Source organism: Acomys russatus, chromosome 19 (genome assembly GCF_903995435.1).
Source record: "Acomys russatus chromosome 19, mAcoRus1.1, whole genome shotgun sequence".
Classification (NCBI taxonomy): Eukaryota; Metazoa; Chordata; class Mammalia; order Rodentia; family Muridae; genus Acomys; species Acomys russatus.
The window spans coordinates 13,820,287-13,886,974 of NC_067155.1; the positions used below are offsets into that span (position 1 = coordinate 13,820,287).

Below are 66,688 nucleotides of genomic sequence, written 5' to 3' on the forward strand. Positions count from 1 at the left end.
GCAGAGGGAACATTCTGGGGGACCAATACCGAAGGCACTTTACATACGGTGGCTGTCTGTGGCCAATGTGTCAGTGCCTCCAGGTCTAAAACATTTCGGTCCTCATCCTGGCGAGAAGTAAGTGTGTATACCTGGTCCAATTCCCCTGGTAGAAGTCCTATCCCTGATCTAACTGCAGTGCCCCGTGCTATAGACATCTTTTGCTGTATTTCTAGCCTTTCACGGACGCATTGTCCCAAAGGACACATTGAGATGGCCATGAAGGCGCGGGGTCGGGTCCGGTGTGTTCCACTGTCCCCCATGCGGGGCCCTCCACTGCGGGCCGGGTGAGTCAGCCCCGGGCTGCTCCCGCGTCATTCCGTCCGCTCTGCTCCACGCTATTTCGGGCTCCGGGCGCTATAAATAGAGGCTCTCATAGCCGAGGCGAGCCGTTTCCCACCCACCCCCCCGACTCTGCTCGGGCCCCCTGTGTCCCCGGCTCTCCGCGATCGCCGTCACCACCGCTAAGTTTAGAGGAGGGTGGGGACACCGGTCTGGTAACTGCAGCCCCTCCCCACCCTCGCCTTTGAGGGTCTCCATCTGTCCAGTTCCTTTTTAGTCCAAGCCCCGAATTCTCCATCCCTTCTGGAGTGCAGAGGGGACCCCCTAGTTGATACAGGAGGAAGAAGCGCAGGAGCAGAGCTTGACTGGGTTACTTACTGAACGAGCAAAGTGGGATCATTTGAACGCAAAAGCCTGCATCTGGGCACGCAAGGCTCAGTGCAGAAATTGAACACAGAAAGCAAACTTGGGGATGATGAAGAGCTAAGAGCAACTTTTCCCGCCCTTGACTAATGCAAACGACTCAAAGTCACAGCCGTGGGCGGCCGGGATGCAGCTTGGCTGCGGTAGGGATGAGGGATGCTCATCGCCTTCTCGCGGGGTCTTGAGCATCCCTGCCTGGTCCAGCCCAACCCGCTCCGATTCCTCTAGCGGGTCGTAGGCGACCCCTGGCGGTAGAATCTAAAGTTGCAGGCTCAAGGTTTGGGACTCTACTTGGCTTGGCATCCCAGACACTCTTGATTTTTCGTTTGGATTCAGAGACATGTGTACTGGTAGCTTTTTATTATTATTATTTTTTTACGGCATGAAACTCATTTTTTGTTTTATGTGTGTGAGTATTTTGTGTGCCTGATGCCTGGAGAGGTCTGAACAGGGCGTCAGATTTCCTGGAACTGGGGTTACTGACGGTTACAAGCCACCCTAGGGATACTGCGAATCGAGTCCTCAGCAAGAACAGCCAGTGCTCTTAACTTGAGCTATTTTTTCAGTCCTTGGTCCTTTATTTTGGGCTGGGGCGGGGGGAGAGCGTCTTCCTATGTATTCCTGGCTTATAAGGAACTCACTGTGTAGGCCAGGCTGGCCTCGAACTCACAGAGACACGATTTGCCACTGCCTCGCTACTGCTAGGGTTGAAGGCATGCACCAATATGGGGATTTTTGTTCAGGCTGGGCTGGAAGTCACTTTGTAGCACAAGCTAGTTTGGGACTTGCAGCAGTCCTCCTGCCTCAGCTTTCTCAGTGGCGGGTTTACAGGTGTGCTGGTGGTTGCCACCACACACTGCTGTCTTACTGCGTCCTTTTAGCCTAAGCGAAGGAGTGCAAGCACAGAAACCAACCAATGTTGCAAAGGCTTGGTTTCCGCCTCGCGCCCTCACACAACACACGGCTCGGGCGCGCCCTCTGGAGGCCAGACTTGTGCAGGACGCTCTGATTCGGTGGCTGCTTAGCCCTTTTCCTTTCCTGTCTAGGGTCAAAGACTACTATTTATTTATTTATTTATTTATTTATTTATTTATTTATTTATTTATTTAGGCAGAGTCTCACGTTGTAGCTCTGGTTGTCCTGGAACTCATGATGTAGACCTGGCTGTCCTTGAACTCACACAGATGTGCCTGTCTCTGCCTCCCATTGTCTGGGATTAGAGCTGTGAGCCACCACCACACCTGGCTATTTGTTCTGCTGTGATCGTAGTTCCAAGGCTGGGGCTCAGCAGTAGAGCCTCTGCTTGTGTACACACACACACACACACACACACACACACACACACACACACACACAACTAGGAAAACATTAAAAGGACATAGGGCTGTCACATAGAGAAACCCTGTCTTGAAAAAACAAAAAACCAAACCAAACAAACAAACAAACAAAAAGACATAGCGGATTATGACCTTCCGGCATGCCCTCTCTCAATCCACTAAGAACACTTTGGTAAATGCATGCCAAAACGGCGAATTGCCTAAGTATAAAACAGAAGGTAACGTTTGCAATTCATGGAAGTGACTAATAGGATCAGCACCCAAGCATTACTCCAATAAATGGGCAGCAATAAAAAGATGCTCATCTCCTTTTCCTCCCCCTTTTTAATTTTAAAAACTGTTGAATTGAATTGCTCATTTTTGAAAAAAAAAATAGGCAAAGGATATGAGACAATCTTAAAAAAAAAAACCGAGCAAAGGAAATGAGAACACAAAATATGTAAGGCCATTAAACTCACAAAACGATGCCCTATTTCCTTAGCAATCAGAGAACTACAAGTTGGAACAGGGTGAAACTGTCCTTTCAGGAAATGAGTAATACTAAGTCATCCATCGGGCCCCAGGTCTCGGGGCTCAGATGTCCCTTCAGGAAGCCCGTTCTGACACCCCAGCTAGGTCAGGTTCCCCCACCCCACCCCCCCCCCCCGCCTCCCAACCAGGTCTGTTTGTCCTCTGGGCTCTCCCTGCCCTGCCCACTCTGAGTTGTCCCTGTTTGGCTGGCAACCTGTCTGACTGTCCCGCTGGACTGTAAGCCGTAGGGAAGTCGGAGCTGTCACTAGCAGCCCCTGACTGGGATGCAGGTGGAGAATGAGTGAGTCAGTGCCAGTGGGCTGAGGTTCAGGCCGAGCCAACCCACATTGACAGGGTTTGATACCTTGCCTTCCATATCTCGCCTCCTCCTCTCTCCCTTTCTTCTTGCCCTCCCTTTCTATCATTTAATCTCTTCTTCACTGAGACAGGTCTGGAGTCTGGGGACACAGGGAACGTTCAACAGGGCCTTGGAACAGAACCCCTCGTTAGTCAAAGAGTCCCAGGCACCTCCACAAGGCTCTATGCGCCTCAAACCTCCACAGTCCTCCAGGACCATAGAGAACAGCGCGAAGACGGCGCCTCTCCGCTCTATCTCCTTTGGGGAGCAGCGAGACGAGAGGCGGGCCAGAGCGGCCGGAAGTGAGTCCAGCCAGGGGTCGCGCTGGCCGCGCTGGCGGTGTGTCGCCTCTATTCCCGTCGTGGTATTTTCTTCTAGGCCTTGGAGAAAGAACAGGTGAGTTCTGACAGTGCTTAGACCCAGAGGTAGGGCGAGAGGGGCGGAGGGTGGAGATGGAGGCTAATGGTTGATGATTGGCAGAAGAAGAGGCCAATCATTACGGAGGCTGAGACAAAGCCGAGACTTGGGCGGGGCGAACGCGTCCAGGTGTGCCTCTGGGGGCGGGGCCAGCTGCCCTGAGCGAGTGTGGGGAGGCAGTAATAGGTAGGTGGGCGGGACTGTGAGGCTCGTGGACCAATCCGGAGTGGGCAAGCTGAAGGGGGCGGGCCCAGGGGTTGGCGTTCTGGATCCTAACGCTATGGGACCCGTGCAACCTTTTGGGGAGCTCCGCTGTGAGCGGAGTTTTTTTCCTGTGGAAGATGGACATGCCAACGCCAGTGTCGCCATGCCTCTCAGGCCCCAGATGGACCCTGGGAAGGAAAAGGAAAGTCGGCCGCAGCCCTCAGAGCCGCCCACCAGGAAGAAATTTGTTATCCCACTGGAGGAAGACGAGGTCCCTCCTGCAGGGGTAAGGGCGAGGATTTGGGGGCTGTTGGGAGTAAGGGACCCTTGGGATCACGGCGTGAGTCTAGCGAACTTTGAGGCTTGAGTTGCATTGGAAGAATAGCCTGCTGTCCTTTACAAGCCCCGGCTCCCCCATCGGTAAAATGGCACGGTGGGCTGGTAGTTAAGAGAGGGCCAAGTCACAGAGTGTAAGCTGGCATCTAGCCAATGGCCAGTGACGGCTTTTGTTTGTTTAGTTTTGGTCTTTGAGGGCGGGGCATATGTTTCCTGAGCTAGCCTTGAAATTTGTTGTGTAGCTGAAGTTGGCTTTGAACCCTGGCCCTCCCCTAGTTCCATCACACAAGTGCTGGAATTACAGCAATGGACCATCCTGTACTTAATTTTTTTAATTAATTAATTAATTAATTAATTTGTGTGTGGATGTTGTGCCTGTGCCTATGTTTGTGCACTACATGCACGGAGGCCTGCAGAAGCCACAGGGGGCGTTGGCTCCCCTGGAACTAGAGTGCTGGGAGCTCTGCTCCTCTTGAAGGGCAGCCAGTGCTCTTAACTGAGAAGCCATTTCTTTAGCCACTTAACCATTTTTTTCTTTTTTCTTTTTTTTGGTTTTTCGAGACAGGGTTTCGCAGTGTAGCCCTGGCTGTCCCGGACTCACTCTGTAGACCAGGCTGGCCTCGAACTCGCGGACATCCGCCTGCCTCTGCCTCTTCGAGGGCTGGGACTAAAGGCGTGCGCCACCAATGCCTCTCACTGCTGTTTGGTTTTCTTTTGGTCTTGGCTTTTTTTGAGGTAGGGTTTCTCTGTGTAGCCTTGGCAGTTCTGGACTCACTTTGTAGAGCAGGCTGGCCTCGAACTCACAGCGATCCACCTGCCTCTGCCTCCCAAGTGCTGGGATGATAGGTGGACACTGCCGTGCCTGGCTCGCTCAGGGCTTTGTGCAGGCTTAGGCACAAAGTTCACCAGCCCTTGGGCTTAGCCCTGGAAAGCATCTGTCTGGGAGAAGGAGGCTAAGGGTCAGAGGAGGGGAGACTTCCAGTGTTCTGTCCCAAACCCCCCACCGTCCTTTCTCTCCGCAGGCCAAGCCCTTATTCAGGTCTTCCAGGAACTCCAGCAACACGGCACCCTCAGCCCCAGGGGCCCCTCAGACCTACGCCGAGTATGCCATCGCCCAGCCTCCAGGAGGGGTCGGGGCCGCAGGACCCACAGGCTCCGAGCCTGTGACGGGAGAGAACCCCAGCCATACCCTGAAACCAGGAGCAAAATCCAACAGCATCATCGTGAGCCCGCGGCAGGTGAGGGTGGAGATGGCATGCTGGGGGTTTCCGGTGGGAGCCCCTGTGCCGGGAATCAGCGTTGGGAGTAATGGAAGGGGGTCCGTCTGAGGTTCGTGTGCCTTATCCTCAGGGTTCCGTTTATTCCTTCCTCGTGCATTATTCACTTTGTTCATTTGTCAGTTCCTTCCTGCATCCATTCATTGATATATAAGCCCGTCATCCATGCACTCATTTATTCCTTCTGTGCACTAGTCCCTGTATGCGTTTGGTCGTTCATTCCTTCCTATAGACACCCCTCCATTCCTTCCTATAGACACCCCACCATTCCTTCCTATGGACACCCCACCATTCCTTCCTATAGACACCCCTCCATTTCTTCCTATGGACACCCCACCATCCCTTCCTATAGACACCCCTCATTCCTTCCTATAGACACCCCACCATTCCTTCCTATAGACACCCCACCATCCCTTCCTATAGACACCCCACCATTCCTTCCTATAGACACCCCACCATTCCTTCCTATAGACACCCCTCCATCCCTTCCTATAGACACCCCACAATTCCTTCCTATAGACACCCCACCATTCCTTCCTATGGACACCCCACCATTCCTTTCTATAGACACCCCACCATTGCTTCCTATAGACACCCCACTGTTCCGTTGATGGGCTTGTGGGTTTAGGGTGCCCCAGCCCTTCCTGCCAGGGCTGTCACTCCATTGAGGCTGCTCTGCTCCTGTCCTCAGGTTTGTTCATTTCCTCAGAACCTATAGGAAGGAGACGCCGCCCAGGCACGAGGACAGGCTGTATATGTGGGTGTTGGGGACCCCCCACCCCGGTCTGCACTTTATTGCTGTTACCACTTTACCAAATGGGCCCATCGTAGGCGTACCTTTAAAATCTACTTTAATTTTGGTTTCTTATATTTCTCCCTTCTCCACCGCAATCCCTTTCAACAAACAACCCCAATGCCAGGTAGGAGAGAAAGAAGGTTAGTGGGGAGAGGCAGGCATAGTTTTCCTTAGCTGCTTCCTGCTGTTTAGAGTCTTTGGGGTTCCTTGGGGCAAGTCTAATCCTCAGTTCAGGACATCTTCAACTTCTAGTCAAACTGCATCAAAGACCATGTGCTACTCCCCCCCCACCCCATCCCTCCTCCCTCCTCAAGGCTCCCCCACCCCCCACCCCCCCACTCCCTGCAGGCAGTTCCCAGCTGACAAACATCCCGCGCCCTCTCACAAGGCAGCGGACAAACTGGAGCAGCTCCCATTTAATCCCCACCTGGGATTGAAACAAAAACATGTTTACATATAAAGCAAAAGTTCCATAACAGCCCATAATTATTTATTCATTTAAAGAAAGGTTCTCACAGCTGGGTGTGGTGGCCCAGGCCACCTTTAATCCCGGCACTCAGGAGGCAGAGGCAGCTGGATCTTGGTGAGTTAAAGGCCAGCCCAGTCAACAAAGCCAGTCTAGGACAGCTCAGGGCTATTACACAGAGAAACTCTGTCTTGGAAAAAAAAAAAAAAAAGGAAAGAAAGAAAGGTAGGTTCTCAGTATATAGCCCTGGCTGGCCTGGAACTTACTATGTCGACCATGGTGACCTCAAACTCAGAGGTCCGCCTGCCTCTGCCTCCTGGGATTAAAGGCGTGAGGTGCCACCACCGTTCGGCTGCCCACCCAGCTTTATGATGGAGGATTTTGATGTCTGCAGTGAATGAATTGCTTTCTGGGTTCATTCATTCCTTTCTCCATCCGTTCCATGCCTAGGGTGCCACGCATTGCAACGGGCATAGCCTGGAGCTGCCACACTCCTGCCCTCTAGGAACTGACATGCTACATGGACCCTTAAATCAGTCCTTTGGGCTTATGGTACATTATGACACAGGCTCCAATGGATGCCATCCCCAGCTATTGGTGAACCCTCAGCCTTGAGCTCCTCCCTCCCATTGGGGGTGGTATATGTGTGGAGTGGACAATCCCAACCCTGATTCTTGGGCGTGGGTCTCCTGGGTAACAGTGTCTGTTCTGGGCCAAATAGGCGCCGGTGTGAGTCACTAGGGGTAGAGCACAAGGTGTTCCCGTTCCCTCAGTGGTCCCTCCGGGTTTAGGAAGCCCGTGCTAGATGCTATCTGCCGCTCAGGAAATTCCAGAAGTCCCAGGGATCGGGGTCAGGGTGCATGTAGCAGAAAGTCCACAAGGCTTCAGGAGAGCCAGATCTGGAACGTGGCGGGTGGGGAGGTGGAGCAGTGTCCAGATGACTTGTAATGACCTGGGCCTGGCCTGGTCACTGTCATGTCCCCAGCATGGAGACACATAGTATATGCACCTAGCTGAAGCAGAGCTTGGCTTGCCCAAACACTTCCAGTCGTCCGCTGTTGAGGATGCTCTCAGGAGCACAGGAGGGAGACTGGAGGGGAGTCCTGGCAGAACTCAGATGATGCCTCTCATTATTGTTTGCAGGCTGGCCACAAGGTAGTGTGCTGGTGGCCTCCCAGAGCCAGGGAGGTGCCCTGGTGGCAGAGGAGGGGCGCTGACAAGGACCAAATCCCACCAGAGAAAGAGGGGAAAGAAAGACACAAAAGACACAGGATGGGCCTGGGGCTCGGGATGTGGGGCCCTCCCTAGGCTGGGCAAGCGTGAATGTTGCTGAGGTCGAAGAAGGGTTGGTGTCCAGCAGACCAAAGGATGGATTGATACTGGGACAGAGGCGGGGCAGGGCGACTTTGATGGAGGCCATGGGGGAGGGGAGAGCTAACACTCAGATCCCAGGCCAAGGATTGTGGGAAGAGAAGCTGAAAAAGACCCAGGAAGCTGGTGGGCCTTAGGGTGGGAAGAGGTGGGGGAGGGGCCAGCCTTCAAACCCCCCCCCCCCGCTCTGCCCCCCTCACGCCAATAAGCGGCCTTCACCTTTCTCCCTTGGCAGAGGGGCAACCCTGTGTTGAAGTTCGTGCGCAATGTGCCATGGGAATTTGGTGAGGTGGTCCCCGACTACGTGCTGGGCCAGAGCACCTGTGCCCTTTTCCTCAGGTGAGCTCCCAGGGTGCCTTGAAGGCGGGAGGGTCCTGTCGCACAGTCTTGGCATTTTGAGCTATTCAGTGGGGAAAGTGGGGTTCAGTGTCGTGGGCTCTGGGCCTGTGTGTGGCTCTTTGTTGAAGAAGGGGTTGTCCAGAACAAGAGTGGCTGAGGCTAGACCCCAGGTTAGGAGGGATGAGGGTTGGGCCTGGACCCTGGGTCTGAAGAGTGGAGGCTGGGCCTGGATTTCCTGTTCCCTGAGGGAGGAGGTGTGGGGCCTGTATTCCTGTGTCTGAGGGAGAAGGGGTGGACCCCAATTTGAGGGAAGAAGCCAAGTGTCCAGCCCCCCCCCACCCCCCCCGTCCCCCAACACCACAGCCAACTGCCTTTACCTGCCATGACCCATCCTTGAAATCCATCCAGGTCGATTGACTTTCCTGAGCCTCTGGCGAGGTTGTTCCCTTTGCTGTGCTTATGGGTCCCCAGCCTCTGCATAAGGAGGTCTGGGGCCTCGGGGACATGAGACCCTCAACCTGTCCCCCTTTCCCTGTCTGCTCCAGCCTCCGCTACCACAACCTCCATCCAGACTATATCCACGAACGGCTGCAGAGCCTGGGGAAGAGCTTCGCCCTGCGCGTGCTGCTGGTCCAGGTGGATGTGGTAAGCAGGGCTGTGGCGGCTGGCCCCACTCTCTCCATGCAGCGGTAGCCCAAGCCTGGAGCGCACGCGTGGGGTGCTGAATCCCTCTTAGGACCTCTCTGAGGACTAGATTTTTGACAGCTGAATTCGCCACAGATCTCCCAGAGCCTGCCTGCTGGGGCTGGGAGGAGGGAAGAGAAAACTGTCTAGACCAGACCTGCTGCTGCATTCCTGCCTTCAGATCTGGAGGCTCAGGCAGGAGAAATATGAATTCCTGGGCCAGCCTGGCCTACAGGGAGAGACTTTGACTCAAACAGAAATAAAAAATAGCTCAGCAGGAGAGCCTCTGCCTAGAATCCCCCAGTGAGGGGCTGGGGACGTGGCTCAGTGGTAGAGCCCCTGCCTAGAATCCCCCAGTGAGGGGCTGGGGGCGTGGCTCAGTGGTAGAGCCCCTGCCTAGAATCCCCCAGTGAGGGGCTGGGGGCGTGGCTCAGTGGTAGAGCCCCTGCCTAGATTCCCCCAGTGAGGGGCTGGGGGTGTGGCTCAGTGGTAGAGCCCCTGCCTAGAATCCCCCATTGAGGGGCTGGGGGCGTGGCTCAGTGGTAGAGCCCCTGCCTAGAATCCCTCAGTGAGGGGCTGGGGGCATGGTTCAGTGGTAGAACCCTGCCTAGAATCCCCCAGTGAGGACCTGTGAGATGTGACCTACACTCTGCTCCCCTGGCCATGTCTAAGCGTCTTCACTTGATAGTATTTCAAAGACCTTAAGAAATGATTTACATGTGTATGTGTGTGCATACATGTGAACATACACTCACAAGTCAGAGGGCAATTGTTGGGGGTTGGCTCTCTTCTCCCATGTGGATCTTGGGGATCTGTTGGTCCAGCTTGAAGACAGGCACCTTCATCCACAGAGAATGTGAGGTGCTCAGGAGACCCTGCACATCTAGTGTGATTCTTTTGCGGCGGGGGGGAGGCATGGTTTCTCACTGGGACCACACCGAACTTTTTAATCCATGCTGGGGAGTGAACTCAGGTCCTTGTAGCTTTACTGATGGTACTGCCTTTCTCTCCAGCTCAGCTGTTGGGTTCTCACACTCTATCTCCTGGGTCTCTACTTGTGATTTTCCTCTCTTCCAGAAAGATCCCCAGCAGGCCCTTAAGGAGCTGGCTAAGATGTGCATCTTGGCTGACTGCACCCTGGTCCTGGCCTGGAGGTGAGACACAGGCCCCTCCCACCCAACCCTGCAGCAGCCTAGTCAGCTGGGTGTGGTGGTGTACTTCTGTAATCCTAGCACTCAGTAGACTGAGGCAGGAGGGATCAACTGTTCTGGTGGGGTGTGGTGGTGCATGCCTGTATCAAGCACTTGGGAGGCAGAGGCAGGTGGATCTCTGTGAGTTCGAGGCCAGCCTAGTCGACAAAGCGAGTCCAGGACAGCCAAGACTACACAGAGAAACCCTGTCTCGAAAAACAACAGCAAAAAAGATTATCAGTTCAAGGCCAAGTAAGGATACATAGTGAGACCCTGTGGTGGTGGAAGGGATGCAAGAGTGTGAGGTGGGGGTGTGGCTCAGTGGCAGAGCCCCTGCCTAGAATCCCCCAGTGAGGGGCTGGGGGCGTGGCTCAGTGGTAGAGCCCCTGCCTAGAATCCCCCAGTGAGGGGCTGGGGCGTGGCTCAGTGGTAGAGCCCCTGCCTAGAATCCCCCAGTGAGGGGCTGGGGGCGTGGCTCAGTGGTAGAGCCCCTGCCTAGAATCTCCCAGTGAGGGGCTGGGGCGTGGCTCAGTGGTAGAGCCCCTGCCTAGAATCTCCCAGTGAGGGGCTGGGGGCGTGGCTCAGTGGTAGAGCCCCTGCCTAGAATCCCCCAGTGAGGGGCTGGGGCGTGGCTCAGTGGTAGAGCCCCTGCCTAGAATCCCCCAGTGAGGGGCTGGGGGCATGGCTCAGTGGTAGAGCCCCTGCCTAGAATCCCCCAGGGAGGGGCTGGGGGCGTGGCTCAGTGGTAGAGCCCCTGCCTAGAATCCCCCAGTGAGGGGCTGGGGGCGTGGCTCAGTGGTAGAGCCCCTGCCTAGAATCCCCCAGTGAGGGGCTGGGGGCGTGGCTCAATGGTAGAGCCCCTGCCTAGAATCCCCCAGTGAGGGGCTGGGGTGTGGCTCAGTGGTAGAGCCCCTGCCTAGAATTCCCCAGTGAGGGGCGGGGCGTAGGTGAGCAGTAGTGTCTAGCACATACAATATCCTGGGTTCCTTCCCCAGCATGACCAAATAATGTGTGAGAGCCCACCCCACAGGGCTCAGTGCTGAGAACAGGAGTTGAGGCTGGGTTTTTGGCCTAGTTTTTGGAGTTTAGACGCCCTATGAAGGAGAATTCTGAATGACAGCTCTCGCCCCGGCTGACCTGTGTCCTGTCATCCAGCGCAGAGGAAGCCGGGCGGTATCTGGAGACCTACAAGGCATATGAACAGAAGCCGGCTGATCTCCTCATGGAGAAGCTGGAACAGAACTTCCTGTCCCGGGTGAGACCACCTCCCTTTGACCTTCCGCACCTCTTGACCTTGTGATGGTTTCTAGGTTGAGCACAGTCCTTCCCAAAGCAAGCCTATCCATGCAGGGGCCTCCCTCATCCGCCAGAAGGGTCTTTTAAGTACAAACCAGACCCTGCCCCCCTTAGCTCTGACCCCCTAGCCCATCCTCGGCGCCTACCATCCTATTCCCGCTGCTGGAATTCATGTTTCCCATGCCTGCTCTATGGCGCCTCCTCCTCCAGGAAGCCCTCCTTCATCGTCTCAGCCTAGTAGGCCAGAGTGCCAGGCTGGAACCATCTTGACCCTGCTACGACCGGGGCACCACCCAGCACTCGGCGGCCACTTGGGTGTTATTTTGTAGGCGAGGTGATGGTTTGGAGCTCTAATGAGGAACTCTGTATTTTGGTCTTTCTGGGTGAGCTGGAGGTGGCCACAGCTGCAGCTACTCCTCCACGCTGGTTCCACAGTTTACTGTAATCCCAGAGGGACAGAAGTGACCCTTCCTTCATAGAACCAGTGGGTCCCTGCCCTGCCTGCCCAGTCATGTTAAAAGCCAGCTGTGATTAGCCAGGTGCGGCTGCACACGTCTGTAATCCCAGCACCCAGGAGGCAGGCAGATCTCCGTGAGTTTGAGGCCAGCCTGGTCTACCTGGCTGTAGGCCAATCAGGGATTCATCTGGAGACCCAGAGCATGTGCTGGGAACTGAACTCGGGTCTTCTGGAAGGGGTGTGAGCTCCTAATCGCCCAGCCAACCCCCATTTGTTGTTTCTAGAGATAGGTCTCTCCGTAGGCCCAGAAGGGCCAAAACTGGCTGTGAACCAGACTGGACCCAAATTTGTGGGAATCCTGCACCTTCCTTCTAAGCCCAGCTTCCAAGAAAACAGCCTCTTCTCTCTCTCCTGTCCAGGCCACTGAGTGTCTAACCACCGTGAAGTCAGTCAACAAGACGGACAGCCAGACCCTCCTGGCTACATTTGGAGTAAGAGCCCCCCTCACCCTTTACCTTACTCCCTGGTGCCCACACCTTCCCCAGGGACGCCCTGGGACCCCTGCAGCTGGGACAGATGCCCTGACCCCTCTGTCCCACCTTTCAGTCCCTCAAACAGCTCATCACCGCATCAAGGGAGGATCTAGCCCTGTGTCCGGGCCTGGGCCCCCAGAAGGTAAGGCTCATAGGGGGGATGCTACAGGGCTTGGGGGCAGGGGCAGGAATGAGCCCTAAATCAAAGCACCTTGGAGTTCTATTAAGTGGTGGTTGTTTTTTGATAGCTTTACCTGGCTCCTCCTGCTGAGATCACAAGCTTGTGTTTGGTTTAAAGGGCACCATAAAACTTTTTTTCTGGGGGTTTGGGGGGGAGGGCACTGTGAATGTACCTGGGTTGGTAGCCACCTTCCTGCCTTATTTACTTGTCTGTTTATTTGAGACAGTGTTTCCCTGTGTAGCCCTGGCTGTCCCAAACTGGCTGTGTAGACTAGGCTAGCCTCAAACTCATCCACCTGCCTCGGCCTCCCAAGGACTGGGATTAAAGACATAGGCCACTGGGCCCGGGCGTGGTGTTGTACTCCATTAACACCAGCCCTCAGGAGGGAGAGGCAGGTGGATCGCTGTGAGTTCGAGGCCAGCCTGGTCTACAGAGCAAGTCCAGGACAGCCAGGGCTACACAGAGAAACCCTGTCTCGAAAAACAAAAATGTAGGCCACCACAATAGGCTAGTTTTATGGCTGTAAATGGCCCCACTTACACCCTGCCTCACTTACACATGGGAAAACTGAGCGGGAAAGGGCAGGAGAGCCCCCACCTTCTCGCCAGCCTCGAGTAGACCCCAGACCCCCCCCCCCCAGTTCCTCCAACCTAGAATAAAAACCTCACCCATTCCAAGCAGAACAGGCAAGCAGGCTCTTTAATGACAAGCTCCTTTCCCTGCCCTCAGGCCCGCAGGCTCTTTGACGTCCTACATGAACCCTTCCTCAGAGTGCCCCGATGACCCGCCGCTGCTACCACCATAGCCCCGTGTCACAATAAAGTGTTTTCCTTGCCCAGGCTCCTGCTGGATGTGCTGCTGTGTTTGTTTGGGGGTGGGGGTGGGGGTGATCCCTGCAGTTGATTTATGACAACCCTCCTGGGGCCACCTCAGCCTGCTAGTTCCTCAGTTTCCCCACAGTACTATTAGGGTTGCTGCTGAAGGGTCCTCTTTTGCTGCTGCTTCTCCTGTCCTGTGGGAGACATCCCCCAATGGGGAGGTGTCTTGCACCCCACTTTCCCCATCCTTCTTCTTGGTGGATCCTTGACCTGCCGTGGCTTCAGGCTCCTCGGACTCTCCTGGGTGAGACACCTCAGACTCCAGACTCTGTCGCCTTCTGTCCTTTCTCCTTTTTCTTCTTCTTCTTGCTGGGTGCTGGAGCCACCTGGGGCTCAAAGTTAGCCGGAAGGGCAGCCTCTGTCACCTCTGCCTCCAAAGCCAGAGGTGCCTCTTCCAGACGCTTTTCCTTTTTCTTCTTCTTCGTCTTCTTGGGGGACACAGGAGCTACCTCAGCCTGAACTCCATGTTCTGAAAGTTCAGGCTCCATGATCTCTCCCGGGAACCCCATCTCTGGCTCCATCATCAAATTCTGCCTCTTTTCTTTCCTCCTCTTCTTTGTGGGGGACAGCAGGGCGCTTTCCTCTTCGGGTTCCACAGTGGCCTGTGGCAGAGAGGCAGTCACGGTGCCATCCACCTCGGCCTCCTTTTGCCTCTTTCTCTTTTTGGTGGGGGACAAGGTGGCCCCCTCAGGAGATACTGTTTGAGCCACAGGTTCTGTGTGCCCTGGACCCTCTTCTGGCTGGAGAATCTCTGCCTCCTTGGCTTTCCTCCTCTTCTTGCTGCCGGTGGCAGGCGGGAGTGGTGGCTCTGCCATCTCGGCCCCCACCACCTCTACCTCGGCCACCTGCTGCTTCTTTTTCTTCCTCACTTCCATTCCTGCAGTGCCCACCTCCACAGCACCGTGCCTGTTCACCACCGCCTCCTGACTGGCTGAGGCATCTGGACCCTTCCTCTTTTTCTTCTTTCCTGAAGAGGCTGCCCCAGGCCCAGTGACCGGAAGGCTGCCTCCAAAGGCAGAGAACCGAGGCCGCAGGCCAGCAGGGACCTGAGGTGGGAGGCTTGTGGGGATCGGCTGCAGGGGGACCCGAGAGATACGATATTCTTGAGGCCCCTCCATGATCCTTAAGCTCCCATGGGGGGCCGGGGCACAGGTGAGTCGGCCTCCTGCCTCCGTTGAAGACGCGAGCAACGTGGCTTCTCCGGCCTGGAGGCTGCTGGTCAGGACCCGGTATCGATGCTTCTTGCGGTCCAGTTTGCCCTTAACAGTCTTGGAGCCGGAGAGAGGCACACGGCGCCCGTTGAGGCTGAGGAGGGAAGGGGAGAAGCGGAGAGTGGGGAGATCCTTTGTGCAAGGGGGGGACGGGACCAGAAGCAGTTTTCCGGGCTAGCGCGCAGCCCAGCGCTAGTGTATTGGGGCAAAGCCCCGTTTCCTGTTTCAACCAACCAACCAGCTTGGGGGGGGTGCTTAGAGTGCCTGACCCACCCCCCACACCTCCCTGGTATTGCAATTAGACGTGCACCCCCACGGCTGGGACTGGCTTGATTGAAGTCTACCATTTTCCTGCCTCAGCCTCCCAAGTGGTGAGATTGATTATATGGGATCCCCAGCATTACTGGCTAAGGCTGAGGGAGGCAGGAGGATCAGAAGTTGAAATATAAGATTCTCCAGGCTGGACAGTGGTGGCGTACACCTTTAATCCCAGCATCAGGAGGCAGAGGCAGGGGATTGCTGTGAGTTTGAGGCCAGCCTGGTCTACAAAGTGAGTTCCAGGACACCCAGGGCTACACAGAGAAACCCTAAAGTTCTGGTTCAGGGTACAGGGTGGGCTCAGCCTCTAGGGGTGTGTGTGTGGGATCCTCCCAGTAGGTGTCCTGGGGAGGCGACCACTCACCACTGTGGGGCGAAGTCTGCAGGGGCTCGGATAAGCCACAGTTCTGTATCTGGACCTGTCAGCGCCTCCAAAGTGAAACAGGGGGGATCCGAGTCTGGAGACATCGCCTTAAAGTGGGGAGGGCAGGAGAACCGAGCGGCACCTGTGAGGAGAAACGGTGTGGGAAGGGAAGGGGGTGCCCTTTGACGCCGCCAGCCTCTCAAGGTGCTCGTAGGTCCCTGGTCCACACGCTGCCCGGGGGGTGGGGGTGGGGAGGAGGGCGAACCCACTGCCCCTTCCCCCAGCTTCTCTTGCACCCGGACAGACCCTCCCTCCGAGTGCCCTTTCCTCCCCACCAGTTCCCGCTCCACTCACCGCAGGCCGGGGTACCCTCCATCCCGCCTCCGGGGGAGCCCACTCAGGACCTGCCCGCCGGGAACGCTGCTTGCTCACCACGTGGACCCCAGGGGTGGAGCCACACGCGGAAGCGTCCAAGTCGCGTGGGAGAGTGGGGGCGTGGCTCGGCCCCGTCACTCTATTTGCAGAACCGGGCCAACCTCCACTTTTGAACGTCACACGGCAGAGGAATGACTAATTTCCCAACAATCCACTACGGGAGGGAATCAATTCTCTGTTGGCGAGGAATGCGGGCCGGATCGGTCCTCCGGAGGGTCCGCTCCCTCCACAACTTTGCTCACGTGGTTTCTTCCAACACGCTCTTAAAGGGGCAGTGACCCAGCCAGGCCATCGCTCTTAAAGCGACCGACGGATCGATTGGGCGGCATTCCTGTAAAAAGCCAGGTAAGCATTCTGGTTGTCACGGTTGTGCTTTTAAAACTAGATTGTGTCTTTGGGTAGTCCTTAGTGCGGCGAAAGAGGAAGGCTTGAGCGGATACGTCGGAAAACAGAGAAAAGCGGGCAACCGGATCATTTAAAGTACCAATTAGAGGCGGGGCTTCTGGAGTGAGGAGGGGGGTGCGAAGCGAGGTTGGGGGTGGGGTGCGAAGCGGGAAACTGAGGAGGAGGAGTCCGCGGGGTCAGGGGAGGAGCCTCGGACCCCTGAGCCCAGAAACCGGCTCGTAACCCGACTAACTCCAGTGTCGGCTGAGACTTGTAGATGCCCTCCTGGACTTAGTGTCCGGAGTGGAAAGCACTCTCCTCGGCTCCGAGGGAGGTAGGGGTACTGCTGGCGGACCCCTTCCTGCCCCGGGGCCCAAGTAAACAAGCAGCACGTGGACGCGGGATTTGGGGGACGCGCCCACGCCCCTTCCCAGCAGGACTGCAGCGCGTGGGGCGGCGGGTGGGTCCGCGGGACGGCGGCGAGACAGAGTGACCCAGCTGCATTCCAGGACGGTGTGTCAGCGTCGCGTCCCGCCCCCTCTGCTGAGATTTCGGAGACTCCTCCAGAATTGGGGTACTCCCGTCTCTTCTGCGGCTTTTGAGAATTGAGAAGGGGTCAGGGTTACAGGGAAGTGTCCCCTATGCCAGGGATATCCAGACTGTGTGCCCCCATCGCCCCCCAGCACGTGGGCGAGAGCCTCTGGGCCACTGGGCTCGCCCTTTGCGTGTTCCAAGACTCCAATTCCCAGAGGATGCGAGGGTGGCTGGCCATGGACTTTGGTTAGGAATGCTGCTGGGGATTGTAGTCCATCCTGTTGCTAGGCACGCCAGTCAAGCGCCCTGGTGCTGTCTTGCATTGTTTTTGACTGTGTAGCCGGAGGTTTGTTTGGTTGGTTGGTTTCGGTTTTTCAGGATAGGGTTTCTCTGTGTGGCCTTGGCTGTCCTAGACTCATTTTATAGACCAGGCTGTCCTCGAACTCACAGTGTTTCGCCAGGCTCTGCCTCCCGAGTGCCGCCCGGCTCGAGATGCTCCTTGTTCTGTCTCCCAAGTGCTGGGATTATAGATCACTTATTTTTTAGTTTATTTAGACAGGTAAGCTGGGCTTGGGGTCCTGATGAAAGCGGGTCCTTTTCTCTCCTGTGAGTTTCTCCTCGCCCCTTACCTTCTATTCGTTAAGTGCCCAAATTTTCACTCAGACAAGGGGGGGGGGGGCGGGGACTGAGTCTGGAGGAGTGGTAAAGGGCTCAGGAGTTCTTCCCCTGCACCCACAGCGAGGTGGGAGTCTAGACTCTTGTGCATTTCGCCGACCAGGGCGCCCTCGATCATCTGGGCCTCGCTCTTCCCGGCTGTGAAATGGATCGCGCCTGTATCCTTGACTGCGCCCCGCCTCCCCGGGACTACAAATCCCAAGGTGCTTGAGGCGACCGCAACCTCACCCCCCCCACCCCCCCCACCCCCGCTTCTCCTGCGGGACACGCCCCCCTCCAGTCAGAGTCACTTCGTCTAACCTGTTCCCCCGCGACTGCCCCGCCCGGTCCTCCGCTCCCCGCAGCTGGAGCCGGAGCCGGAGCCGGAGGAAAAGCCCCCCGGTGCCAGGATCTGCCCCGACGCGTGAGTTGCACCCCCACCTGAGGCCCAGCCACCCTAGAACCCGACACCGCGTCCCTGGGAGGGCTTGATGGAAACTAGAACCTTAGGTCCCGGGGCAAAACGTGGGGAACTCACGCCTGGGTCCCTGGAAAGAGGGAACTGGGGTGCCGGCTTTATTGGAAGCTCGGACGCTTGAGATCTTAGTGGTACTTAGAGCTTTTGGTCCTGGGGAGATATTGACGGTGGAATTCTTGAATACTTTAATGGGGGGGGGGCTCTTGGAAGTGTCTCAGGGTGCTGTTGATAGTCTCAGATCTCTGAATTTTGAGTAGATTTGGAGGGTTAGGATATTCTAGAATGGTTGGGCGCCCGGTCGCCCTCCAGCTGTCTTCAGAACTGAGCCACTAGGTCTTTGCGTAAAATTAGTGGCACTGGGCGAGTAGATTCCTGGTCTTTGGAAAGAGTGGGGCAAGCAAGGTGGGGCGTGGGTCTCTCAGTAGACAGTGTCCCGGCGCAACACCCCACTTTCTGGTTTTGGGGTGGGGGCAGGGGATGAGAAACAGAGGCAGCTCTCCAACCTCTTCTCTGCCGCTGAGCGAACCCCAACATGTCATTAACTGGGGCGTCAGACCTGCCTAACCAGAGAAGGCACATCCGCCCAAGGGGCGCCCCCTAGCGGAGACGGGGGGCTGTCGGACCTCTTATTGCCCCATAGGGGTGGGAAATAACTGGAGTTTGCTGAGGTCTTTCTAGAGTCCAGGGCCAGAATAACAGGACCGTGGGGCTGGGGCTGGGAGGCTTGTGTGGCTGTGTGCTGCTGCATTACACGGGACGGAAGGGGGGTAAACTGAGGCTGGCAGGCCATGCGGGCAGCTGGTTTTGACAACTCCTTTCCTCCTTGTGACGGCTGTCTGTGAGAGGAATTTCTTTACTCCCACCAGATTTTCTAATTAACCTTGCTCACCCTCCGCCCCCGCCCCCGGGGTGCCCTGACCCAGAGGTGAGAAATGTCGCCTCCACTTCCATCTGTCTGACCTGAAGTATTATGGGAGATAAGGGAGGGATGGAGGCTAATTCTGGACGTATCTGTCTGTCCTTGAGCCCTGGATAGGGCAGGGGAAGGCAGGCACCTCCCTCTGTCTCCACCCCTGGGCCCTTAAGGAAGGCGGGGGGGGGGGGCATTACAAGCTAGTGGGGACAAAGATCTGAAGAGGGAGGGTGTTTGTTAATGCCTGGGCTGGAAGAGCACAGAGTGACAGCCTGAAGTGAAATTAAAATAATAGCCACAGCTGCCAACACAGGCTGCATGCGTCCTGTCCTGCCAGCTTCGGGTCAGGCTAGATCTCTGTCCACAGAAGCCTTTGGCAATCACCCAGAGGTAGGAACAGAGAATTCCGCCTTCAGTGGAGTTTGGGTGACCCCAGGCAGGACTCCCCCCTTGCAATGGGGAAACTGAGGCTGGCAAACAGACTGCCACCCACATCCTGGGATCTTGCCAGTTTCTGCCTGGTACCTTCTATGCCTCTGTCATCCTGCCATAGTCCCACATTCCTGGGGACAACCACTTTCAAGTTGAAAATTTAGGGTTCTGTGATCCCTAAAGTTCAAGCATTTGAGAGCACTGTCAACTCTACTCAGCACTCTTAGAACCACGGAGGGAAAGGGGGAGCTTGGTTTGTGGCTCTGTGAGTAGATCGCTCGCCTGGCCAGTATTTCCAGCACTGGGGGGATGGAGGCAGAAGGATCTGAAGTTTAAGTGTAGCAGGGGGGTACATGAGACACTGGAGGGGGGCGGTGGGGGTGGAAACAGAGACACAGAGAGACAAGCCTGTGTGGTTTTCTCCCAAGCCTTTAATCCCCGGCAGGCACTTGGGAGGCAGAGGCAGAGACAGGCAGATCTCTCAAAGTTTGAGGTGGGCGTGGTCTACATAATGAGTTCCGGTCGATCCAGGTCGGCACAAACTAACCAACCAACCTACCAAGAACCAAGACACCTGGGTTTTCATCCCTCCCGCCGAATCTGCCTCTGTGTGATTCAGACAGTGTCACTTACGGCAGCCCATGGTGGCCTTGAACTAGAGACTCTCCGACCTACCGCAATGCGGAGGGTTGCAGACACTCATCTGTAGCACCCTAGAGAACCGTGGACAAAGGCTGTTTGAATAACAGTCCAGGACGTGTGACACTCAGTCCCTAAATGGCACTGTCGTAAACTCTGTGTAATTTAGGTCCTCTGATGCTCACACCTTATCTGGGTGAAGTCATTAATTCCCCCGCAGTACACTTGAGGAAACAGACGACAGCGAAGCCCTCACCGCATCTACCTCACAGCAGAGGCTTTAGCTAGGGGAAGTCCCTCGCCCATTCCACGGATTTAAAAACCAAGAGTGACCCAGCTAGGGTGAAGGATTGCACTCTGGGTGCTCCCAACCCATCTCGACACCCTGACCTGGATCCCACTGACTCCTCCAGGAAAAGCCCAAACAGGATCCTTCACCTCTGAGAACCCAGCTGGAGTCCAGAGGAGGCCGGGCAAGGAGACTTTAAGGGTGGAGCAGGCATGGGAGCCAGTTGAACAGGAGAGCTAGGGTTGGAGGGGAGCCCGAGGAAGAAGACCTGAGGGCGGAGGGCGGAGGGCGGAGGGCGGAGGGCAGGAGCCTGGGAACAGAGGTCTGCCTGCCCTGCCGCGCCAGACCTGCCCACCGTGTGCTCTCCTGCCCGGGCGCGCCTCGCATTCCCAGGGCCTGAGCTCAGCGCTGGAGCCCGCGGGGAGAGAGCGCCCCCTGGTCGAGGTGGCCGAAGTGTTTCCACCGTCCACACCAGCCTCGGGAACAGCACCCCCCGCCCCCCAGAACCTGAAAAAAAGAAAGTCTGATCCATTCGACAAAAGATCTGCTCTCTGTCGGATGCTGGGAATGGAATTCCTGGGGCTCTTACCGCTCTCAAGCCCTTGTCTGTGTGCACATGAGGTGCCTACCAGAGGTCGGGGGGGGGGGCACAGCTGGAGATGGTACACACAGCTGGGACCCACCCACTCCATATGGATGCTGGGAACCGACCTCTGGTCCTCCACGCGAAACGGGGGAGCTGTCCCTGCAGCCGAGGGACCAGGTTTTTCTGTGTGAGCTCTGGCGGGCCCCGAGCATGCTGTGGAAACAAGTCTGGCTATCTTCAGACCTCTCTGCCTTAGAGAGCTGGCCTTACAGGCACGTGCCACCATGCCCAACCCTTTATTTAAACTTGTATTTTGAGATAGGGATGCTCAGACTGGCCTCTTCAATGTATTTTGCTGCCCAGACCTTGAACTCCATCATTTTGTGTCAGACTCCCAAGTAAGCAGGCGTGTGCAGTTAGGCCTGACTATACGCTCTAACTTTCCGAAGCCTGGATTCCCACAGCCCGGAATTCCCCTTATACCTTCTTTGTGCTGGTCCAGTGAGGCTACCTATTTATCTTCGTTTTACAAGTCAGGCGCCTCTTGTCAGGGCGTTCCAGAGTTTAACTCTCCACCTCTGACTGCTGGCTTGTGATAGACATGAGGAACATGCAGTTCTGGGATAGACAGTACGGCAGGAAAAACTAGAAATTGTGGGCAAAACAAAGTAAAAAACATTTTAGAATGTTTAAGGGAGAGAATCTTGGACTTGGATCCTATTTTTTTTCTAGCAGGTATGGAGCTCAGGGCCTCACTAATGATAGACAGAGCTCTACTGTTAAGCCATACCTCTAACTCCTTGCTGGGGGATTCTAGGCAGGGGCTCTACCACTGAGCCATGCCTCCAGCCCCTCCCTGGGGGATTCTAGGCAGGGACTCTACCACTGAGCCACGCCCCCAGCCCCTCCCTGGGGGATTCCAGGCAGGGGCTCTACCACTGAGCCACGCCCCCAGCCCCTCACTGGGGGATTCTAGGCAGGGGCTCTCCCACTGAGCCATGCCCCCAGCCCCTCCCTGGGGGATTCTAGGCAGGGGCTCTACCACTGAGCCACGCCCCTAGCCCCTCCCTGGGGGATTCTAGGCAGGGGCTCTACCACTGAGCCACGCCCCCAGCCCCTCCCTGGGGGATTCTAGGCAGGGGCTCTACCACTGAGCCACGCCCCCAGCCCCTCCCTGGGGGATTCCAGGCAGGGGCTCTACCACTGAGCCACGCCCCCAGCCCCTCACTGGGGGATTCTAGGCAGGGGCTCTACCACTGAGCCATGCCCCCAGCCCCTCCCTGGGGGATTCTAGGCAGGGGCTCTACCACTGAGCCACGCCCCCAGCCCCTCCCTGGGGGATTCTAGGCAGGGGCTCTACCACTGAGCCACGCCCCCAGCCCCTCCCTGGGGGATTCTAGGCAGGGGCTCTACCACTGAGCCACACCCCAGCCCCTCACTGGGGGATTCTAGGCAAGGGCTCTACCACTGAGCCACGCCCCCAGCCCCTCACTGGGGGATTCTAGGCAGGGGCTCTACCACTGAGCCACACCCCAGCCCCTCACTGGGGGATTCTAGGCAGGGCTCTACCACTGAGCCACGCCCCCAGCCCCTCACTGGGGGATTCTAGGCAGGGGCTCTACGACTGAGCTGGATCTCCATTTCTAGTTCTGAAATTTCTCTCAGATGGCACTTAAGCTTTTGGGTCCATCTTATTGGAACTTCACCATCTCAGAGTCCTTACTAGATGTGATGTTACATGTCTGTAGCCCCAGCCACAGAAAGTCAAGAAAAGCCATTGGTCAAGTTCCCGGACAGTCTGCGCTACACAGTGAGACCAAATGCAACGTCAGATTTCAGAACGGAGCCTCTTTGAGATCAGAAGGTCCTTTCAGAATACCTAGTTTATGCTTTCCTGCCTTGTGAGAACTCTCAGGAGGAGTCCGGGAGTCTCAGGCCCTAGGCGTGGAGAGGACGCAAGGTCACACACGTTCAGTTGAGCCACTAGCCCAAACAGGTTCTGTTCCTCAGGGCTTCCCAGACAGAGCCTGGTGTCAACATGTCCCAGCTGGCCTTAGCTGCTGCCTACGCCTTTACCGCCAAAGCTAAAAGGTGACAGGGCCGGCGGGCGTGGCGGCTGCCATAGGGATAGGGATGGCTGGTGTGACCGGTTCCCAGTGGTCTGGCTTCCTCCTGCTGGCTGGTGACCACAGCTGTCTCTCTGGGCCTGGCCACCTCCCTGTTTTTCCTCTTAACAATGGGTCAGTGTGAACAGGGGCTCTTGTAGACAGGGACTCAGAGAGGAAGTGATGGTGTCCCCGCCCACTGGGACTCCTCCAAGTTTGATGGAAACATTCCAAAATGACCAGTTAGATCCTGGTATGAAACCCAATCTAAAGGACTTCTTTCGTTTGGTTTGTTGGTTTTGGTTTTTGCTGTTGGTAGTGGGGGGTGGGTTTGGTGGTGTTGGTGTTGGTTTTTTTTTTTTCGTGTGTGTGTGTGTGTGTGTATTTGTTTGTTTGTTTGTTTGAGACAGAGTTTCTCTGTGTATCCTTGACTGTCCTGGACTTTGCTTTGTAGACCAGGCTGGCCTCAAACTCACAGAAATCCACCTGCCTCTGCCTCCCGAAATGTGGGGGTTACAGGTGTGTGCTACTACAACTGGCCTGAAGGACATCTTATATGTTGACTTTGAAGACAGGTTTCTTTCTTACTTTCTTTCTTTTTTTGTAGACCACAGTAGAACTCACAGATAGCCTTCTGTCTCTGCCCCCCAGGTTAGGATTAAAGGCATATGCTACCGTGTTCAGCTCCTTTTTAATTTTTATTTTTAATGTTCTGTTTTGGTTTGAGACATGCTTTCTCTGCGTAGCCCTGGCTGTCCTGGTACTCGCTCTGTAGACCAGGCTGGCCCCAAACTCACAGAGATCCACCTGCCTCTGCCTCCCAAGTGCTGGGATTGAAGATGTGTGTGTCACCACAGCCGGCTCTTCTTTTCTTTTCTTTTCTTTTTTTTTTTTTTTTTTTTTTTTTTTTTTGAGAGAGGGTTTTATGTTGTCTAGGCTAACTTCCAAATTGCTGAGTAGCCAAGGATAAATCCTTACTCGGGCTGGAGAGATGGCTCAGTGGTTAAGAGCACTGACTGCTCTTCCAAAGGACCCAGGTTCAATTCCCAGCACCCACATGGCAGCTCACAACTGTCTGTAACTCCCAAGATCTGGCACCCTCACACATACACACATGCAGGCAAAACAGCAATGCACATAAAATTTAAAAATTAATAAATTATTTTTAAAAAAATAAGTCCTTACTCAAGATCTCCTTACTCGGTCCTCCCAAGAGCTGCGTTAGAGGGGTGCGTCATGGATGTACACCTGGATTCAAGCAGTCTGACTTGTATTTCCTCACTTACTAGAGAGATGCTTGCTGGAGAGATGGCTGAGAAGTTAGGAGCACTTGTTGCTCTTGCAAAGGGACCCAAGTTCAGTTCCCAGCACCCACAGGGTGGCTCATAACTGTCTGTAACTTCCGTTCTAGGGGATCTGATGCCTCTTATCAGAATGGGCACCAAGCACAGAGGCATGCAGATGCCCTTACACAGAAAACGAGTTAATTTAAAATTAAAACAAAAATCAAGCAATAACAAACTTAGCATGTTGGTACAGGCCTGAAATCCAAGAGTCTTGGAGGCCAAGGCAGGTCGAGGATTGGGAGTTTGAGGCATACAGAGCAGTTTTAGACTACATAAAGTTTTATAGTCCATACTAGAATGCATAAAAAGGCTGGTCTTTACATGGAAAGTAAAAGGAGGGCAGAGGTATGCCTCAGTGGTAGAGTCCCTACCTAGAATCCCCCCAGTGAGGGGCTGGGGGTGTGGCTCAGTGGTAGAGTCCCTGCCTAGAATCCCCCAGTGAGGGGCTGGGGGTGTGGCTCAGTGGTAGAGCCCCTGCCTAGAATCCCCCAGTGAGGGGCTGGGGGCGTGGCTCAGTGGTAGAGCCCCTGCCTAGAATCCCCCAGTGAGGGGCTGGGGGTGTGGCTCAGTGGTAGAGCCCCTGCCTAGAATTCCCCAGTGAGGGGCTTGGGGCGTGGCTCAGTGGTAGAGCCCCTGCCTAGAATCCCCCAGTGAGGGGCTGCGGGCGTGGCTCAGTGGGGAAGCACTTGCCTAAGAATGGGTATGGCACCGTATTTAATCTTTATTACAGCAGTAAACAAAACACACATACACAAGAAAACCCTCAACAATAAAATGTGTGGTGGTGTCTCCTGGTCCCTCATAGACATTCATTAAAGAAACAGTTAATTAATTAACAGTTAATTAAGCCTCAGTTCAATAGCAGGTGATGGGTGATGGATAGATTCTTTGCCCTGAACTTTCTAGAACCAGTTCGGGCTTTATGGACAGAATTCTGAAGGAACTGGCATATCTGAGACTGAATTGCTGTTGAGCTACACCCTCCTCCCCTCGACTCTCGACCCCCCTGCGCCCCAGACTTCCATGGGGTGGGGCCTGGGGGCGTGGCCTGAAAGGTTCCACCCTGTTCTCCCTCCAGGCAGGCACCCTGCTCTGGCCCGCCCGGCACCATGGACAGCGAAGCATTCCAGTGTGCGAGGGACCTTCTGGATCTGAACTTCCAGTGTGAGCTGGAGGCACAAGGAGTGGGTGGGTGGGTGGGTGGGTGGGTGTGAGCTGGAGGCACACGGCGGGGGCGGGAGGGAACAACAGGATGGGCAGGGTCTGGTAAGGGGGAGGGGCACGGTCCTGATCTTCGCTCCCCACCCCCACCAGCGCTGGCCATGAAGCACATGGACCTGAAACAGATGGAGCTGGACACCGCCGCCGCCAAAGTGGACGAACTGACCAAACAGTTAGAGTCCTTGTGGTCAGACTCGCCAGCACCTGCTGGCACACAGGCTGGACCCCCCTCTAGGGTGAGCCTTAGTGACACCTCCCCAAAGCCAGCTTCTCTCCACGTCCCAGGGGAGACTGGAATGTCTAAAGGTGGTATAGGTTGTGGGGTATGCATGGCAATCCGGGAAGTGAAGGAAAACAAGAGCGACAGCAGGCTGGTAGTAACCCCCGAGGAAGAGAGGCTGAGGCAGGAGGATCAATTCAGTGCCAGCCTCTCTACTTCATAGTGAGTTTGAGGCTAACCTGGGCTCCACGAGATGTTAACTTGGTAGAAGGCTTGCCAAGCATGAATTAAGGTCTGAGTTCCATCCCCCGTACTATACAAAACCAGGGCTTGGGGTGTGCACCTGAAACACTGGAGGGCTAGAGGCAGGCTGTCCTGGAACTCACTCTGTAAGACCAGGCTGGCCTGAAACTCAGAGATCCGCCTGCCTCTGCCTCCAGAGCGCTGGGGTTAAAGGCGCGTGCGCCACCATGCTCGGCTGGAAAGGGCCTTTTTAAAAAATCATATGAGTGCGGAGTGTGGTGGTGCAGGCCTTTAATCCCAGCCCTTGGGAGGCAGAGGGAGGTGGATCGCTGTGAGTTCGAGGCCAGCCTGGTCTACAAAGTGAGTCTAGGATAGCCAAGTCTACACAGAGAAACCCTGTCTCGAAAAACAAAACAATATATACATGTATACATGTATGTATATGTGTGTGTGTGTGTGTATATGAGGGGGGGAGGGAGAGTGCCAGTAACAAATTAGACCCCACCATCGCTCCCAGGCTTTGCCCACACCCTGCACCTGTAGTTAGCAGGCCAAACCGAGTCTCTGACCTCCCCCACTGACTCCACGATTGTCTCCTCTGACTCTTTGATGCCCCGACTTCCCCCACAGATGTCCAGGTACAGCACAAGCCCTGTCCCCGAGCATTTTGGCAGCAGAGGGTCCCCGCAGAAGATAGCCACCGACGGCACAGAGTCCCGTTTTGGACGCTCGGAGAGTGCCCCGACCCTGCACCCCTACAGCCCTTTGTCCCCCAAAGGCAGGCCGTCCTCGCCGCGTACACCCATCTACCTGCAGCCCGATGCTTACAGCACTCTGGATCGGGCACCATCGCCCAGACCGCGCGCCTTCGACGGGGCGGGCAGTCCCCACGGCCGTGCACCGTCCCCGCGGCCGGCGACGGGCCCGGTGCGACAGCCAGGACCCCCGATGCCCTTCGACTACCTGGGCCGTGCAGGATCCCCCCGGGGCAGCCCCCTAGCTGAGGGGCCTCAGGCCTTCTTCCCAGAGCGCGGACCTTCCCCACGTCCACCTGCTGCAGCATATGATGTGCCAGCCGCATTCGGGAGCCCCCTGCTGGGCGCGGGTGGCAGTGCCTTCGCCCCGCCGCTTCGAGCGCAAGGTGCGCTGAGTCCCACTCTTTGGGAGGCTGGCGGGGTCTAGACCATGCTTACACCCTCACTCGTGAACCCCTTTCTCCAGACGACTTGACGCTAAGGCGGAGGCCCCCAAAAGCCTGGAATGAATCTGACCTGGATATAGCCTACGAGAAAAAGTCTTCACAGACAGCGAGCTATGAACGTGCGTGAAAGAGGGCGAGGGGACCTGGGAGGACAGAAGTCTGGAGTCCAGTCTAACAATGCGTGTTTTGCAGGACTGGATGTCTTCACACGGCCTGCTTCGCCGGGCCTGCAGCTCTTACCCTGGAGAGAGAGCAGCCTGGACGGGCTGGGAGCCAGTGGCAAGGTGAGGGGCAAGTGGTCAGCATAGGGATGAAAGGTGTGTGTGTGTGTGTGTGTGTGTGTGTGTGTGTGTGTGTGTGTGTGTCAGAGAGAGAGAGAGATTCTCCTTTTCCTACGCTCTTTATGGCAGGAGGTTGAGGATTGATTCTAGGGTAGGGCCAGGATCATTCTAGGTGAGAGGATACCACTGAGCCACACCCCAGCTGCTCACTGGGGGATCTAGGCAGGGGCTCTACCACTGAGCCACGCCCCCAGCCCCTCACTGGGGGATCTAGGCAGGGGCTCCACCACTGAGCCACGCCCCCAGCCCCTCACTGGGGGATTCTAGGCAGGGGCTCTACCACTGAGCCACGCCCCCAGCCCCTCACTGGGGGATCTAGGCAGGGGCTCCACCACTGAGCCACGCCCCCAGCCCCTCACTGGGGGATTCTAGGCAGGGGCTCCACCACTGAGCCACGCCCCCAGCCCCTCACTGGGGGATTCTAGGCAGGGGCTCCACCACTGAGCCACGCCCCCAGCCCCTCACTGGGGGATCTAGGCAGGGGCTCTACCACTGAGCCACACCCCCAGCCCCTCACTGGGGGATTCTAGGCAGGGGCTCCACCACTGAGCCACGCCCCCAGCCCCTCACTGGGGGATCTAGGCAGGGGCTCTACCACTGAGCCACACCCCCAGCCCCTCACTGGGGATTCTAGGCATGGGCTCCACCACTGAGCCAGGCTCCCGGCTCCTCACTGGAGGATCTACTAAGGCAGGAGCCCTACTACTAAACTAGCTGTATCCACACACTTCTACTTAGCCTTCTTAAACTGATTTGAATCCTACCTCAGCCTTCTGATTGGTAGCCTTCAGGCGTAGATGTTTTTCCTCGTTTTTGTAGTTCCAACTGGCTCTTACCAGTGTTGGTCCCTTTCTCTTACCTCCCTTCCCCTCTCCTTTCTCTCTTCCCCCAGGACAACCTCACCAGTGCCACGTTGCCACGCAATTACAAGGTGTCGCCGCTGGCCAGTGACAGGCGTTCTGACAATGTCAGCTACCGCCGCTCTATGGGCTCCACAGGGCCCTCAGGCACTTTGCCCCGAAGCTGGCAACCCGTCAGCCGCATCCCCATGCCCCCCTCCAACCCCCAGCCCCGCAGCGCCCCGCGCCAGCGCCCCATCCCCCTCAGCATGATCTTTAAGCTCCAGAACGCTTTCTGGGAACATGGAGCCAGCCGGGCTGTGCTCCCGGGATCATCCATCTTCTCCCGAGCACCCCCACCTAAGCTGCCTCCCCAACCACCCACGCAGCCCCAGCTGCAGCCCCAACCCCAGCCTCAGGTGCCCCCCCAGTCCCAGGCCCAACCTCAGACTCCAGCACCCCAACAGACTTGGCCGCCAATGAATGAAGGTGAGTCAGCTGTGGGGGCGTGGAGGGGAGGGGGGGGGTCTCCGAAAGGCTGGACAAAGGGAGGACAAATGAGGGGACCAGAGGAGCCTGGGCACCGTGACAAGTAAACCTGACTCCAGACACTGTCTCTACAGAGAGCCAAGGCAGATGGACACAGGAGCCAGGGTTACAGAATGGTTAAGCCGAGTCATGTGTAGCCTCGGGCAGGTGCTTTAACCTCTCTGAACCTTGCTTTTCCTGAGTGTAAAAATTGAATCATGGGCTAGGTGTGGTGGCACACGTCTTTAATCCCAGCACTCGGGAGGCAGAGGCAGGCGGACCGCTGTGAGTTCGAGGCTAGCCTGGTCTACAAAGTGAGTCCAGGACAGCCAAGGCTACACAGAGAAACCCTGTCTCGAAAAGCCAATAAATAAATAAATATAAATAAATAATTGAATCATGATAAAATCCTATCTATTGGACCACAGTACTAATAATATATCAAGTCTTGAAAACGAGACCTAATGCCCAGTGAATATGGCTAGCCCATTATACCCCAGCTGAAAGGGCCCTTTAATGCCAGGTCGGTGGCGTAAAGCCGAGAGCGTACGCCTATCCAAACTACTGGCTTGTTACGATTCAGGGTAAACCTTGGCACTGGCAGCCCACGCCTTTAATTCCAGCACTGAGGAGGCAGAGACAGGCAAATCTCTGTAAGTTCGAGGCCAGCCTGGTCTTAAAAAGTGAGCTCCAGAACAGCCAAGGCTACACAGAGAAACCCTGTCTCTAAAAAAAAAAGAAAGAAAGAAAAGAAAAAAGAATTATGCAAAATTCCCACCCACAACAAGATAAGAATGTCTACCTTGTAGGCTTGTGCCGTTGGTTGGGATAAAGACCGGTTGATATTTCCCCCTGCTTCTGAGACACTGCTGTGGAGGGAGGGGATGCAGCAGAGGGAAGAAATCTTCGGACACTAGGCCGGTGAACTCTGGCATTTTCTGCTTGCGATCTTAGGAGGTGAAATTCTTAGGACCCTAGAAAGCCGAGTTTATTGCTGTTGGTAACAAGTGCAGATGCCAGAGCCAAGCAGCTGTGTGACTTTGGGCAAGTGGCTTTGCCTCTCTGGGCCTCAGGTTCCTTTCCGTAATATGCAGATGATTGCCTGTTTCTTCACACTGTAGAAGGGTGACGGGTGGGCGTGTAGGTCCTGGGGACATTAGTTCAGGGGATAGAAGAATGTCTGGTGTGTGCCCTGGGTTCAATGCACAGCACCATAAATACATAAATACGGCATATACAATATACTCAGCCAACGGGAGACGCTAGTATTATTATGTACAGTCCAGGGTGGTCGAGAGAGGGCAAGTAACTGCCCTGAGTCACACGGCACAGGGGCTCGTTGCATCCTTGAAGTTGTAAGTCTTGGGATGCTTCTGGCTGCTCTTCCTCTAATGGGGTTCCTGTTCCTGCCAGGCCTCCTCAAATCTCCTGCCGAGCTGGAGCCGGAGCCTGAGCTAGAGGGCCTGTTGTTGGCTCCGGTGCTCGAGGCTGGGGATGCCGACGAGGGCACCGTCGCTCGGCCTCTCAGCCCCACCAGGCTGCAGCCGGCGCTGCCACCCGAAGCACAGGCCGTACCTGAGCTGGAGGAGGTCGCCCGAGTGCTGGCAGAGATTCCCCGACCCCTCAAACGCAGAGGCTCCATGGAGCAGAGCCCAGCCGTGGCCCTGCCCCCCACCCACAAAAAACAATACCAACAGATCATCAATAGACTCTTCCATCGGCATGGCGGCCCAGGGCCTGGGGGCCCTGAGCCGGAGCTCTCCACCATCACAGAGGGATCTGAGGCCAGGGCAGGGCCGCCTGCTCCTGCTCCACCAGCTCCCATCCCACCCCCGGCCCCAACCCAGATCAGCCCTCCAGAGCAACCCCAAAGCATGGTAAGTCATAGGAGGAGACTGGGATAAGTGGTCATCACGTAATACAGCTGCTATAACAAAAAGACCTTCATCATATAGTGGTTTAAATGAGAGTGGTACCCACACTCTGTCTCCAGGCTAACCACTATTCTTGAGAATAGCTTAGCTTTATGATCAAGATGGCACCAACCATGCTGCAAAGGAGCCTGGGAAATGTAGTCTTTTGTGTAGATAGGGCTGGGCTCAGGGAAAAAGGGAGAATCTAAGTAGATAGAGGGGTAACCAAGCACTTTGGGTTCGTTTCCCTGTGCCTTATCCCCAGCATTCCTTTATGAATTTCAGGGTTTTTTGTTGTTGTCGTTGTTTTGGTTTGGTTTTGGTTTTTCGAGACAGGGTCTCTCTGTGTTAGGCTTGGCTGTCCTGGATTCACAGTATAGACCAGGTTGGCCTTGAACTCACAGCAATCCGCCTGCCTCTGCTTCCCGAGTGCTGGGATTAAAGCGTGTGCCGCCACGCCCGGTGAATTTCAGTTTGTTTTTTTGTTTTTTTTTTTTTTTGGTGTTTTTTTTTTTTTTTTTTTTTTTTTTTTTTTTTTTTTTTTTTTTGGTTTTTTGAGGCAGGGTTTCTCTGTGTAGCCTTGGCCATCCTGGACTCACTTTGTAGACCAGGCTGGCATCGAACTCACAGCGATCCACCTGCCTCTGCCTCCCGAGTGCTGGGATTAAAGGCGTGCGCCACCACGCCCGGCTGAATTTCAGTTTTATACCTGCAGTTAATCTAAGTTTACTTGTACAGTGGGTTTATTTGAGTCCTGGAGCCCAGGACAGTCTCTGTTGCCTACTTTTTCTGGGCACCTACTCTGTTTTCTTTCTTTTCTTTTCCTTTCTTTTTTTATTTATTTCTTTTTTATTTTTTTATTTAGTTTTTAATCTATGTGCATTGGTGTGAAAGTGTCAGATCTTGGAGTTGCAGACAGTTGTGAGCTGCCATGTGGGTGCTGGGAATTGAACCCGGGTCCTTTGGAAGAGCAGGCAGTGCTCTTAACCACTGAGCCATCTCTCCAGCCCTGTACTCTGTTTTCTTGTGAAGAGTTAGTTTCTGGTCCCCCAGAATTTCCATCCTGGTTTCATGTTACTTACTCAGCTATGCATCCTAGGGCTAATTCCGTATCTTAATTTTCTTGGCCGGGCGTGGTGGCATACGCCTTTAATCCCAGCACTCGAGAGGCAGAGGCAGGCAGATCACTATGAGTTCGAGGTCAGCCTGGTCTACAAAGTGAGTCCAGGATGGCTAAGGCTACACAGAGAAACCCTGTCTCGAAACCCCCCCCCCCAAAATTCTTGTCTATAAAATGGGGGTGAGAATAGCAGTGGCTACCTGATAGGTTTGCAGTGAGATGCACCTGCGCCTGCTGCCTGGGTTGTAACTGTGACCCTCCCGTTGTTAACACTGACCCAGGAGTTGGTGCTGCTGCTTTTTGTTTGTTGTTGCTGTGTGTATTTGTTTCATCTTTTATTAATTTGACAATAGCAACTCAGGAAAAGATATTTTTTGGCTCAGATGGTACAGTGGTAGGAACAGGAGGCAGCTGGCCACACTGGATCCACAGTCAAGAAGCAGACCCTTGCAGATCTGGCCAGAGATCTCTTTCCATTGTGATTCTATGTGGGGTGTTTTTTGTTTTTTGTCTTGTTTTGTCTTGGGGTTTGCAAAGACGGGGTTTCTCTGAGTAGCCCTGGCTGTCCTGGAACTGGCTCTGTAGGATTAAAGGCATATGCCACCATGCCTGGCTGAGGTTTTTTTGTTTGTTTGTTTCTTTCTTTCTTTCATTTTAGCCTTTAATCCCAGCACTCAGGAGGCAGAGGCAGGTGGGTCGCTGTGAGTTCGGGGCCAGCCTGGTCTATGAAGTGCGTTCAGGACAGCCAAGGCTACACAGAGAAACCCTGTCTTGGAAAGAAAGAAAGAAAGGAAAGAAAGGGTCTTATTCTATAGCCCAGTGGTTCTCAGCCTTCCTAATGCTGCACCCCTTTAATATAATTCCTCATGTTGTGGTGACCCCCCCAACCATAAAATTATTTTCATTGTTGCTTATAACTAATTTTGCTACTGCCATGAGCCATAATGTAAGTATCTGTGTTTTCTGATGGCCTTAAGTGACCCCTAAAAAAAATTGTCAGCCAGGCATGGTGGCGCACGCCTTTAATCCCAGTACTTTGGAGGTAGAGGCAGGTGGATCCCTGTGAGTTTGAGGCCAGCCTGGTCTACAAAGCGAGTCCAGGACAGCCAAGGCTACACACAGAGAAACCCTGTCTCAGGAAAAAACAAAAACAAAACTTGTTTGTTGCACTCCAAAGGAGTCAGGACCCACAAGTCAAGGACCACTGCTATAGCCCAAGCTGTCCTTGAAGTCATTGCAATCCTGTCCTCTCAACCACCCAACTGCTGAGATTATGTGCATGCACTACCATGCCTGGTTTACAGAAATCATTTCTGTGGAGGCCACCCACTCCATCCCTTCTTAGCTTTCTTCCTCTCAGATCTCAGAGCTCCAGAGTCCCAAGGCACTGGGTGACCTGATAGTTGTAAATAAATCACAAGGGTCGAGCCAGCCCTCCCTACACTCACAACTCTCTGCCTGGGTGTGAATCCTCCTGAGCTGGTCCATGCCTTGGCATGACCAACCCCATCGGTCTGTTTTCCCCGCCCCCTGAGCTGTGGGTGGGCAAGCCTCGCTGAAGCCCCGCTCTGTCCTGCAGGAGATGCGCTCCGTACTGCGCAAAGTGGGGTCCCCACGCAAGGCCCGGCGCGCTCGACTCAACCCACTGGTGCTGCTGTTGGATGCAGCGCTGACTGGGGAGCTGGACGTGGTACAGCAGGCGGTGAAGGAGGTGAGGTGTCCACCCTCCCGCAGGGAGGAGAGCAGCGGGTGACGGGCGGGGCTGAGTCCTCCTCTCTCCCTGGTGTTTCCAGATGAACGACCCAAGCCAGCCCAACGAGGAGGGCATCACCGCCCTGCACAATGCCATCTGTGGGGCTAACTATCCCATCGTGGATTTCCTCATCGCCGCGGGCGCCAACGTCAACTCCCCCGACAGCCATGGCTGGTGAGCCCCCAAAGTGCACCTGCCAGGGAGAGGTGGGCGGCACCTTGGCGGTGGGTGGGGCGGGCTCCCTCTTATTCATCCCTCTGCCACCAGGACACCACTGCACTGTGCGGCTTCCTGCAATGACACTGCCATCTGCACCGCACTGGTGCAGCACGGTGCTGCCATCTTTGCCACCACACTCAGTGATGGCGCCACCGCCATCGAAAAGTGCGACCCCTACCGCGAGGGCTATGCGGACTGTGCCACCTACCTGGCAGGTGCGGGGCTATGCACGGCCTGAGGTGGGGGTAGGGATAGGGCCTGGGCAACCCACCTGGCAGGTGCATGCAGGTGGGTGGGGACTTGGGGGCTGTATCATTCAGACTCTATAAATCACCTCATTCCACCTGAGATGCTGACAGTCAAGATGCTGAGATGCCAAATATCTACAGTCCAGCTGCTGAGCTGGCTGCACACTTACAATCCCAGCATTCGGGAGGCAGAGGCAGGCAGATTGCTGTGAGTTCGAGGCCAGCCTGGTCTACAATGCGAGTCCATGATAATCAAGGCTGCACAGAGAAAACCTGTCTGGACAAACCAAAAAAACAAAACAAAACGAACAAACAAAAGGAAGGGTGGTAGTCTGAGCAGTCTGCTGGGCAGCCCCCTTAGAGGCACTTGTAGACATGCCTGAGTTCTATCAGGTCTCTCCAGGGACCCCGCTAAACTGCCTGAGTGGGACAGCCAAGATACATTGCACCAGAGGCTTGCCCATAGTGTCTGCTGAGCATACGGAGAGGCAGCTTGTGCCATAGGATGGCATTAGGGGGTCACAGAGCAGAAGAGTTTGACATTGTATAGTGTGGGGCTGGGGGCCTGGCATGTAGGCCAGTTCCTGAGGCTGGACCGTGAGTTGGAGACCAGCTGGAATTATTTTTATTTTAAAGACTTATTGGGCCGGGCGTAGTGGCGCACGCCTTTAGTCCCAGCGCTCTGGAGGCAGAGACAGGTGGATCACTGTGTTTGAGGCCAGCCCGGTCTACAAAGTGACTCCAGGACAGGCAAGGATACACCTGTCTCGAAACTGTGTCTCGAAAAACCTTCACACACACACACACACACACACACACACACACACACACACACACAAACAGATTTCTTTATTATTATGTATACAGTGCTCTGTCTGCACATACACCTCCAGGCCAGAAGAGGGCACCAGATCTTATTATAGGTGGTTGTGAAACACCATGTGGTTGCTGGGAATTGAACTCAGGACCTCTGGAAGAGCAGCCAGTGCCCTTAACCTCTGAGCCATCTCTCCAGCCCAGCCCAGCTGAAATTATATAGAAAGAACCTGTCTCCAAGAAAAGGCGTGGGGTGGATGTAGCTCAGCTGTAGAGAGCTTACCTATATGATCAAGGCTCTGGGTTCTCTCCCCAGGGCTGCAGAAACTGGGTGTGGTGGTCCACACCCATACCCCACAGCTTGGAAGGTGAAGCCAAAACCACCCCAAATTCAGGCTCATCCTTGGTCATATACCCAGTTTGAAGACAGCCTGAGAGATACGTTGGACCCTACCATCTTTTTTTTTTTTTTTTTTTTCAATTTTATTTATTTATTTTATTTGTTCGTTTAGAGACAGGGTTTCTCTTTGTGTTGCCCTGGAGTTTGCTCTGTAGGGCCAGGCTGGCCTCGAACTCACAGAGATCCGCCTGCCTCTGCCTCCTGAATACCAGGATAAAAGGCGTGCAGCATCACTGCCCGGTTGAGCCTACCTATCTTTGGGGGGAAAAAAGCATTAAAGAGCTGAGGGCCTGGAGAGGTCACTCAGCAGCTGAGAGCGCTGACTGCTCTTCCAGAGGTCCTGAGTTCAGTTCCCAGCACTGACACGGCAGCTCACAACTGCAGTTCTCTGTAACTGTAGTTTCCTGGGATCCAGTGCCCTCTTCTGGCATGCAGATGTACAAGCAGACAGCGCACCAATACATATAAATAAATCTTAAAAAGAAAAAAAGAAAAAAGAGGACCGGTCAGTGGTGTAGGTCTTTAATCCCAGCACTTGGGAGGCAGAGTCAGGTGAATCTGTGAGGCCAGCTTGATTTACAGAGCAAGTACCAGGACAGCTAGGACAACATAGAAGAAACTGTGTCTGGGGAAACCAAAACCAAACCCCCCCACTCCAAAAAAAAAAAAGGAGATGACAGTCAGCCATTGGCTGAATGAAGGTAGGTTGCGCTTTGGTTTGTTTGTTCGTTTTTTAATGGCTTATTTATTATGTATACAACATTCTGCCTGCGTGTGTGCCAGAAGAGGGCACCAGATCCTCCTATAGAGAGCTGTGAGCCACCCTGTGGTTGCTGGGAATTGAACTCAGGACCTCTGGAAGAGCAGACAGTGCTCTTAACCTCTGAGCCATCTCTCCAGCCCGCGCTTTGGTTGTTTTTGTTTGTTTGTTTGTTTTGTTTTTTTGAGCCAGGGTTTCTCTGTGTAGCCTTGGCTGTCCGGGACTCGCATTATAGACCAGGCTGGCCTCGAACTCACAGAGATCCACCTGCCTCCGCCTCCCGAGTGCATGCGCCATCATCACCTGGCAGGTTGCCGATATTGACACACCGAGAGTCCTCAGATGTGGGAGAGAGCCAGTACCAGGGTCTCCCTGCGGTCCACAGGCAAAGGCAGCTTTCCAGTGTATGAGCGCTTTGCTGCAAGGAGGGACCACGCCCACTCCTGCCCCCCATGTGGCTGGGGACCTGGACCGTGGCCCGACTGCCATGTTCTTTACGTGTTTTTCAGACGTTGAGCAAAGCATGGGCCTGATGCACAATGGGGTTGTGTACGCACTATGGGACTACAGCGCCGAGTTCGGGGACGAGCTGTCTTTCCGCGAGGGCGACTCGGTTACTGTGCTGCGGAGGGACGGGCCAGAGGAGACCGACTGGTGGTGGGCCGCGCTGCACGGCCAGGAGGGCTACGTGCCACGCAACTACTTCGGGGTGAGCCCGGAGGGGAGTCGGTGGGGGCCCCCTACTAATGGGTGGGGCCAGGCTGATACGTGATCCTAGCACTCTGGAGGGCTGAGGCAGGGGGGTTGCCAAGAGTTTTGAGGCCAGCCTGGGCTACAGAGTGAGTTTTAGGGTTAACCTGGGCTACACACATACACACACACACACACACACACACACACACACACACACACACACTTACTTACGCCCGCGAACACACACAGTTCATTATTTCAACGATGAAGAAGTCTAGAAGAATCTAGTATTAGGTGTGCTAATGTGCAGGGAGTGGGGCGGGGTGAGGGTGGGAGATTCAGGGGACAGAGGATCCCTTTCATTTAGGAAAGTAGATGACAGCCTCTTACAGGCTCCCCCCACACCTTTCTTGTCTGGCTTATGCTTTGTGGAGTGTTTTGATTGGTTAGGGATGTGGCTGGTGGTTAGATGGCCGTCCCCCCCTCCTTGCAGGGTGGGTTGGGATAAGCGGGGAGCTGGGCCCCCGCTGGTGTCTGACTGAGGGTTGGCCCTCTTCCCTCAGCTCTTCCCTAGAGTGAAGACTCAGAGAAGCAAAATCTAGCAGGAATGAAGGAGAAACTTGTAAGCCGGGGTGCCTTCCACCAGACCTGCCCCATCCACCTCCTGCACCCTAATCTCCAGAGGGGCTCTGGCCTGCACCGGAAGTTCTCTGCTTCTCCACAGGCTTAAGGGAGGGCAGCCCCAGACTGACAATTAGGAAGCAGCCTTAAGCATTGGGGTGAGGTGGGGCTAGAGAAACCCCTCTCCGACCCCAAACACACACACACTTGCCAAATCAGAGGAAAAAATAAAAAAAATTTTTAAAAAGTGCCTCCAACTACCAGCAAGCCACTGCAGTATCCCCAGCTGAGCCTGGGAGGGTAACCACCCCTTCCTTTCTTTGAGTCCTAGTCTCCCCTTTCCCAGAAGCCTCTATTCCTCCCAGCAGACCCCATTACCCCCCAGCAGCTTTGGGGCCTGGGCAAAGGCTCTAGGTTCCTCAGCAGGAAGTCTGCGTCCAGTTCCCCCAACCAAGTGCCTTCATACCCTGTGGCTTAATGTTAATAACGACACGGGAAACCATTTCCTTTATAAATAAAGGTAGTTCGCACTGAAATGAAGATCGTGTGGATTCTGTTCAGACTCCATGAACGCTGTCTGTGCTGGTGAGTTTTTGTCAACTTGACATAAACTCACTCTCACAGCAAATATCTGTCTCGCACATAAGTCTGATGTTTATGTATTTAGCTATTTAGTTTCTGTGATCAGGGTCTCTCTGTGTAGCCTTGGCTGTCTTGGGCTCGCTTTGTAGACCAGGCTGGCCTCGAACTCACAGCAATCCACCTGCCTCTGCCTCCCGAGTGCTGGGACTACAGGTGTGCACCACCATGCCCAGCTTTTATTTTTTTAACTTTATTTATTATGTATACAGTTTCTGCCTGCATGTACTCCTGTACCTCAGAAGAGGGCACCAGATCTCATTACAGATGGTTGTGAGCCACTATGTGGTTGCTAGGAATTAAATTCAGGACCTTTGGAAGAGCATCCAGTGTTTTTAACCTCTGAGCCATCTGTCCAGCTGTCATGCCCGGCTTTATTGTTAATTTTTTGAAATAGGGTCTCACTATGAAACCCTGTCTGGCCTGGATCTCGCTATGTAGACCAGGCTGGCTCAAACCTGCTTTTTCCTCTCAAGGGCTGAGATTAAAGATGACCACCACCATGCCCAGCCTTTTTAAAGACTTTGAAACAGGATTTTAAAAAATTATTTATTTTTATGTGTGTTGGTGTTTTGCATGCATGTCTGTGTGAGGGTGCCAGATCCTCTGGAAATGGAGTTACAGACAGTTGAGAGCTGCCATGTGGATGCTGGGAATTGAACTTGAGTCCTCTGGAAAAGCAGCCGGTGCTCTTTTTCTTTTTTCTTTTCTTTTCTTTTTTTCTATTTTTCTGAGACAGGATTTCTCTGTCTAACAGTTCTGACTGTCCTGGAACTCGCTCCGTAGACCAGGCTGGCCTCAAAGTCATGGAGATCCACCTGCCTCTGCCTCTCGACTGCTGGGATTAAACACATGCGCCACCATGTCCTGTGTAGCCAGCGCTCTTTACCACTGAGCCATCTCTCCAGCCCTAAAACAGGATTTTATTGTGCAATTTAGGCTAGCTTTAAACCTGTGACCCTGTAGAGCTTGAGGTCACAGATGTGTGCTAACATGAACACTTTTATTTATTTATTTATTCATTTAAAAAATTAAAGAAAAAAGAAAATTAAAGAAAAAAAGAAAGAAAACATTTTAGTTATGTGACCACATTAGGAACAGAAACAAATACAAAAAGATCCAGTGAATAAAAAAATTTAAAAGGGGATATAAATAAATAAAACTTAAAAGGTCCAGTGTCACCTCTCCCGTCTATCTTCAGGGTCCTGTCATGAGGTTTACATTTAGAGAGCAAGAGGTATGTATGGCTAAGTAGCTGCACATAGGAGGTGAGGTCCTGCCCGTCACTGACCTGTTGGTGTCTGGGCGCCACACTGTCTGCAAAGTGCTTTGATACATGATCAGAACTGTGGAATCTCAAACCAAGAGACAAGGTTCTTCACTGACTGGTGTGTGTGTGTGTGCGCGCGCACGCACGCGCAAAAGATGTATTTAACTTGAAAATTTGTAGGTTAGAGAAATCTTCATTTAGAAGAGGGTATCTGAGTGCTGCCAAGATGTCTCACCAAGTAAAGGCTAAGCCTGATTGCCCGAGTTCAGTCCTCAGGATCTGAATGCTGAAAGAAACCATTCCTGCATGTCCTCTGACAATCACAGCGCATGCCCGTGTAACTAATAAATAAATAAAATGTAATTTATTTACTATTTATTTATTTTGTTTTGTTTTTGGAGACAGGGTCTCTCTGTGTAGCCTTGGCTGTCCTGGACTCACTTTGTAGACCAAGCTGGCCTCGAACCCACAGCGATCCACCTGCCTCTGCCTCCCGAGTGCTGGGATTAAAGGCGTGCACCACCACCGCCCGGCTTAATAAAATGTAATTTAAAAGGAAAGAAAGTGGGCTGGAGAGATGGCTCGGTGATTTACGAGCACTGTTACTCTCGCAGAGGATCTGGGTTTGGTTTTCAGCACCCACAGGGTAGCTCACACCCATCCATCGCTCCAGTACCACAGCATCTGGTTCCTTCTGCCCTCTGAGGGCACTCGGGAGGCAGAGGCAGGCGGATCGCTGTGAGTTCGAGGCCAGCCTGGTCTACAGAGTGAGTTCCAGGACAGCCAGGGCTACACAGAGAGACCCTGCCTCAGAAGAAAAACACAAGCAAAACCAAAAAAAAAAAAAAAAAAAAAAAAAAACCAAAAACGTGGGGGGAGGTGCACTAAGGAAATAACTCAGCTGGTAAAGTGCTTCTTTTATGATGATGATGATGATGATGTATTTATTGTTGGTGGTTGTCTGTTTGAGAAAAGGTTTAACGTAACCTAGGCTCGCCTTGAACTCACGAAGTACCAGTCACTCCTCTGCCTCAGGAGTACTGGCATTACAGAAGTGCACCACCACACCCTTTATATATGTTTTCTTGAGACAGGGTCTCACTCGATATCCCAGTATAGCCTGCAATTTGCAATCCTCCTGCCTCAGTCTTCTTAATTTTTAGATTACAGATGTGAGTCCCACACCTGAATTTTAATTAGTTAATTGATCTCTTAAAGATTTTTTTATGGCTTTAAAAAAAAAAAAATGTGTACGTGCACCTGAGTGCAGGTATCCTGAGGAGGCAGAGGTATGGGGTACCTGGAGCAAGCCTTAAAGGGGATTGCAAACTCTATTCACTACTTGGCCAAGCTGGACAGAACCTGGAAACGCGCTAACTTCAAGGAACTCAATCGATTCTCTCGGCTCTCTTCCACGTTCTGTTTGAAGTCCTCGGCGATCCCCAGCGAGGCCTGGTGCACCGTCTCTTTCCGCTGCCCGCCCTCTCGCCTCCCTGCGCACGCGCCCACCTTCCGATTGGCGGAGTGACGGGCGGACTCAGCCAATGGCGCCGCGAGGAAGGTGGAGCTCTCTGGGCGGACACGCCCCCTCATTGAATATTCAGGAGGCGGGCGAGCGGACGCCGCGGCAAGCCGCCATGAAGTGAGAGGGGTGCCGGGGAGAGCGGTCGGCGTTGCGGTGGGCGATGGGGCGGACGGTTGGCGTCGCCGGGGCCGGGGCCGGGGCCGGGGCCGGGGTGCAGCGCGGAGAGCCTGCGGAGACCCGCCCGGGTGGCTTCGGAGTCCTTGGCGGGGAGACGCCACGGGGGCGGGCGGGCGGGCGGCGCGGAGGCCCGGGCGGCCCGAGAGCACGGGGCACCGACGCTTCGCCGCCGCCGCCAGGCTCAACGTGGACGGGCTCCTGGTCTGCTTCCCGTACGACTACATCTACCCGGAGCAGTTCTCCTACATGCTGGAGCTCAAGCGCACGCTGGACGCCAAGGTGGGTTGGCGAGCGACGCCGCGGGCGGCTGCTCGCTCTCCTAGCACTCGCGGCTGCCGCTGGCTAACGACCTGGTCGGGGGACCTCGGGGCGTTGCAATTCCCCAGCTCCATCCCGGTGACCCAGGCGGGAGCCTCGCAGCGAGTTTGGAGACCAGCCTGAGCTACACAGTGAGACGACCTTGTCTCAACAACAAGGAGAGAAAATAACAGGGCTGGGACTGTAGCCCAGGTGGTAGCGTGCTTGCTACCTAGCTCTCTCTGGGTTCCGTCCCGGCGCCGCGTAAATTGAACGGGACAGTCATTACAGTATGTCTGTAATTCCAGTAGCAGGGCGGGTGAGGAAGAATTGCTCGAGTGTGGGGACTAGCCTGGGTTTCGTAGGGAGTTCCAGGCTAGCTAAGGCTATATGTAGGGAGACTCTGTTTTCAAAGAAATCCACATACTACGGGGAGGGAGGGTTGTACCTCAGTTGGTAGAATGCTTGCCTAGCGTGCCCGAATTCCAACACTGAGCTAACCCCGCGTGAGATGAGGCATTCCTATAACCCCAGCCCGGAGAGGCAGGAGGATCATTGGTAGTTTGCAGCCAGTCTGGGTGAGTTCCAAGCTAGCCAGGGTTATATTGGCAAGACCTTCTTTTAAATATAATAATAGAGCCAGCGCCTGGGGCACACCTGTCATCCCAGCACTCAGGGAGGCAGAGGCAGGCGCAGGCGGATCTCTGTGAGTTGGAGGCCAGCCTGCTCTGCAAAGTGAGTCCAGGGCAGCTAAGGCTACACAGAGAGAAACCCTGTCTCCACAAGCAAAAAGTAAAAGTGATAGAAGCTGACAAGGTGGCTCAGTAGGTGACACGCCCGCTGTACAAGCACAGAGTTAGATTCCAGGAACCCATGTAAAAGTGGAAGGAGAAAACTACCTCTGCAAAGTCGTCCTATGACCTTGACATGTGTACCCACAAACACACATCACTCATTATAATAGTAACCACAGGATTTGATAACAGTTACAAGGCCAAGTCTATAAGGCCCAGTCTTAGGGCGTAGAGACTAGAGTCAGCCTAGATTGGAAACCCAGCTACATGGTCTTCCAGGTGGGCACATTAAACCTCACGCCACAGTTTCCACCCCTGTAAAACGTTGGCTTTCCTTCTCTAGGAAGGGACACTGGAGATGTAGTTTGGTCGGTGTGTGCAGCAGGCAGTGGTTCATTTCCAGTACAGTATAAAACCAGGCCTGGTGATTCACACCTGTGATCCTGGCACTCAGGAAGTGGAGGCAGGAGGACCAAAAAATTCAGATTTATTCTTGGGACCAATAGTGTATTGGGGGCCAGGCATGATGGGACATGCATTTAATTACAAGCACTCCAGAGGCAGGAAGAGCTCTGTGACTTGGTCTACAGCCTGGGCTATATAGAGAGAACCCATTCCATAGAGACAATTGAAACCAACATGCTGCACAAGTTGACCTACGTCCTGCTAAGTCCCAGCCCACTTCCTACTGTTATGAGACAGGGACTCCCTGAGTTGCCCAGACTCACTCTGCAGTCCAGGCCGATGCTGAGCCTAGCAACCCTCCTGCCTTGGGTTCCGGTCTTGAAGAAGAAGAGGAGGAGGAAGAAGAAAAATAACAATGTGTTAGTGGTCATCCTGCGGTACATGAGACTCTGCCTAGAAAGGAGGCGCTGCAGAGGTGGCTCAGTGGTTAAGAAGGTTTGTGATCCTCCAGAGAACCCGAGCTCGCCTGCCTTCCCAGTGCCCACCTCCCACTTCCTCCTCAGCTCCTGCAGGCACCCGTGTACACGCAGCATGCATACATACACATATAAATTAAATTGTTTCCCCGCCCCCCGAGACAGGGTTTCTCTTTCTTTGTGTAGCCTTGGCTGCCCTGGACTCCCTTTGTAGACCAGGCTGTCCTTGAACTCACAGAGATCATAAGTTAATTTTGTTTAAGTTGGAGCTAGTGATTGCCTTCCTCGGTTGTTGTGGTGACTTTGCCATTGCATACATGAAAGGTGGCTGTTTGCAACTCAGGGTGTGTGTGGAGATGTGTGTGTTTGTGCCATTGCATACATGAAAGGAAGCTGTTTGCAACTCAGGGTGGTGTGTGTGTTTGTGCTAGGAATTAAGCCAACATTCTGAGCAAAGAAAGTTCCTACACTTCAAGCTTTATCAGTCATCTTTTTATTTTATTTTTTATCATGAGACAGGGCCTCACTGAGTTGCGCAGACCCACTCTGCAGCCCAGGCTGACACTGATTTAGCAGTCCGGCTTCAGGTCCTTGGGTAGCTTGGGTGACAGGGCTTTGCCAGCCTGACTGGTGTAGACACAAAGAGGCCAATTGGCATGTCCGGAGGTATTCCTGGCAGTCACAGTGGTGGACGGGAGGCGCTGAGTGTGTGGAGGTCAGCGGACATCATGGAGCTAGTTCTTTCCTTTCACGTGTTTGTTTGTTTTTCCAGACATAGTTCTCTGTGTAGCCTTGGCTGTCCTGGACTCACTTTGTAGACCAGGCTGGCCTTGAACTCACAGTGATCCACCTGCTTCTGCCTCGCAAGGCCTGTGCCACCACTACCCTGCTTTAAAAAGATTTTTTTTTAAGGTTTATTTATTCTGTAGCCAATGTTCCGCCTGCATGTGTGCGTGCCCGCCAGAAGAGGGCACCAGATCTCTTAGATGCTTGTGAGCCACCATGTATGTGGTTGCTGGGAATTGAACTGAGCAGCAGGTGCTCTTAACCTCTGAGCTATCTCTCCAGCCTTTTAAAAAGATTTTTTAAAAATTAAATTAACTTACTGTGTGTGTGTGTGTGTGTGTGTGTGTGTGTGTGTGTGTGTGTGTGTGTACATGTATACATACTGGTGTACGTGTCGTGGTGTGCATGTGGAGGGCAGAAGACAACTTCTGAGAGGCAGTTCGGTTCTTCCGTGTATGTCGTGAGGGTGATCAGGCTTGGCCACAGGCGCCTTCTCGCTGGCCCACAGTGTTGTTAGTCCTCAGAGTCTTGCCCTAAGTAAGGCTTACAGAGCAGCTTAGAAGGTCCTGCCCTCTGCTGCTCAGCAAGAGGAACACAGAAAGAGGGCTCAGCCTGTAATCCTAGAACTCAGGAGACGGAGGCAGGAGGATTGCCAAAAGTTCAAAGCCAGCCAGAGGTGCATAACACGTTAATAGGCTAGCCAAGGCTACATAGCAAGATCTTATAGGGAGGAATTAAGACTGAAAATTTAAAACTACCAAAAGGAGAAGTGGACATTGTCATTCCTGGGTCCTTAGGGACTGTCCCACTGCTGTGGGTGCTGTGTGTGACAGTCCCACTGCTGTGTGTGCTGTGTGTGGGTCCTTACGGACAGTCCCACTGCTGTGTGTGCTGTGTGTGGGTCCTTACGGACAGTCCCACTGCTATGTGTACTGTGTGTGGGTCTTTAGGGGCAGTCCCACTGCTGTGTGTGCTGTGTGTGACAGTCCCACTGCTGTGTGGGTCCTTAGGGGCAGTCCCACTGCTGTGTGTGCTATGTGTGGGTCCTTAAGGACAGTCCCACTGCTGTGTGTGCTATGTGTGACAGTCCCACTGCTGTGTGTGTTGTGTTTGGGTCGTTAGGGGCAGTCCCACTGCTGTGTGTGCTGTGTGTGGGCCCTTACGGACAGTCCTGCTGCTGTGTGTGCTGTGTGTGACAGTCCCACTGCTGTGTGTGTTGTGTGTGACAGTCCCACTGCTGTGTGTGTTGCCTTGCTGCTCCCAGGTGGTGGCATGGCATGGAGCAGCAATAAGCCTGTGTTTGTGTGGATGAGGTTCTGAGAGCCTTGCTTGTCTCTTCTGTGCCCTACTTTCAGGGTCATGGAGTCCTGGAGATGCCCTCAGGTACCGGGAAGACTGTGTCCCTGCTGGCCTTGATCGTGGCCTACCAGCGGGTGAGTGGCCTCCTGAGTGCCTGGAATGGTGGGGGTGGGGTGACCTGCGTGGGGCTGAGTTCACTTGTCATCCACAGGCTTATCCCCTGGATGTGACCAAACTTATCTACTGTTCACGGACCGTGCCAGAGATTGAGAAGGTGGGCAGTGTGGATGGACCCCCTGCTCTGTCCCCTCCCCTGGGCCTCAGTGGTCCCCAGTTGCTGCCCTCACTGGCCTGGTGGGCAAGGGCTTGCGCTCGCCCTGAGGCCCCACCCAATGCTCCCGCCGTCTGAGCAGGTCATAGAAGAGCTTCGCAAGCTGCTCAGCTTCTACGAGCAGCAGGAGGGCGAGAAGCTGCCGTTCCTAGGGCTGGCTCTGAGCTCCAGGAAGAACTTGTGCATTCATCCTGAGGTGAGGCCCGCCCCGAGCCCCCCCGCCCCGAGCCCCCGCCCCATCCTTGAGCTGCCCGATACAAGCCCCAGGGTAAACCTTTTGTCATATGAGGTGACTCCCTTCTCACTCGAGATCATGGCTCATCCTTTGTAGGCCTGGTTAGCGCCTGCGTCAAGATGAGAAACTGCTTGCTTACCAATAGGGGCCTCAGAATTTCACTTCACCTTATGGGACAGGTCAAAGTCTAAATGGTAGTTTACTCAAAGTATTGGGTATTTTTGTTTTGATGCAATATAAGTTAATTTCATGGTAGCCTCAGGTCCCAGCTCACAGTATGCATTACAGTATTCAGGTATTCCAAAACCACCACATCCGTAACCAAAAACACTGCTGAGCCCAGTGCTTTCAGAGAAGGACTAGTCAGGATTTTTGCTTTATGTCTAGAGGTTTTGCTTCTTTTTTAGAGAGAAATTTAGGCTTTTAAAAATTTTGTCTTTTAATTTTATGTGTATTGGTGTTTTGACGGCATGTATGTCTGTGTGAGGGCATCAGATCCCTTGGAATGGGAGTGAGCTGCCACATGGGGTGCTAGGAATTGAACCCAGGTCCTCTGGAAGAGCAGCTAGTACTCACAGCCCCTGAGCCATCTCTCCAGCCCCTAGGCTTTTTTATTTTTTTTAAAGTGTGTGTGTGTGTGTGTGTGTGTGTGTGTGTGTGTGTGTGTGTGTGTGTGTGTGTGTGTAGTGGAGGCGTGCACTCGTGGAGGTCAGAGGACAGCTCGAGGGAATCTGTTCTCTCCTTTCACTGTGTGGGTCCCGGGGACTGGATTGAGGCTGCCCGGCTCGGCAGCAGGGAGGCTTGTGTTGTGGCATAGCTTGCCCCTGGGACTGGGTGTGCTGGCGGGCTCTTGGCCTCCACAGAGACAACGCCACACTTCATTGTGCGGCAGGGCCTCGGTAAGCTGGCCTAGGCTGGCCTGAGCCTGCAGTCCGCACACTTCGTCAGTCCGAGGTACTGGGGTTGCAGGCACGTGCTGCCCTGCCCAGCTCTAGTGGTAGTTTAGCAGTGCTCCTCGGCCCTGCAGTAAGTCCTTTTAGCAAATAGCAAATCAGCCAAGCGTGTTTGCACACACCTTTAATCCCAGCACTGGGGAGGCAGAGGCAGGCGGATCTCCTTGAGTTCGAGGCCAGCCTGGTCTACAAAGTGAGTCCAGGACAGCCAAGGCTACACAGAGAAACCCTGTCTCGAAAAACAAAAAAACCAAACAAACAAATACCTAGCAAATCAGGTGAAGGTTCTCATTGGCCCCAAACCCCCAGCTGACATGCTGTTCCTGGCGTCTTGAGTTTGGAGACCCAGGTGTGTACCACCTCCTATCCTGTTTTAAGTTGTCCCTTAATTCCCCAGGTGACACCACTGCGCTTTGGGAAGGAAGTCGACGGGAAGTGTCACAGCCTCACAGCGTCATATGTGCGGGCACAGTACCAGCAGGATGCCAGCCTGCCGCACTGCCGCTTCTATGAGGTGCAGGGGAGGGCCCGGGCCAGGGGAGGGGGACCAGAGGCACTGCATGCAGCTCTCTCTGACCTTGCTACCCTCTGGCCTTGCCCCAGGAGTTTGACGCCCATGGACGCCAAGTGCCCCTCCCTGCGGGCATCTACAACCTGGACGACCTGAAGGCCTTGGGGCAGCGGCAGGGCTGGTGCCCCTACTTCCTGGCTCGCTATTCGGTGAAGAACTGTTTTGTTTTCTTATGAAACAGGATCAGTTCATAGCCCAAGCTGCCCTCAAACTTGGAATGAGCCTGCCTCAGGGCCTGTCTTGTCGGCCCATCTGTCTGCTTGCCTCTGGACTCTGTTGTATCTGCTGTGTCTTGGGTGGTCCTGTCTGTCGTTCCTGCTGTGTCTGTGGACGTGGGAAGGGAGGTGTGGCGGGGCAGCAGGGCCGCAGCCGACCTTCCCCTCTGTGTGCCAGATCTTGCATGCCAACGTGGTGGTTTATAGCTACCACTACCTCCTGGACCCCAAGATTGCAGACCTGGTGTCCAAAGAGCTGGCCCGCAAGGCCGTCGTGGTCTTTGATGAAGCCCACAACATCGGTGAGGAGGTGGTGAGGAGGATGCCAGGGCCGTGCGGACAGTGGGAGCCCGCCGTCTGCGCTCCCCTCCCCGCCCGGCTTGAGCTCAGCTCTCTCCGCCTTCCCCTAGACAATGTCTGCATCGACTCCATGAGTGTCAACCTCACCCGCAGGACTCTGGACCGCTGCCAGAGCAACTTAGACACCCTGCAGAAGACCGTGCTCAGGTGCGCTCTCTGCTCCCTGTGTGCGGTGTGTGCCTCAGTGGCCCTGGACACCTGCCCCATCCAGCTCCCACCCCACTTCCCCCTCAGGATCAAGGAGACGGATGAGCAGCGGCTGCGGGATGAGTACCGGCGCCTGGTGGAGGGGCTGCGGGAGGCCAGCGTGGCCAGGGAAACGGATGCCCACCTGGCCAACCCTGTGTTGCCCAATGAGGTGCTGCAAGGTGAGCTGTGCCCCTCCCTGTTCCCTGGCTCTGCCCCTCGCACGCCCCTCCTGTAGCAGCTGACTCAGTCTCCCTGCAGAGGCCGTGCCAGGCTCCATCCGCACTGCTGAGCACTTCCTGGGCTTCCTGCGGCGGTTGCTGGAGTATGTCAAGTGGCGGCTGCGTGTGCAGCATGTGGTGCAGGAGAGTCCACCTGCCTTCCTGAGCGGCCTGGCCCAGCGCGTGTGCATCCAGCGCAAGCCCCTCAGGTGCGGCTCCGTGGGGGCCACGGGTCCAGGCCTTGTTGCTGGTGATAAGGGGGTCTGGACCATAGACAGGTCAGAGCTGGCTGTGGAGGGAGCCCATGAGACTGAGGTGGAGTTGTTCTTGGCAGTGAGTGCTGCAGGCCTACCTGGTGCTCCCACACCTCGTGTCTGGGGGGTGAGGGTGCGTGCAGGTCACGGCGTTTGTAAGCCTGGGAAAGTGTGTGGCTATTGTTTGAGCGTGGGGTCTATGACACTGGCTGAGGGCCTGCTTGGCCGGATTTTGCATATGAGCAATGAGCCTTAGCATCATGTAATCGCCTTGTGCTTCAGCCTGGAATGGTAGCTCTGGGTGTCTCACACAGTGTTGGGACCTTCTGGCCTCAATGCCCAGTGCCCAGGGAAACACGTGGCCAAGAGTCAGCCTGACCTCATCACTTCCCAGGTTCTGTGCTGAGCGCCTCCGCTCCCTGCTGCACACCCTGGAGATCGCTGACCTGGCTGATTTCTCCCCGCTCACACTCCTTGCTAACTTCGCCACTCTGGTCAGCACTTATGCCAAGGGTAAGCTCCCCTTTCTCTCTACTGGGCCCTGACAGCAGGATTGGAGGGCCCAGCCACATCAGGTGGCGTATTAGCAGGGGGTCGGGAATTCGAGCTGTTTGGAAGGCCCTGGGCAGCTGTACAAAGTTCCTGAGTGATGAAGCCACATGTTCAGAGGCTGCAGAGTGGAGAAAGTGAGTGGGCAGTGGTGGGACACTGACCAGGGAATGCTGTGGTCGCCTCACCTTTGGCAGGGTTAGGAGCCCTCGTGTGTAGCTGAGGGCACTGGGGCCCATGGCAGGTTCCAGCAAGGGCTGTGCTTGGTTCATCTAGCAGGGAGAGGGGATCCTAGACGGTGGGGACAGGAAAGGGAGCTTGGGAGAAAGAGGCCAGGGTGTAGAGCATGGCGCTGGGCATAAGAGGGAGAGCGTATCGGCTGATGCAGGGAGGCCTGCCTTGCAGGAGGACATTCTGGAGGCTTTGCTTAGTCCTTCTGTGTTGTGACAACCCACCTTCCCGCCCCCACCAGCTTTACACTGTGTTTTCAAGCTTATCCCTGGGGATTACCACGGTAGCCAGGAAACCAGGTCAGCTGGCATCCTGCAGCTGGGGCAGCCTCAAAAGGAGGGTATCCCCCCAGCAGCCCCACCCCAGGGCTGTCAGCAGCTGTCGCTTCCCTCTGCTTTCAGCCCTCACCTGGCGCTGCTCTTGGCCTTTGTTGTGCTCCTTCCCCCCACCCCGTTCCCTGCACCCCAGTCACTTGCCTGGGTCCTTTAGCTCCCAGAAGTCAACCCCCCACACCCCTGTGCTGGGCCTGCCCCTCCTCTACCCCAGCTGTGTCTCTGATCATTGCCCTGATAGCTGTCTCCTCCAGCACAACGAGAGCCCTGTGGGTGGGACCGAGGCTGTGTCGGTCACTGCTGTGTCCTTGGCGAAGGCTGGACACACAGGACCTGATCACGTTTTGCCAAGTGAAACAGAGTCAATGAATGTATTCGTTTGTTCAGTTGGCAAGTGAGCCAGGCCAGGCACTGTGGAAGCAACAGGAAATGGAAACAGCCTCGTTCTCCTCTCCCAGGAGTCACGGCCTCAGGGAGAGCTAGGAGCAGAGATGATTCCAGAAGGTGACACTAGGAAGTGTGGTGGCTGCAAGGAGCAGTAGCACCAGCCTCCCAGGGTGTCTCTGGGGCAGCGGCTCAGACGACCAAATATGCCCTGGAGGGTGACTGACCCAGCAGCTAGGACGCAGGGTCTGTGGGCACACTTCTGGGTCGTGGCGGGTGTGGAAACTAGCCAGCTTAGGGTTCTACGGCATGTCCTTGCTGCTGTGTGGGGAGCAGGGGTGGCAGAGGCCGGAGGGCAGGCCGCCTAGGGAAGGGCAGGCCTCTCTGCAGGACCTTGCAGCAGAGCCAGCCACTGCTCCCTCCACTTTTCACCTGAGCAGCTGCACAGCCCAGCCATGCAGAAGTGGGCGCCTGGTTCCACACTAAGATGGAGAGTGTCTGGGGTGACGCAGCAGGCCGGGGTGGTAGGCTCACCATGGAGAGTCTGGGGTGACGCAGCAGGCCGGAGTGGTGGGCTCACTATGGAGGGTGTCTGGGGTGACGCAGCAGGCCGGGGTGGTAGGCTCACCATGGAGGGTGTCTGGGGTGACACAGTAGGCCGGGGTGGTAGGCTCACTATGGAGGGTGTCTGGGGTGACGCAGCAGGCTGGGGTGGTAGGCTCACCAGCACCCCCCCACCAGGCTTCACCATTATCATCGAGCCCTTTGACGACAGGACCCCCAGCATCGCCAACCCAATTCTGCACTTCAGGTGAAATGCACCCGTGTGGGATGGGACAGGCTCGACCCCACACTCTGCCCTATGTGACCACTGTGTTGTCCCACAGCTGTATGGACGCCTCCTTGGCCATCAAGCCTGTGTTTGAGCGTTTTCAGTCTGTCATCATCACCTCTGGGGTGAGGACTCTATGCTGCTCCTCCATGGGGGATCCTGGTCCCTGTCCCTGTCCCGTCCTACTGAGGTCTCCCTTGCTGTCTGTTGCAGACACTGTCCCCACTGGACATCTACCCCAAGATCCTGGACTTCCACCCTGTCACCATGGCAACCTTCACCATGACACTGGCCCGAGTCTGCCTCTGCCCAATGGTGAGTGGGTGGGGCAGGTGGGGCTACCTGCCCCCTGGCTCCTACCCCCCTGGCTACCTACACAGCCGGCTGCTCAGCTGAGGCACGGCTTGGTAGGTACACCAAGCCATTGAGCGGCACCTGTACTGGAGGGCCCCTTCCCAGTGACCAGGCCATAGTGCTGAGAGTGTGTGCAAAGTGCATGCTGGTGCAGCGCAGGCCTGGACAGGTGGTGCTTGGTCAGGGTGGCTTTGGTGCGTTTCACCCAGCTGAGACTTGGGTGATGAGCTTCCTTGTGAAGCCTGGGGCAGAGCTGTCCCCTCAGGCTCCTGGCCTCTGCTGCTCCATGCAGCCAAGGGTGGCTGGGAATGCTTCCTGGCACAAGATCAGAAAACCTTATGGGGGAGCGGAAACTTTGTCGGAGGGTGGGTGGGGTTAGAGTGTTGTTTTTAGAACTGTAGGTTTTGGAACATTCCCTCTGACCACTGGCATGGTAGACTGGGGAGGGTTGCTAATTGGGTGTGTGCTATGGGTGACCTGTGTCTGGAACTGCTTAAGGCTGGAGTGTAGCCTTACTTGGAAGCACAGAGGGGCCGGGCCCTTCCCCGGGGCTTGTTGCAGGTGGCTGATGGTTGAGCTCCAGGCATTTGCCTCAGTTGTGCTAACCACAGGCTTAGGACCGTCGATTCCATTGTCTCCATAAGGTTTTCCTTGAGCCCTGGCTGTATTTGGCACAGTGCTTGCCTAGCATGTACCAGGCCCTGGCTTCCATGCCCAGAAGTACATAGGCGTCGTGTGGTGATACAGAACTCGGGAAAGGAGCAGGAGCCCAGTATCACCTGGGCTACACAGAACTTCAGGAGGTTGGGGAACCTGGGCTTGGGAGGATGGATAGCCTCAGGGAGGCTACTCATCTAAGCCCAGCCTGGGCCACCTGAGATACCATCTCAACAAAGAGGGCATCGGCTGTCAGTCACATTGCCCTCACCCTGGCTCTTCCAGATCATTGGCCGTGGTAATGACCAGGTGGCTATCAGCTCCAAATTTGAGACAAGAGAAGATATTGGTGAGTCACCCATGGGCTCGGCCAGGGTGGGTCTCAGGTGGCCCAGGATTTGCTGCCGTAGCAGGGCCCCAGCCTGTGGCAACCACTGACCTCCTTCTCAACCTCAGTGCACCCACTGTCTCTTCACTTGGGGCTCTGAACCACCAGGCCCATAAATGAACCTCAGCATATAGCATAGGGCCCTTAGGACACTGGGCACGTGTCTCCTGCACTGTGACGTTATCCGGCCTTGCTGAACCTCAGAGGGTGGGGGATAGCCGCCTAATATGCTTGGGAGGTAAATTGGGGGTATGGGCAGGTGGCCTCAGTGGGAGCCAGGAGAGGATCTTATCTCTGACCTCCCCTCTCCCTAGCTGTAATCCGCAACTATGGCAACCTCCTGCTGGAGATGTCTGCTGTGGTCCCCGATGGCATCGTGGCCTTCTTTACCAGCTACCAATACATGGAAAGCACTGTGGCCTCCTGGTATGAGCAGGTACACTTGGCCACCCTGCCAGACTCTCAGCTCTGCTGTTCCTGTGGGGCTTCACTGTTTCCAGTGGTGACAGTGCCGACAGCACCCCCGCCCATCCCCACCAGCGAGCACCACCCTACCTTTGGGGCTCATGGGCTGTGCTGCTCTTGGGGTTACCACAAACTACATCCCCAGCAAGCAGGCTTGTGCTTGAGTTTAAGGTTCCAAAGAGTTAGGCTGGACCAGGAGCTCTCATCCATGCGTGGATGAGCCGTGGGATTCTTGGCCCTTCTGTCCTGTGTCTGCAGTGAGCTCAGCTTTCAGGCCTGTGCTGGAATGGCACTGTAGGCTATGGGTGTGTCCAGGCCGGGTACCTAGTCAGGACTCCCCAGCGAGGGAGGAGCTGCCGGGTTAGTTAAGTGGTAGACCAGTTGATCCCTAGTGCCTCACAGAGTTCATCTTTTCCAAATAAGCTCCCACACTCAGCATTTTGGTAGAGCTTGCTCACTGGGCTGCGCAGTAACCCCAAGTCAGTCCTGGTGTGCTGCCTCATTTGGTGAGCCCCTCCTTCACCACTGCAGAGACACACTTGATCTCTGGACAACCTTCCTGGGTGGTGATGGTCTCCCCACTTTTGACTGCTTGATGAGGTTGGATCTTGTGGGAGACCGCAGCAGTGAAGCTGGACGCAGAGTGCTTGGCCCCGTGGCCAGTGCCCTGACCTCCCTGTCCCCCCAGGGCATCCTTGAAAACATCCAGAGGAACAAGCTGCTTTTCATTGAGACCCAGGATGGGGCCGAGACCAGTGTGGCCCTGGAGAAGTACCAAGAGGTGGGTGCTGGGGCGGCGGGGAAATGCCAGCAGGTGAGTGGGAGGGCTGAGGAGTGACTGCCTCTGCCTCCCTAGGCCTGCGAGAATGGCCGAGGGGCCATTCTGCTCTCGGTGGCTCGGGGCAAAGTGTCAGAAGGAATTGACTTTGGTGAGTAGACCTGGCTCTTAGCCCAGTGGCTTACCCACCCTTCCCATACTGCTCCCTTGGGGACCGCTGGCCATACCCTAGGGCCACCGTAAGCACACACCTCAGCACCCTTCCAGGATACACTGTAACCCTGCTGTCCTCCCCAGTGCACCACTATGGTCGGGCTGTGATCATGTTTGGCGTCCCCTATGTCTACACCCAGAGCCGAATTCTCAAGGTAAGTGGGGGAGGCTGTGGTGTGGGGAGGGGGCGGGTCTTGTGTGGGGGAAGGGCAGGCTCTGCAGCTTAGCCTCCTCATCCCCCAGGCCCGGCTAGAGTACCTGCGGGACCAGTTCCAGATCCGCGAGAATGACTTCCTCACCTTTGATGCCATGCGCCACGCAGCCCAGTGTGTGGGTCGCGCCATCAGGGGCAAGACAGACTACGGTCTCATGGTCTTTGCTGACAAGGTAGGGGCCGTGGGCACCCCAGCCTAGCTGCTCCCACTTCCTCACAGGGTACAGAGTGGTGTCCAGCCTGTGCTCACACCTGGGGTTTGATGCCCTCCCTTCCCTCCTCGCCTCACAGCGGTTTGCTCGGGCTGACAAACGTGGGAAGCTGCCTCGATGGATCCAGGAGCACCTGACTGACTCCAACCTCAACCTGACGGTGGATGAGGGTGTGCAGGTCGCCAAGTACTTCCTGCGGCAGATGGCGCAGCCCTTCCACCGGGTAAACACTGGCCCCTTAACCCTCCTCCCATGTGCACGCTCTTCCTTCCTAGTGTGGCTGTGCACTCCAGCCACAGGGCGCTCTGGGCCTTTTGGATGTGTGTAAGCTGACAGACACCCTGTCTTTACCTCTGTCCCTACAGGAGGACCAGCTGGGCCTGTCGCTGCTCAGTCTGGAGCAGCTGCAGTCAGAGGAGACACTACGGCGGGTTGAACAGATCGCACAGCAGCTCTGAACACACAGCTGTGGGGTGACGCCTGTGGCCCCCCAGGAAGCATTCACTGGAAGGCCCCAGGACCCTCGGGCAACACCTAGTACCAGTGTACAGCCTTTAATTGCAGGGAGGAAAGCGGATCCCGATCCACAGGTGCCGCCCAGCCAGGGCGCAGGATGACCACCCACCCACCCTTCCCTGGTCCCTGAGAAGCTGCGGCCACTGCAGCCAGTCCACTTAGCGTGGGCTCAGATCCTGTGTGCTGGCGCTGAGGGTCCGAGGGGCCTCACTCAGGTGCCGGGTTGAGAGCTGGGGACAGGCACGAGAGTGGTTGGAGTTCTCTTCCAGGTGAACCTGGGGTCGTTTCAGTCTGCTACCCACCCACTCACCCCTATCTTGGGTCCCCAGGAGGAAGCGCCCACCTTTCCTGTCTTGCTGAGCCTGCCAGCAGCACCCTCCTCCATCACTGGCCCCCTCACCTGCATCCTGGCGGCCCTTGACCCATCCACGTTCAGCATATTGAGTGACATGGCTCTCTTCATCCTTTGAAGGAGCCCAGGACAGCAGTGAGTCAGGGAAGGACTACAGGGCTCTGGCTCTGACTGGTGTCACAGAGATAGATGCCCCGGAAGTGCTTGACTGACTGCCGACCTCACCCAGCACTCACCCTGCAGCCCCTGCCATGCTCTCGCCTCGGAGGCGGGAGACCAGCTTCTCGCTTCCCCGCCGGATGGACTCTCGGAGCTTGGAGAAGGAGCTGCTCCTACGTAGGACCTAGGGAGGGAGGCCACAGTGACATGTGGGGACATGGTGGGGGCCCAACCCAGACCAGGCCCAACAAGAACCTGAGGCGGAGCCTGCTTACTTGCTGCTGTGCGTCACCAGCTGTGCCTGCATGGGGGGCTCCTGTGGGATAGAAGGGGTGTGGGGGGGGGTGAGGGGCAGCACACAGTAGGGTGGGCAGGGGGCAAGGGGCGTGGGCTCACCAAGTGGGGCGGGCAGGGCCTCCTGGCTGAGGATCTCCTTGTACAGCTCCTCTGCCTGCTGGTACTTGTTCTGTTTCAGGTAGGCCGAGGCCTGCGGGGCAGGGCGTGGGCATCTTGTTGAGGCCTGGGAACTTCTCAGACCTGCCTGCCTTCCCCAGCATCCTGCCTCAGCTTACTTCAGTGCAGAGCCACCATCTAGAGATCAGGCTGCCTGTTCCACCTCTGTGCCTCAGTCTCCTACCTCAGTGGGTGAAGTGTAAGGGGGTGCCCACTGTGACCACAGTAAAGCCTGGCATGGGGTTCTGTGCACTGAGGTTTGTGTCTGTGTTCTGTACTGAAGGAGCTGCAGGGGCTGGGGTCCCTGCCCACAGTTCCCCCAGGACAAGGCCTGCTTGCACCTCACCAGGTTGTTCTTGGTCTTGGCCACATTGGGGTCATGTGGTCCCCCAAGGGCCTCGTAGATGCTCAGCGCCCGGGCGTAGTGCCGCTCCACATCCTGAAACTTGCCCTGGTTCTGGCACAACAGCGCCAGATTGTTGAGCTGCTTGGCCACGTCGGGGTGGTCGGCACCCAGGACCTAGGGTATGGGGATGAGTGAGGCCAAAGGACACAGGGTCCAGCCAATCAGCTTAGAGCTGTGAGGTGGGTCAGGGGTCAAGTCAGGATTACACTGTAAGCTCATGGGGTGGTGGGTCACAGAGTTGGGTGCTCCAGGCTCAAATGAGCACCAAATGCAAGCAACACCAGGTATTATGGCTTGAGGTGCCATTGATAGGGCAAAGGGCTGGCACCTTCTCCCGGATCTCCAGGGCACGCTGGCACAGGGGCTCTGCCTCCCGGTAACGGCCACGTTTCCCATAGAGGACAGCCAGGTTGTTGAGGGTGGCAGCCACCTGCAGGGGGGAGGTTAACAGAGGATGAGGGCTCTGCAGCCCCCACCCCCTGCAAATCCCAACATCCCTCCTTGGATTGCTGCTCACTGCAGGGTGTTCTGGACCCAGCGTCTGCTCCCTGATGTGCAGGGCATCATGAAGGAGGTCTGTGGCCTCTTTGTACTTGTTCTGGTCCCTGCAGAATACGATGGAAGGCTGGGTGAAGCCAGGGTCTGGCTGGACTGAGCCAGGAACGACCAGCGTCCTTCAGGGGTCCCACGCCTCCCAAGGCCTCAATCTCTGGGTCCCTCACACTAACTGTCAAGCATTAGGTCCCATGTCCCTTACCCACCCTGATGGCCAAACTCTGGACTCTGGCTCTCACTGCCGCTCTAGGGTCCTTTCATTTTCCCATCTCCTCAATCTGTTCCCACCCCAGGTGCTTTGTCAGGGAATTACCAGTGTCTCCCCTCAGGACTCCCCCTGCACCACCCCACTACCACAGGGGGTGCCAGCCCAGTCAGCCGCAACCCTCACCTGTACACAAGTGCCAGGATGTTGAGCATAGTGGCCACATCAGGGTGGCAGTGGCCCGAGCTCCGTTCCAGGTCCTCCAAGGCCTGGCGGCATAGGGGGACTGCCACCTCGTAGCGGCCCTGGCCAGCGTACTGGATCACCAGGTTGTGCAGGGTCCGTAGGCGAGCCGGGATCTCATAGCCACCCTGCTGTGCTGCTGCGGCTCCTGCTGCCTCAGGACCTGGCAGGGGCAGTGTGGGGGTCACCCGCTGTGGGCCTCAGCCTGTACCCCACAGCACTTCAGCCTGGTGCTGACATTAGGCATGGATGGATTTTAGGAATCTAACTGGCAGACAGGATGCTCGGTGCCAGGACCGAGCCTGCCTAGATCATAGCCTGCCTGACTTCCAACTTCCTACATCGCACCTGTTTCATCTTCCAGACCCTGCCCTCCTCCCCTCTGTGCCAGGCTCAGAGGCCTTGGCATCCCTCAGGGCAAGGCTCCCGCCCCAGGCTTAGCCTGTAGCCCTGGGTGGTTACCCTCTGATACAGTGCCCAGGGCTCCCACACACCCACCTTTGCTTTCCTCTTCACTGGGGAACAGAGAAGCCAGGCTGTCTCGCCGAGGTGGGGACTCGGGCCTCTGCAGGGAACAGGAAAGAGTAATTCCAAGAATGGCAAGTGTTGGAGGCCCTGAAGCTACATCAGACCTGCCTGAGTAGCCTTCTGTTGTTTAGGGCAAGGACTTACCATGTAGACCAGGCTGGCCTAGAACTCACAGAGGTACCCCCTCCCCGACTTACCTCTGCCTCCAGAGTGCTGGGATTAAAGGCCTGTCATCAAAGTCCTGGCTACATTTATAAGAGTCTCTCTATGTAGCCCAGGATGGCCTGGGACTCAAACGCTATCCCCCAGCCATAGTTTGGTGTGGGTCAGGAGCCTTAGAGGTTTTGGTGAGCTATGGAAGACCTGGGGGCTCAAGGGAGCGTTGAGGGGACTTTGGATGTGAGGATTTGGGGACCCCAGATGTGCTTAAAGGGCTATGGAGTCCTAAGACAGGCCTGAGGACACGCAGGGGCTCTGTGACGGGCTATGTACCCCCTCTTCACCCTGCCCCTGGTACCTGACTCTCCTCAGGCGGGTCGTACTGCCGCAGCTGCCCTAGGAACTGGAGGTGGCTCTTCTCCTCCTCCAGCTGGGCCACAGCCTCCTCGCTGGCCCGCAGCCGCCTCTGCGTCTCCTCCAGCTCCTCTCGAAGCCATGTGTTCTCCTGGGCTAGCCTCCGCGCCTGTGCCCGTAGCCTCTGCTTCTCGGCCTCTAACACACCCACGTGTGCGGAGAGTGCCAGCAGCACCTGCAAAGCACTGGGACTATGAGTAGGAGTGGGTGCACCCCACTGAGAACCCCTACCCCAGCCCAGGCTTTGCATCAGGCCAGATACAGGTTCCCCCAAATTCTGAAGATACCCCACCATGTGGCTCTGACGATTTTACCTAAATTATGCATAGGGTTAATTCCTATTCCATCTACGTAACCCTGCACCTGCCTAAAACCTGTGAACAAATGTGTGGCTCAGTGGTAGAGCCCCTGCCTAGAATCCCCCAGTGAGGGGCTGGGGGCGTGGCTCAGTGGTAGAGCCCCTGCCTAGAATCCCCCAGGGAGGGGCTGGGGGCGTGGCTCAGTGGTAGAGCCCCTGCCTAGAATCCCCCAAGGAGGGGCTGGGGGCGTGGCTCAGTGGGAGAGCCCCTGCCTAGAATCCCCCAAGGAGGGGCTGGGGGCGTGGCTCAGTGGGAGAGCCCCTGCCTAGAATCCCCCAGGGAGGGGCTGGGGGCGTGGCTCAGTGGGAGAGCCCCTGCCTAGAATCCCCCAGGGAGGGGCTGGGGGCGTGGCTCAGTGGGAGAGCCCCTGCCTAGAATCCCCCAGGGAGGGGCTGGGGGCGTGGCTCAGTGGTAGAGCCCCTGCCTAGAATCCCCCAGGTAGGGGCTGGGGGCGTGGCTCAGTGGTAGAGCCCTGCCTACCATAAGTATAATCCTTGGTTCCGTTCATAATGACAACCCCAAACTCAGGAGAATCACATCTGGCACTCACAAAATCTCATCCCTAATGCTTCCTAGGGATGCAATGTCTAACCCGTAGTCCCTCCTTCCAGGCCTGGCTCCTTTAGCCTCTTCTTATCTGTATACCTCCTCCCCTGCATCCCCAAGCCTCCCTAACCAGGCCGCGCGCACACCACTACTCATCCCCCTGTCCCCACATACCTGGGCCTCACCCAGCCCCAGCTCGATGGCCTCCAGTGAGTGGCTCACCACCTGCTGCTTTTCTTCCAACAGCTCCACACCAACCACAGGACCCGGGCCAGCCAGCACCTCTGCCAAGTGCCCAGCCAGACTGTGGTGCTCAGCCCGCAGGGCCTCCAGTCCCTGGACTACCTGCCGCGTCTGCCGCACCAGCTCCTCCGGGTTCAGGCGCTCGGTGCCCAGCCCTGTGCTTCCAGGGGCTGCTACCTGCACAGACATTGCTGCTCCTGGGGGTGGGGGTGGGGGGACAGTGAGGTTGAGAGAGTCACCATCTGGGCCAGGCAGACTCACAGCCTCTCTTTGGTCTAGCCATCACCCCCTGTCCACCCAGCTAGCTCTCAGCCCAAGCCCTTTCCATCCTGGGCAGCCTTGGTCGTCTGGGACTGTCTACCTTTGGAAACCCAGGCCTCTGCCCTGAGGACAATTCTAAACTGTAGCTTCAGCCAAGAGTGCCCCCTCCACCCCACTGCACTCTGCTCACCTGGCCCAGTACCCCCCACCCAGGTCCCCAGACACAGACACCCCAGCTCGGAGCTCCCAGCCTGCTGAGCGCCCTGGGACCGGAGGTGCCACCTCTACCAGGCTGGGGAGGGCGGAGCATGTGGAGGCGGCAGGCTCCCCGGTGAGCTCATTCTTAGGGTGTTTTTGTCAGGAACCAGTCAGGCCACTGGGGGGGGGGGTGAGCAGAGGGGAGGGATGAGGGATGGAGTCCTGAAAGCAGACAAGTAGAGCAAAGGGCTGGTGATGGGTGGCGTGGGGGTGTCCAAGAGGGTTGAATGTCGGCTCCCCAGCTTGGCAAGACCTTGGGGGGTAGGTAGGAGGCAGTGGCCATGTGACACCTCTGCACTGGTGAGGGCCAGGGGGTCCCCCAAGTGGAGCTTAAATGTGGGCAACCAACTCAGAGGCTTAGATACACACGGCCCAGACACACCTCAGCAAATGCACACAAAGTTCCCATTCTGTTTAGCTATCTTTTTTTTCAGTCTTTTTTGTTTTTGTTTGTTTTGTTTTTTTGAGATAGGGTTTCTCTGTGTAGCCCTGGCTGTCCTGGAACTGGCTCTGGCTTCGAACTTACTGAAATCCATCTGACTCTGCCTCCCAAGAGCTGGGATTTACACACACACACACACACACACACACACACACACACACACACACACACACACACACACACACACACACACACACACACACACACGCCATGCAGGATCTTACTAGGTACCCCAGGCAGGCTTAGAAGTCACAGCAATCCTCCTGTCTCCGCCTTCAGAGTGCTGAGACGAGAGATATGTGCCACCTGCTAGCCTTCATAAAAATGTTTTTAATTAACTTCTTGAGATTGGGTCTCATGTGTCTTGACTGGCCATGACCTTGCTATGTAGTTAAGGATGACCCCAAGCAACACACACCACGACACTCAATTTATGGGGTGCTGGAGGGTGAACCCTGGCTGTGGGCGTGCTAGACAAGCACTCTTAGCAACCCAGCCCCCGCTCAGGTCCTTCTTAAAGACCCAGTGGTAGACAGACTCCCATCCCACACACAGCTCAACACACGCACTCCCTCCCTCCCTTCCCACACCCCTGCATGCTCTCTAAACAAACAGGAACACATGTATTGCCTCATGAGAAATAAAACCTGAAGCTGGGTGTGGTGCCACAGGGAGCACTCAGCAGGCAGGCAGATCTCCGTGAGTTCAGGGCCACCCTGGTCTACAAAGTGAGTCCAGGACAGCCAGGGGCTACATAGAGAAATCCTGTCTTGAAAAACTAACAAAAACAAAAAGAACAAAAACAGAACATAGCTTAGAGCCAGGCATGGTAGCATACACCTGACACATTTCTGGCACTGGAGGCTAAGACAGGAGGATCATGGGTCCAGGAGCTAGGAACTCAGTTTTTAAAGAAGAAATCCTGAAGACTGGAGAGATGGCTCAGAAGTTAAGAGCCCTCAATACTCTGGCAGAGGACCCAGCACCCACATGGTGGCTCCCAACCGCAACTCAAGTTCCAGGGTATCTGACACCCTCTTCCGGCCTCCACGGGCATTGCACATGCATGGTGCGCGTACATACATGGGGACAAATGCTCACACAAAATAAATCTTAGCCGGCTGCTGGTGGTGGTGCATGCGTGTAATCCCAGCACTCAGGAGGCATAGGCAGGTGGATTTCTGTGAGTTTGCAGTTTCCAGGACAGCCAGGGCTACACAGAGAAACCCTGCCTCGGAAAAAAGACAAAAACAAAATCTTAAATGAAATGGCGGATGCTGGGGACACAGCTAGCCAAACATGGCCAAGGCTCTGGACTCCATCCCTAGTACCAAAACAAAACAAAAACGTTGACAGATGGGCAAGTGGTGCAAACCCTAGAACTGCACTCTCAGGAGGCAGAAGATCCGGGTTCAAAGCCATTCTTGGCTAAGCCTTCTTCCACCACTTCAAGTGCTTGCTACAGGCAGATAGTACCATTCTAGGGCTTGTTTGTTTGTTTGTAAGTTCAATTTTCTTAGCCAATATATTTTATTACAACTTATTAACCGAGCTTATGTCACTTATAACCCGACCAACCAAACCAATAGGAAAAGATGATTAAGGAACACAGTAACAAAACCGTAAGGATGTCAGTTTCGAGGAACGATTCTCCTGGTGTGATCAGCAGGATTTCTTCTGCTGGAACCTGGAGTAACCAGAACCCGGAACCTCAGCAGGAGCCGGAGCCCTGAAGCCTTCCCTCTAGCGGTGATGAACAGCCAAAACTATCCCAAGTCTCCAAAAAACCCGCCTCCAGTTCTGGGCTCCTTTATATATCTCCTCCCAGAGTCTGCTCACAGGATCTTTTCAGCTGGCAACAATCAAGCTCCCGCACGAGGTGGTTGGTCTTCCAGTGAATTAACCTCACCTCACCTGTTCTCTCCCAAGACTGTTCCGATCCCACACTTGGGATCCTAAAAATCAGGCTTATCTCTCCTTCATTTGTTTGTTTGAGACAGGGTTTCTCTGTGTATCCCTGGCTGTCCTGGACTCACTTTGTAGACCAGGCTGCTGACCTCAAACTCACAGAGATCCACCTGCTTCTGCTTCCCCAGTGCTGGGATTAAAAGTGTGTGTCACCACCTCCCGGCTTAATAGCTTAATACATGAAATTTTAAAAGAGATAATCCTCCATTACACAGTGGGCTCTCACACACACAGTTTCCTCCGGTGATCTTGGGGCTGCCTGGAGCAGCCTTTTCTACATGCCATCCTACAAGCATGGTGTGCTGCAGCGTTCAGGCCCTAAAGAGACCAAACTTCAAACTCTGAAGTACAGTTTCTACTTGGTGAGTGTCATTGCCAAAGGCTTGCCAACCTCTACAAACAAAACCAAATAAAAACCTGCCATACACAAAGACACACACAATCCCAGGTGTGTGTGTGTGTGTGTGTGTGTGTGTAACCCAGGTAGGCTCAACCTCACAAGCCACTAATCGGTCAGTCTTTTCACCACACAAGCTCAGCGAGAGCCTGACTACTGCCACTCTGCCCCAGTGTGGCCTGTGCCACCACCTCCCACGCCACAGTACAATCTCAGACCCATCTGAACCCGATGCCCCACACATCACAGCCAGATACTCACATTAGCAACCACGGCTAAGCCACGGCCACTGCCACTTGGCTGTCCCCAGCACTCACGGGAGCCCCACAGGCAGGGTCTCCTTGTACAAGAGCACAGCCAGCTTTCTATGCCATGTTGGCACCATGCCATGCTGTCACCCCACACAGGAGCATCCCAGACATACGTCACGCAGATGCCCTCTCTCCTGACCATAAGTAGGCTCCGACAGTCTACAACAGTAGGCACAGAGCATGTGCGCACACACACACCACCTATGCAAACCCCAGCTTGCAAAATAGCCACATACACACACACACACACACAACCAGAAAGTCAACTGTCAGTCAGTGGCAGTCACATATCAAGGATACAAATCAACACACTCCACCACACCCCACAATGACACCTAGACCCAACCCCATTACAGATTCCTCCCTGTCACACACACGGCCACACGTGTGAATCAGCCACAAGTAGTGAGTTGACCATAGACACGGCCTCTCAGACACACACACACACACACACACACAAATGAGGTCATCCACATTCACTCATTCACACATCCCGTCACAGAGCGACATCACAGCTCACCTCCATTTTACACTTGTACCCACAATCTGACTCCTTTCATCTTCCTTATTTTATGAAAATATATAATTACATATATGTGTGTATATATTTATACAGGGGCTCGCTATGCAGCCCTGGCTAGCCTGGAACTCACTCTGTAGACCAGGCTGGTCTCAAACTCAAAGCCATACACCCCCCACTCCACCCCCCCACCCCGCCTCTGCCTCCTGAGTGCTGGGATTAAAGGCGTGCATCGTGAGGCCTGGTCTTTATTTAATTCTTTCCCCTCAGTATACTTATTGTATGTGCAGAGGCAGGTAGAAGGCTAGAGACAACTTGCAACTCCAGAGAGTCCCTTCTCTGCTTCCCTGTTGTGGGTCCTGGGGGGATCAAACTCAAGAAGTGGACCGCTTGCCAGGCGTGGTGGCGCACACGCGGGATGCAGAGGCAGGCGGATCGCTGTGAGTTCCAGGCCAGCCTGGTCTACAAAACGAGTCCAAGACAGCCAAGGCTACACAGAGACCTTGTTTCGAAAAACCAAAAAAAAAAAAAAAAAAAAAGTGGACGGCTTGGCAGCAAGCACTTTTACCCACTGGGCCATCCTGCTGGTCCTCTTTCCTTTCTTTTACCTTTGTCCCTCTGACACCTGTACCCACAGCGCGCCCCCCACTCCCCGCCGCCCCCTTCTGCCTCTCTCCCTTGAGACAAGGTCTCTCACTACGCAGCCCAGGTTGACCTCCGACTCCACGCCTCCTGCCTCGGTTTCCACAGCGCGCCCTGCCCGACACCTCTCTTTTGCACACCCCGCGGACGGTCCCTTACCATGCAAGTCTCGCCCTCACTCCCAGGCAGCAACCGGCCACCCTCCAGCTTGGCCAGCCCCCTCCCCGCGCCCGCGGAGACCCCGCACCGGACAGCGCGTCACAAGGCCCCGCCCCGCCCGCAGCTGTTTTCCTAGCCGGCTAGGGGCGGGGTGGGGCCCTGCGGGGACCCCTCCAGGCTTGTCCGGGACGCCAGGCCCCTTCTCCCTCGGGGACCCCGCCGCCGCCGCTCCCCCGCGCCCACCTGGAGGCCGCCTGTCCGAACCCCCTCGCTGCGCGGAGACCCGGGCTGCTCCCGCTGCGCCGCCGCCGGTCCCGGAGGCTCCTCGGGGGCGGGGCGACGAGAGGCCACGCCCCCGCAGGTGCGCAGGCCACGCCCTCGGTCGCCACCCTCGCAGAAAAAGCTCAGCCTGGGAACTTTTGAAAACTTTATTCAGGGGCCTGCAAGAGGGCACAGGTGGTAAAGGCTCTTGCCGCCAAGCCTGAGGACCTGAGTTTGATCCCTGGGACTCCCATGTGCTATCCCCTGACTTACACATGTGGACAGTCATACGTGCGCACGTACAAAATAAATACATAAACACGTAATTTAAAAACATTTTTTTGACGAGCTGAAAGCACGGCTTAGCAGCTAAGAAGGTGCTGGCTGCTCTGGAAGAAGACCTGGGTCTGATTCCCAGCACCCACTTATCAGCTCAAAAATCATCTGTGACTTCATTTCCAGGGGAGCCAGCACCCTGTTCATGGGCCTCCACAGACGCGGCCCAGAGACACACGCAGGCAAAACACCCCTACACATAAAATAAATATAAAACCTCCAAAGATGTTGTTTTAATAATTACAACCTCAGAACTTTGCATACTATTTCTGGCTGGCTGGCAAGATGGTAAGGACGCTTGCTGCCACGCTTGGCAACCTGAGTTTCCTCTCCAAGAACCACCTGGAGCAAGGAGAAAACTGATTCCCTGGAAATTGTTCAGGAGTTATTCAAGGAAAGCCTGACCTCCACGTGCATGCATGGAAGGTGTGCACCCACACACATGCATTTTTGTATGCATACAGACACATAATAAGTGTTTTTTTTTTTAAAGGCCGCAAGGGCTGAGTTGGTTAACAAGAACGAACGGCAGTGTGTGTGCGCACAGCTGGGGATGGTACCCAGAGCCCAGTGAAAACTAAGCAAGACCACCTGCCATTCAGCCATGCCAGCTTTAAATATATAAGTATATATAATGTGATTATATATTGTTAAATATAAATAAATTAAATATATAGATACAATTTTGGGGTGTAAGTTTTGTTTTGTTTTGGATTGGTTTTCTTTTTCCTTTTCCGTTTTTTGAGACAGGGTTTCTCTGTGTTATCTTGGCTGCCCTGGACTCACTTTGTAGACCAGGCTGTCCTCGAACTCACAGAGATCTTCTTCTTCCCGTGTGCTGGGGTTAAAGGTGTGCGCCACCATATCTGGCTAGATGTAATTGTATTAATAGTCGCCCCGCCCCCCTTTTGAGACAGGGTCTATGTATCCCAGTCTGGCCCCACACTCTTGGAGATCCTTCTGCCTTGGTTTCCTTAGGGCAGGGATTACAGCCACTATCACCTAATTTCCCCGTTCCTAGAGCTGCACCACCGCGGCACGATGGTAGGTGCTGGAGAAATATTTGCGGGGTGACAGGCCGACGATTCCGGTTCTACAACAGTCACGAAAGATCCCTGCGGGGCGCGCTGCCGCCGCCAGAGGGCGCGGCGGGTCCACGGAGCCGCCCATGGCGCGCGCATCCTGCGGAGCTCAGGTGTGTGTCCCCATCCCCCCTCTCCGGGAAGCCCTCTGTGACCCCCTCCTGTGACACCTTCCCCTCCTCCATGGCAGCCTCGCGGGCTTCAGCGACTTCATCCCTGCACACTGTGGGGCGCCACACTGGGGGGACAGGTGTGCGCCACATTAAACTGTTGAGTACACCGCGCAGAGGCAACATCCTGGAGCTGGAGCCTGGATTCCAAGTGTAGGACATAAACTGGAATTCATGCTGTGGTTCTGGTTATTTCTAGTGCCCAGGACTGAAGAGGCAGCTAAGCTCCATGCCGCCGTTGTTTTCTTTTGTTTTTTTTTTTCCGAGACAGGGTTTCTCTGTGTAGTCTTGGCTGTCTAAACCTGCTTTGTAGACCAGGCTGGCCTCGAACTCACAGAGATCCACCTGCCTCTGCCTCCCGCCCAAGTGCTGGGATTAAAGGCGTGCGCCACCATGCCCAGCCTCGTTGTTTTGTTTTGTGGTTATTGTTTTTTATTTTTTATTATTGTTGTTGTTGTTATTATTATTATTTTATTTATTTATTTATTTCCGAGACAAGGTTTCTCTGTGTAGCCTTGGCTGTTCTGGACTCCCGAGTGCTGGGATTACAGCCGTGCACCACCACGCCATGCTGATCCAAGCCATCATTTTGGTCTTGGGACACTAACAGTGGATCTGCCACGTGCTCTTCATGAAGTAGACAAGGGCGGGCCAGGTACAGATCCCAGCTGCTGGCTGTGCCACACACACGCACTCACACACACGCACGTGGACACACACATACACGCACACACGCACACACACGCCCCAGGGAGAGGGCAACCTCTCTGGCTTCCCGTTCCTGCTCTACAGAACCAGAATCGGGAACCTGCTTCTGGAGACCATTGTCAGCGCTAAGGTCTTTCTTTGCGCGGGGTGAGTGAGTGGTTCAGCGACTACCGGGTGCCTGCGGCCAAGCCTGACAACCTGAGTTCGAGCCCTGGCACCATCTGGTGGCCCGCG

At 55.2% G+C, this 66,688-nt stretch overlaps 5 protein-coding genes across 8 annotated transcripts; 3 read left to right on the top strand and 2 right to left on the bottom strand.

The window, feature by feature from the left end:
- The first annotated feature begins 3,673 nt into the window (after positions 1–3,673).
- Positions 3,674–13,346, top strand: Ercc1 (ERCC excision repair 1, endonuclease non-catalytic subunit). 2 transcript variants are annotated; one of them, XM_051162518.1, is made up of 9 exons: positions 3,674–3,856; positions 4,929–5,144; positions 8,052–8,155; positions 8,701–8,800; positions 9,917–9,993; positions 11,185–11,284; positions 12,202–12,273; positions 12,389–12,457; positions 13,226–13,346. In XM_051162518.1, exons 1-9 carry the CDS (start codon positions 3,734–3,736, stop codon positions 13,277–13,279), a joined length of 915 nt encoding a protein of 304 aa, XP_051018475.1. In that variant the 5' UTR covers positions 3,674–3,733; the 3' UTR covers positions 13,280–13,346. The 2 variants fall into 2 exon arrangements, with proteins under 2 accessions (XP_051018475.1, XP_051018476.1); XM_051162519.1 differs by having other exon boundaries at positions 9,921–9,993; positions 11,190–11,284.
- Positions 13,347–13,421: 75 nt separating this feature from the next.
- Polr1g (RNA polymerase I subunit G) lies at positions 13,422–16,208 on the bottom strand. The gene is made up of 3 exons (XM_051162520.1): positions 15,622–16,208; positions 15,268–15,409; positions 13,422–14,679 (listed from the first exon to the last, which is right to left on the bottom strand). The coding sequence occupies exons 1-3, from the start codon at positions 15,641–15,643 to the stop codon at positions 13,629–13,631; spliced, it is 1,215 nt and encodes a 404-aa protein (XP_051018477.1). The 5' UTR covers positions 15,644–16,208; the 3' UTR covers positions 13,422–13,628.
- A 1,344-nt stretch (positions 16,209–17,552) lies between these two features.
- Positions 17,553–37,374, top strand: Ppp1r13l (protein phosphatase 1 regulatory subunit 13 like). The gene is made up of 13 exons (XM_051162521.1): positions 17,553–17,698; positions 25,141–25,226; positions 25,377–25,519; positions 26,377–26,887; positions 26,968–27,066; positions 27,140–27,231; positions 28,181–28,616; positions 30,069–30,532; positions 33,268–33,399; positions 33,482–33,615; positions 33,709–33,875; positions 36,394–36,593; positions 37,141–37,374. The coding sequence occupies exons 2-13, from the start codon at positions 25,172–25,174 to the stop codon at positions 37,177–37,179; spliced, it is 2,472 nt and encodes an 823-aa protein (XP_051018478.1). The 5' UTR covers positions 17,553–17,698; positions 25,141–25,171; the 3' UTR covers positions 37,180–37,374.
- A 3,339-nt stretch (positions 37,375–40,713) lies between these two features.
- Positions 40,714–54,312, top strand: Ercc2 (ERCC excision repair 2, TFIIH core complex helicase subunit). Of its 3 annotated transcripts, none has more exons than XM_051162522.1 (23): positions 40,714–40,749; positions 40,989–41,088; positions 44,923–45,000; positions 45,078–45,140; positions 45,280–45,393; positions 46,783–46,899; positions 46,989–47,105; positions 47,350–47,473; positions 47,582–47,678; positions 47,766–47,899; positions 47,979–48,147; positions 48,587–48,705; positions 50,430–50,499; positions 50,576–50,645; positions 50,734–50,835; positions 51,817–51,880; positions 52,234–52,355; positions 53,073–53,165; positions 53,241–53,313; positions 53,460–53,530; positions 53,619–53,762; positions 53,881–54,024; positions 54,167–54,312. In XM_051162522.1, exons 1-23 carry the CDS (start codon positions 40,745–40,747, stop codon positions 54,257–54,259), a joined length of 2,283 nt encoding a protein of 760 aa, XP_051018479.1. In that variant the 5' UTR covers positions 40,714–40,744; the 3' UTR covers positions 54,260–54,312. The 3 variants fall into 3 exon arrangements, with proteins under 3 accessions (XP_051018479.1, XP_051018481.1, XP_051018480.1); XM_051162523.1 differs by lacking the exon at positions 40,714–40,749 and adding an exon at positions 40,767–40,785 and having other exon boundaries at positions 54,167–54,293; XM_051162524.1 differs by lacking the exons at positions 53,881–54,024; positions 54,167–54,312 and having other exon boundaries at positions 52,234–52,345.
- A 36-nt stretch (positions 54,313–54,348) lies between these two features.
- On the bottom strand, positions 54,349–59,526 carry Klc3 (kinesin light chain 3). Its single transcript, XM_051162525.1, has 13 exons — positions 59,391–59,526; positions 58,871–59,136; positions 57,736–57,966; positions 57,189–57,255; positions 56,634–56,853; positions 56,205–56,292; positions 56,016–56,117; positions 55,628–55,801; positions 55,225–55,315; positions 55,104–55,144; positions 54,906–55,012; positions 54,718–54,781; positions 54,349–54,547 (listed from the first exon to the last, which is right to left on the bottom strand). Exons 2-13 carry the CDS (start codon positions 59,126–59,128, stop codon positions 54,476–54,478), a joined length of 1,515 nt encoding a protein of 504 aa, XP_051018482.1. The 5' UTR covers positions 59,129–59,136; positions 59,391–59,526; the 3' UTR covers positions 54,349–54,475.
- Between the last annotated feature and the right edge of the window lie 7,162 nt (positions 59,527–66,688).

Coding starts and splice junctions, on each gene's coding strand:
- Ercc1 (XM_051162518.1), top strand. CDS start 3,734: ATGCCTCTCAGGCCCCAGATGGACCCTGGGAAGGAAAAGGAAAGTCGG. Junction 5,145..8,051: donor TCATCGTGAGCCCGCGGCAG/GTGAGGGTGGAG, acceptor CTCCCTTGGCAG/AGGGGCAACCCTGTGTTGAA. Junction 12,274..12,388: donor CCCTCCTGGCTACATTTGGA/GTAAGAGCCCCC, acceptor CCCACCTTTCAG/TCCCTCAAACAGCTCATCAC.
- Ppp1r13l (XM_051162521.1), top strand. CDS start 25,172: ATGGACAGCGAAGCATTCCAGTGTGCGAGGGACCTTCTGGATCTGAAC. Junction 26,888..26,967: donor CCCGCCGCTTCGAGCGCAAG/GTGCGCTGAGTC, acceptor CCCTTTCTCCAG/ACGACTTGACGCTAAGGCGG. Junction 36,594..37,140: donor TGCCACGCAACTACTTCGGG/GTGAGCCCGGAG, acceptor CTCTTCCCTCAG/CTCTTCCCTAGAGTGAAGAC.
- Klc3 (XM_051162525.1), bottom strand. CDS start 59,128: ATGTCTGTGCAGGTAGCAGCCCCTGGAAGCACAGGGCTGGGCACCGAG. Junction 56,118..56,204: donor TGGGTCCAGAACACCCTGCA/GTGAGCAGCAAT, acceptor TCCCCCCTGCAG/GTGGCTGCCACCCTCAACAA. Junction 55,316..55,627: donor CCAAGACCAAGAACAACCTG/GTGAGGTGCAAG, acceptor CCTGCCCCGCAG/GCCTCGGCCTACCTGAAACA.
- Ercc2 (XM_051162522.1), top strand. Junction 41,089..44,922: donor AGCGCACGCTGGACGCCAAG/GTGGGTTGGCGA, acceptor CCCTACTTTCAG/GGTCATGGAGTCCTGGAGAT. Junction 52,356..53,072: donor TGGCCTCCTGGTATGAGCAG/GTACACTTGGCC, acceptor CTGTCCCCCCAG/GGCATCCTTGAAAACATCCA.
- Polr1g (XM_051162520.1), bottom strand. CDS start 15,643: ATGGAGGGTACCCCGGCCTGCG. Junction 15,410..15,621: donor GGAGGGTACCCCGGCCTGCG/GTGAGTGGAGCG, acceptor TTCTCCTCACAG/GTGCCGCTCGGTTCTCCTGC. Junction 14,680..15,267: donor GCAGACTTCGCCCCACAGTG/GTGAGTGGTCGC, acceptor TTCCCTCCTCAG/CCTCAACGGGCGCCGTGTGC.